Below are 60,948 nucleotides of genomic sequence, written 5' to 3' on the forward strand. Positions count from 1 at the left end.
CTTTTTTTACCAGTATGTTTCTGGAAAGGTGTCCTTGGTTTGAAAGTTCCTCAAAGAATTTGAGGCTCTCTTTCACATCTCCTGTGTCCTGCAGTTTCCTAAGAAAAAAATAATTCGGTAGAGAACATGACACTGCTCTGATCTTTTTAATTAAAACGTGCGCTGCATCAGTGGGTGATCAAAAGCAAAGACCCCGGTCATCAGCTTTACAGTGCAACCATCAACGAAGTCTGGATTCAAACACCAACATCAATTAAAGCAGCAGAGTCTTGGGAAGCTAGATTGAGTTTACCAAAAGCCTAAAGAATATTTTTTTTCTCTTCCCAATGTCTTATTTAAAACCACTGGAATCAATGGGGGGGGAGGAAAATAAGGAATATATTTCTATTTCTTCTTAAAGTACTATCCATTCCACAAGATAACTGAGTAACTGAGTTGGAAGGGACCTTGGAGGTCTTCTAGTCCAACCTTCTGCTCAAGCAAGAGAAGACCCTCTAGCAGGGGTCTTCAAACTTGGCCCTTTTATGACTTGTGGACTTCAGGTCCCAGAATTCCTCAGCCAGTGTGCCTGGCTGAGGAATTCTAGGAGGGGTCTTCAAAGTTGGCCCTTTTATGACTTGTGGACTTCAGCTCCCAGAATTCCTCAGACAGCTTGCCTGACTGAGGGATTCTGGGAGTTGAAGTCCACAAGTCATAAAAGGGCCAACTTTGAAGAGCCCTGCCCTATAGCTGCTATGTATTGGAGTTACAGCGTATAGAACGCAGATCGACAGATACCACCAGGTGGCACTGTAACACGACTGCTGCAGGCTGGGTTTAGTTTCGGCGGGAAAGTCCAGTTTGAATTGATTGGCTGGCAGCACACCTGGCCAGGTATAAAAAGGGCACAGGTAACCCTATTCCCCTGTTGAATCTACCTCCTAATAAAGAGCTGAACACCTGCCTAGCATCGACTGTTTGCTGAACCCACAACATTACAATAGCATTCCAGACAAATGGCTGTCCAGTCTCTTCTTTAAAAGCTCCAGTGATGGAGCACCCACAACTTCTGAAGGAAAACCGTTCCGTGATTAATTGTTCTCACTGTCAGGAAATTTCTCTTTAGCTCTAGATTTGGGTCTCTCTCTCCCTCTCCTTGATTAGTTTCCATCCATTGCTTCTTGTCCTGTCCTCAGATGCTTTGGAAAATACATTGGCCTCCTCTTCAATAGCTGGCCTTAATTCCAATAAGTTTGTTAATGAACAAAGTTTCCTGGGGTGAATTGAAGTCTCCATAATTCAGTTCTACCCATTGCTTCCAGTAGTAGCTTTCCACTACCAATAGCTTTCTATCTACCCTCACAACCTTCAACCATGGGAGGTGGAAGGCAATCCATCATCTCTTTGTAAATCTGGTTTCTGCTGGGTACTGAAATGTGACAAAGTTTTGTCAGTTCCAACAAGTTGATCAATGTCAACAAGGTAAGAGTTGAGAATTGGTTTGGTTCAGACGGGGAGAGGCCATGAGGTTAGGTCAGGGGTCTTCAGACTTGGCCCTTTTATGACGGGTGGACTTCAGCTCCCAGAATTCCTCAGCCAGTGGGCCTGACTGAGGAATTCTGGGAGCTGAAGTCCACGCGTCATAAAAGGGCCATGTTTGAAGACCCCTGGGTTAGGCTGTCACAGAGGGGAGAGGCCAAGACAAGAAGCAATGGGTGGAAGATAGTTTAAGAGAGAATCGAGGAGAAATTTCCTGTCAGTGACAATAATCAGCCAGTGGAACGGTTTGCCTCCAGAAGTTGTGGGTGCTCCATCACAGGAGGCTTTTAAGAAGAGATTGGCCAGCCAGTTGTCTAGAATGGTATGGGGTCTCCTGCTTGAGCAGGGGGCTGGACTAGAGGACCTTTGAGGTCCGTTCCAACCAGTGGTGGGATTCAGCCGATTTGCACCACTTCGGCAGAACCGGTAGCTAATTTTTTGCTGCCCAGGCCCAGAATGGACTTCCGGAAGTGGCATCCACACAGAGAACCAGTTGTTCACATATTTGAATCCCACCACTGCCTCCAACCCTATTACTCTATGTTCTGTGTTCTGTATTCTAATTCCATCAATGATTGTGGAATTTTGATGAAGCAGATATTCAAAAACATTCCAGAAAATTATTGTAACAGACATTCAGTTTGTTTTAGTGGGGGTTTGGGTTTTGAAGCTGAGGAACTCAACTGAACTGAAGACCTCGTTGCGGCCAAAGGCCGGCAACTTAAGATAGCCTACACACATTAAAAGGGACGTGGTGGCTCAGTGGGTTAGGACGCTGAGCTTGTCAATCAGAAGGTCGGCAGTTTGGCGGGTCGAATCCCGAGTGCTGTGTAGCAGAGTGAGCGCCTGTTACTCGTCCCAGCTTCTGCCAACCTAGCAGTTTGAAATCATGTAAAAATGCACGTAGAAAAATAGGGACCACTCCGGTGGGAAGGTAACAGCGTTCCGTGCGCCTTTGGCGTCTAGTCATGCCGTCCACATGACCACAGAGACGTCCTCGGACAAGCGCTGGCTCTTCGGCTTTGAAACGGAGATGAGCACCGGCCCCTAGAGTCGGAAACGCATGTGCGGGGGAACCTTTACCTTTACCTTTTACACACATTAAACGAATCCAAAGATTACACCATGGGTAATCAAGCCTGTATTAACGTAAGAAAAATAATAATAATAATAACATCCAAGCAGTGGGACTTTGCTGCAGCAGTTGAGATGACTGGATTGCCAATTTTGTCCTGCATTAATATGCAGAATTTTGCCAATTGATATGCTGTAGCTGGCTGCCTGTTGGCAAATAGCGAAGTAGAATGAATTCCTCTGGGTGTCCCACATATTTCGCTAATAAGAGTATAATAGGTTTTCTGCATGGACACATATAAAATGTGCAGCTCAGAGCGGGAGTTCTGATTCTACACAACTAACCTGAGTTGTGAGAACAGATGCCCCCCCCCCAAAGCTGGAATTGGAGACTGGATGTGAAGGAGAGCAGATGGAAGGATGTTACAGCTTAAGAAGACATTCTTGGCCATTCCAGTTTAGTGAGATAACTGACTGGCTGAAGGCTCTAATTCATAGTAAAGATCCAGGTCCAAAATTGTGAGGGTTTAATTTCAATTCACTTTGCCAACCCTCAACCAGGACCTTTGCTATCTAAGCAGGCTTGATTGTATCTGATGGGCCTAGCAGAAGCCTGGAGATAAGCTGTCAATCCACGATTTATTCCATGAAATGGAATTTCTCAGAGATGATTAAAAGACCCAGGGCCGTTGCACCCAAGTGAAACTTTAAACAAAGATTAAAAATTGCCAGATGTCAAGACACAGCTCAGTGGCCAAGAGCATAGATTGAATGCAGAAATCTCCGCATTCAATCCTAGCATTTGCGAAGGATTGTTGGCTAAATTCCTGGTATGTCGTGAGCAGCTGGAACAGACAACAGCTGGGTAGCTATTCTTTATCAAGAAACATAAACTCATCCAAAGGTACAATTATATGACTTTCCTGCTCCTCCTCCAGCATTTTGATGAATCCAAAAGATGCATGTGATTTTTTTAAAAGAAAAATCTGTCAATACCAGTGTTCTGGTATTGACTTTCAAGCAATTCATGCACTGTGTAAAAATGAAGCAAGTAGGAAAAATGAATTCTTAATGTGCAAATCTCTTGTTCTGTCTACCTCAGAAAGCACCTTTGGAAAATTGCAGCTGTTTTCATAGAAAAAGCATCCCTCATTTCTTTGAGATGGATTTTTGCAATAAAGCCAGTTTAGTGTAGAGAATCAGTTTGGTCTAATGGGGGAAGGCACCAGGCCAGAAAGCAGGAGACTATAAGTTCATCTATCTCCTGTTTATAGCACAGTCCTTTCAGCAGTTCCTTTGTGTTGATGCCTTCAAGTTGATGCCTTTAGGTTTATGCCTTCAAGTTGATGCCTTCAAGTTGATGCCTTCAGGTTGATGCCTTAAGGTTGATGCCTTCAAGTTGATTCCTTCAAGCTGATGCCTTCAGGTTGATGCCGTCAAGTTGATGCCCAAGTTGATGCCTTCAGGTTGATGCCTTCAGATTGATGCCTTCAAGCTGATGCCTTCAGGTTGATGCCTTCAAGTTGATTCCTTCAAGTTGATTCCTTCAAGCTGATGCCTTCAGGTTGATGCCTTCAAGTTGATTCCTTCAAGTTGATTCCTTCAAGCTGATGCCTTCAGGTTGATGCCTTCAGGTTGATGCCTTCAAGTTGATACCTTCAGGTTGATGCCTTCAGGTTGTTAACCTTCAAGTTGATACCTTCAGGCTGAGTCAGCTTTTTTGATAATTGATTGATTGATTGATTGATTGATTGATTGATTGAATTTCTATAGCCATTCATTTCAATCAATAACTGTAGGCAACTTACAATTCAAGAGATTTAGACAAATTTCTGTAGTGTTCTTATCAACTGCTGTGAATAATTGTCATTGTTATTGTCTTCTTCTGGAACTTTTTGTTAATTTTCCACTCTAATATATAACATGTGACCCCCATCCAAATATTAACCAGGCCTGACCCCTTTCTCAGCCCCACTCATTAAGGTTTTTCTGCCTGCAGATAATTCACCCAGTAGTTAAAATTCAGATTTGGTGCTGCATGCTATTTTATTATAGATGTATACAATACTCTAAATTTGGTTATGAGGTTTGTTTTGGTGACTCAGACTGTATGGTTGTTTAGTGTGTGCTTTGTATATAATACACTGGGCCTTTCCAAGTCTTTCCACATGTTTTACCGCAACGAAATAACCATATTGTAAGTCTCTCATTCAACATTAAGCAGTAAAAAAAAACAGAGTTAAAATATAGCAATCAAAAAAAAATCTTTGGGGTCTGTTTGTCATCAAGTCAGCCTTTGAAAGCAATTGATCTGTTTCCAAAAAGCAAGGATAATCTGGAGAAGAATAAGTTGAGAACTCATTCCAATTTTGCTTCAAATTTCAAAAGCCTTATAGTATATATAGAGCAACCTGCTAAATATGAAATCTATGATTTAGTCCATGCCTAAATATGTTGGCACAAACTACCATTACGTCCAACAGAATCAAAGACACGTCTAGACTTTCCAAAGTTAGTAAGTCTAGCCAAGTTATTAAGGCATCCGTTTCTATCTGGCTTTATTTCGTGGCCAAAATATTTCACATCTTAAAGTTTGAAAGTTTGGCCACTCAATGGATCATCCATAAAGCCTTTTGAAGCTTTTTTTTTCAGAAGACCATTCTTTCTCCTCTTCCTTGGTGGCTGAAAAAGGGCAACCATATCATCTAGAATAAAAACTAATTCTGTTCTTTCATTTTTTAAAAATTGGATGGCATCCAGCGACTGATGAAATTTTGAAAGGTCCGTGAACCAATGGACTTTCAAGAGTTGACCTTTGACCATCTCTGGCAATCTTCTCAGATTCCAAATATTTCTTTGTATCTATTTCTCCATCAGTTATTTTTTCTCCATTTCTGTGTCATCAAAGGTCTGGATACTATAGACAGTCCTTGACTTACAACGGTGTGTTTAATGACTGTTAGAAGTGACAGCAGCACTGTAAAAAGTGACTTTTAACTGTTTTTCACACTTACAACCGTTGGAGCATCCCCATGGTCACATGATCAAAATTCAGAAGCTTGGCAACTGACATGTACTTATGACGGTTGCTGTGTCCCTGTTCCAAACTTCTGACAAGCAAACTCACTTAACAACCGGGTTACTAACTTAATAACTGCAGTGATAACTTAACCATTGTGGCAAGAAAGGTCGTGAAATGGAGAAAAATTCACTTAACCACTGTCTCACTTAGCAACCAAAATGGTAAGTTGAGGACTAACTGTATTCTTGAGTGATAGTTAAGATCCTTTTCTCATGTAATATTTCCTTAAAAAAAAGTTGTGGCCAAATTAGGCCAACAATATAAATAAACAGAAAAGGGTTTCTTTTCGTAAGCTCCTGAGTCCTAGGATATTTCACTTTTAACTCAGTCACTGGGGTGCTACCTTATATACTTTATAATATTTTCAGGAGCTTTCTGACCTGCTCTTAAATCTACAGACAACGCAGATGGAAGCAAACTGGCTGTATTTTTTTTCCCTTTTCACAGTATCAACAATATTGCCAACCACATTATTCATCGATAGCATAATTCATTTTCTCAGCTGGCTACACGGGTCTGAAAAACCCTTTGGTTTCATTTTTAGACCCTCCATAAAAAAACATATTAGTTTGCTTGCTTACTTGCAAAACCTGGACTATTAACTGAGGTTGCAGTTCAGTTAATTACTTGCAATTACAGAGGTGAGAAAGTCTTAGCAGGGGAAACCAGGAGTTTGAGCTTCTCTGGATAGGGGAGCTAAGTAGGAGCAGACATGTATAGCTAAACTTGGAGGGAAGATCTTGAGAAATATAGACCAGGCTAGGAAATCAGAAGAACATCTTGGAGAAGGTCAAGTGAGAAGGATAGAACATAATAATCTTATCAGTTATGAAATTAATTGTGGGAGAACAGCACACCCACACCCCAGAGAAAGAATTTTTTTGGAAATATTAAAAGGCAGAATATGATATTTCCCCAAAAGATCTTAAAGACAGAAACCACTTTTCCCCCAAAACAGACACGGTGGCTCAGTGGGTTAGGACGCTGAGCTTGTCGATCAGAAGGTCGGCAGTTTGGCTGGTCGAATCCCGAGTGCCGCGTAGCAGAGTGAGCGCCTGTTACTCGTCCCAGCTTCTGCCAACCTAGCAGTTTGAAAGCACATAAAAATGCAAGTAGAAAAATAGGGGCCACTACGGTGGGAAGGTAACAGCATTCCGTGCGCCTTTGATGTCCAGTCATGCTGGCCACATGACCACGGAGACATCCTTGGACAAGCGCTGGCTCTTCGGCTTTGAAACGGAGATGAGCACTGGCCCGCGTAGCAGAGTGGGCGCCTGTTACTCATCCCAGCTTCTGCCAACCTAGCAGTTTGAAAGCACGTAAAAATGCAAGTAGAAAAATAGGGACCACTACGGTGGGAAGGTAACAGCGTTCCGTGCGCCTTTGGCATCTAGTCATGCTGGCCACATGACCACGGAGACGTCCTCGGACAAGCGCTGGCTCTTCGTCTTTGAAACGCAGATGAGCACCGGCCCCTAGAGTTGGAAATGACTAGCACGCATGTGCAGGGGAACCTTTACCTTTACCTTACTTTTCCCCCAATTCTCTTTTCCCCAAATAGAAACCAGGTCTGCAGAAATGCAGATGTGATAACCCTTCCAGAAAGACTTGAGCCAGGAAGCTTGGAGCTGATGGGATTAGAAAAACAAAGATCCCTAGAATCAACAATCCCTCACACCAAAAGAAAATCCAACACAGGATGTAATCATCAGTCACAGCCCCAGGGAAGCAGGATATGATCTTTGGAACATGATAGGATTAACCCACCACTATCAGAATACCAGAAAGGCACACTGAACCTCAGGTCAAAGTTCATGCCACAGGAAGATCTCCAAAAAAAAGTTCAAGAAGGTATAAAAACCCACCATTCCCAGCTACATGTGGTCAGCTTTCCCACAGCCATCTTTCTGTCTGGCTCTCCTCTTCAATAAACTGCAGCCTTCTTTCTAAAGCAGTCTCCATTTTGTTTATTCCCGGCTTGGACTGGGCCCTGATGAAGATTTTTCTTTCAACATAATCATTACCATTATCAAAACCCAATATCCTAGTTTATTTTCAACTCTATGAACCATCAATTTCTTTTGTGTGTGTGTGGTTCTCTTGGATGCCTGCAGGTAGTCCTCTACGTACGACCACTATTGAACCCAAAATTTACGTTGCTAAGCGAGACATGTGATAAGTGAATTTTGCCCCATTTTATGACCTTTCTTGTCTCAGTTGTTAAGTGAATCATTGCAACTGTTAAATTAGTAACTTGGTTGTTAAGTGAATCTGGCTCCCTCAGTGACTTTACTTGCCAGAAGATTACAAAAGGGGATAATGGGACCCTGGGACACACCAACAGTCATAAAGGTGAACTAGTTGCCAAGCATCTGAATTTTGATCATGTGACCATGGGGAGGCTGCAATGGTTGTAAGGGTGAAGCACAGCCATGAGTCACTTTTTTTCAGTGCCGTTGTAACCCTGAACGGTCACTAGACGAAAGGTTGTAAGTCGAGGACCACCTGTATTATAGGATATTGACTATTGACAGATCATAGTTCATGTTTAAGTCAGAGTCTTTCTTTATGGTGATAAAAATCAATATTTTTTATACACCTTCTCAACAGAAATATACCAACAAAGTAGGATTTGAATAGTACTCTTCCCTTTATTTTATTTTGTTATTTTATTTTGTTATTTATTTTACTTTACTTTTTTATTATACTTTATTTTTTAATTTAATTTTACTTATTATTTTATTTTACTTAATTTTTTATTTTATTTTACTTTATTTTTCTTTTCTTTTACTTAATTTTTTATTTTATTTTACTTTATTATGACAGACTCCTAAAAACTTCGCATCTCAGTTGTTTTGGAATACAATTTTTGGAACTGGGTAGCTATTTTCACTTTGGATGAATTGAACATGTTCCCAGGCCTGTAAGCCGACTCTTCTTTTGACACTCCACCATCGCTAAATTAGTTCAGAGCCAACTCTTCTCCTGTATTGTATTTTTTAAAACTGTACCAAGAAATGCAAATAAAATAGTAAGGGGAAGACTGAATCCCATTGGAAAAGGCCATGATAATTAAGCCTGCTGTCGCCAATTTTCTAGGGAAGAACGTGGCCAATCTCTAGAGATAGCTCTGTCGGTTGTTGTTCTGCGCCTGAGGAAAACTGCGCAAAAAAAATAATAACCCCTAATTTCTTTGCATATTTATGGTTCAGTCATTTGTGCTCCGCAATTCAAACGGGGTGTTACAATTGCAATTCAAGTATAAATGCAAAAAAAGAAAATGTTCTCAACTTGTTCTGCTAAATGACGTTGCCCTTAACTTTACAATTGTCGAGTTCCATCAAGCGACATTCACCCACCTATTCTTAAATCAGAACAATCTTGAACCTGGAGGGGAGGGGGAAAACAGCTATTGCGGTAAATATTGTTTCACCAGCTTTGCAAAAATTCTTGACCCCTCTCACCTCCCCACCCGCCCAGTAAAAAAAGGCTGGGGGAATGTCTTTGTAAATCCTCTTCTCAAGGCCCATTTTTCCATTAACTTGATACAGGAAATGATTAACGGCGTTGCTATCGAGAAACCATAGGCTATCAAAACAAGCCACATCAGAAGAGTCATTGTAACATGACATGGGTAGGAGCTGGGGAAGGGGGAATGATTGACAGCTTTATTTTTATTTTTAATTCTGTCAGATGGTCATGCAGTAGAGAGCAGATGTTGAGAGCCCAACGGTCTTCTTGGCTGGAGACAAGAAGAAATTAGGCCAGTATTCCCCAATATTGCGACGTCCAGATTTGTTGAACTTCAGTTCCGTAATCTCTATCACCTTGAGCAGAATTATGGGACACAGGTATGTTATTTCCCTCTCTCCACTGAAACCAGAGGTGTCCCCAAGATTTTTTTTTAAAAAAGTCAAGATGGTAGCCGTGATGGTGTGACTGAAGCTCCAGGTGTTTTCATGTGCATCTGGGCAGCTGTACACCACTAAATGGACTGAATGCTGAGATAACCTTGGCACCCACGTCCTAGATGAGAAGAATAAGTCCCAGATGTTCACATTCTGGTTTCTACCAATAGGCCAGGGGTCTTCAAACTTGGCCCTTTTATGACTTGTGGACTTCAACTCCCAGAATGCCTCAGCCACGCACGCGTGGGGTTGAAGTCCACAAGTCATAATAGGGCCAAGTTTGAAGACCCCCTGCAATAGGCCATTTGTTCTGCAGCTGTCTCATATAAATTAAAGTACAGTTGGCCCATGATGGATGACCACAATGGAGCCCAAAATTTTTTTGTTACTCAGCGAGACAGTTATTAAGGGAACCTTGCCCCGTTTTACAGCCTTCCTTGCCACATTGGTTAAGTGAATCACTGCAGTTAAGTTGGGAGCAACAGCAATAGCCCTTAGACTTATATATCGCTTCACAATGCTTTACAGCCCTCTCTACGCGGTTGGACACAGTCAACCTATTGCCCCCCCAACAATGTGGGTCCTCATTTTACCAACCTTGTAAGGATGGAAAGCTGAGTCAACCTTGAGCCCTGTCAGGATCGAACTGCTGGCAGTGGGCACAGTTTGTCTGCAATGTTGCCTTCTGACCACCGTGCCGACACTAACACAGTTGTTAAATGAATCTAGCTTCCCAGCTGATTTTATTATTTATTTATTATTATTTATTATTTATTTATTAATTTAATTTGTATACCGCCCTTCTCCCGAAGGACTCAGGGCGGTGAACAGGGCAATACATATTAAAAAACAAAATACAAAAATTAAAAGCAATTAAACAACCATGCCCATGAATAAATTAATATACATTAAAAAGTTAAAACCGATTTATAAAACCCAACCCCATCCCATCAGGCCAGGCCAGCTTGTTCAAAAAGATAGGTTTTGAGATCGCGCTGGAAGGAGCGGAGGTCGGGCGCCATCTGGAGCTCGACCGGAAGATGGTTCCATAAATCCGGCGCGCCCACAGAGAACGCCCTCCCCCTGGGGGCCACCAGTCGGCATTCTTTGACCGGTGGCACCCTGAGGAGGCCCTCTCTGTGGGAGCGCACTGGGCGGAGGGAAGTTGACGCCGGCCGCAGGTGCTCCCCAAGGTATTCCGGACCCATGCCATGTAGGGCTTTGTAGGTCATTTTGCTTGTCCAAAGTTTGCAAAAGGCGATCAGAGGACCTTGGGACCCTATGACTGTCATAAATATGAGTCCATTGCCAAAAATGTGAATTTGGATCACATGACCAAGGGGATGCTGCAAAAGGTCCTAAGTGTGAAAACTAGCCATAAATCACTTCTTTCAGTGCTGTGGTCACTTCGAAGTCCACTAAATGAGCTGTTGCGTGTCAAGGGCTGACTGTATGATGCAGAATTGTCTCGTGCACCATTTGGTGTTTAACCTCGCTGTGTAGCCTTGCTGGTTAGCGCAACAGTGTGTGAGAAAGACCTTGAGAATTTGGGCAAAGGGGCGCTGCCCAGGCAACATTCAGATAAGAGACAGCAGAGCCCACGGGTGCATAACGGGTGAGAAAGATGCTCAGAAGGGACTCGGTCTGTAAAGGAGACAGCGGGAGATTGGTGCATTCAGACTTGCAAGAGTCTGTTCATTTGGCTTTCCAACAAAGTAGAATGAACTCGTGTGCTTGTGATTCCTGTTTTGTGTGAGTCACCCACACACAAGGTCAGCAGTTAGAGAAGAGTTACGGGTAGTCCTCGGCGTACGACACAGCTGAGCCCCAATTGTCTGAAGTGGTATATGTCAAATGTCAAAATATCTGAAATGGTGTAGGGCAGGGGTAGGCAACCTTGTCTCTTTTATGACTCGTGGACTTCAACTCCCAGAATTCCTGAGTCAGCTGACTCAGGAATTCTGGGAGTTGAAGTCCACGAGTCATAAAAGAGACAAAGTTGCCTACCCCTGGTGTAGGGTCTCCTGCTTGAGCAGGGGTTTGGACTGGAAGAGCAATTGTTAAGTTAGTAACATGGCTGTGTAAGTGACTCTGGCTTCTCCACTGACTTTGCATGCCAGAGGGTTGCCAAAGGGGATCACGTGACCCTGTAAGTCAGTTGCCGAGCGTCTGAATTCTGATCAGGTGACCACGGGGATGTCATAAGTCATGAGTGTGAAAAACACTCATAGATCACTTTTTCCAGTGACATTAAGACTTTGGATAGTCACTAAGCGAACCGTTGTAAGTCAAGGACTATTTGTATGCACTTCCCTTCCCTGAAAAATAATTTGGCTAGAGCCACTGGCTACAAAGATCAATAACATCATTACATTTTACCTCTTCATTAAGCACATTTATGTTGCTTAGCCACCTACAAGAAAAAACTCTGACTTGGAAACAAACCAAAGGAAGCCACAGCTCATTAAAAGCCACCCTTTCAAACAGATTTTGCAGCTCTTTGTTGCCCTCTAACGACCATTCAGAGGTCTGCAAGCCAAATCCGGTAGCTCCAGCTTAGAACTTTTAATATCAGGATAAGCAGATACAAATAAAAAAAAGTGATATGGTACTATTAAAGCATGCACCATAAGCGCTACTGCTACCCATAAGTTAAACCTGATATAATCAAAGGGAGAATATTTATTTCCATAATTTACTTTCAGATGATCCTTTAAACAATACAGCCCTTGAATCATTCTTGTATATCCAAATGTGTGTGTCGTTCCGCTCATTAATTTAACGGTGACATAAAATAGGCCCACAATAGCTTAGAATGATTTAGTAACTTCCTTGAATCATTTCTATCAACGTTTAATGGGTTGGTACAAAGTGGAAAAGTTTAATGTATTCCAGAAAAGGCAGACGACTCTGTAAAGAATTTGGTTGCTTTTTTTTTCACAGAGATTGCCAGCAGTAAATACCATGTTTATTAAAACAATATATTAGGGTAGGATTATGAAAATAAAAAAGAGTCATATCGCCATTTTATTGGCTACCCGTTCTTAAAAGATCACTGCAAAACAATGCAATAGAAGGTCAATGAAATTAAATTCTATCAATTACTAATGTTTTCGTCGTTTAGAAAGTTTAAAGTTCATTCGTTAAAAAAACCAGCAGAGAAAAACCACGTACACTTAATACTTCTTCGGATAGGAAAAAGCAGATGCCTGACTGAAAGAATGTTCTTTTTTTTTAAATTCAAAATGTTAAAGCAAACTCCCCCTCCCAAAAAAGGGGGGGGAGAAAATTGAAAAACAAAACAAGACAAATAAATAAATAAATACAACTCTGTTTACCCAACCTATTTGAGAGAGGAGAAGATTGTTCTGTTACTAGGAACATCTAGAACATAAGTTCTACAATTGTGTGTGTAATTTGAAAGGGGGCTGTGTGGATGCCCCAACAAGAAAGGAAAGACTTCCATGCCTAAGTCAGCTGATAGTAAGAAGGTTGGATGCTTCTTGCCAAAGACCTCGTGTCCTCCTACAAAGATTTTCTTCCAGATGTTTCCAATCTTGAAGGTTTACCGCGTTCTTCTCAAGAAGAACTAAGTTATCCAAAGTTTCTTAAAAAAAACCTGGAGCTAAAAACATGCACAAACCTACAATATGGAGATGATGTTGATGAAAATAATGATGACGATGGTAATGGTGATGATGATGGTGGTGGTGGTGGTGATATCCATTCAATTGTATTCGATTCTTGGTGATTCCATGGGCCAGATCCACATCTTCCGGTCTTGCATTATTTTGAGTTGTCCTATGCTCTGGCTGCTGTCAGCTTTGATGGAGAATTCGGAGGTAAGAATCTCTAGTTTGCCAGTGGATGCCAAACACAATTCCCAATGAATGAAGGCAAATATATGTGTCCCGGGATAACATTTGTTGTGGCTCCCAGAATTAAGATGCTTTATAACTCCAGAATTCATACAGTTTAACTCAAACGAAAATAATTGTATAACAGACATTTTTATTGTCGAGGAACTTTAAGCAAAGACTTACATTTTTGCAGAAAGGACATCCGGTCATCACAACATATTAATGTTGACATCTGCTTATTTTCGTAGGTAAAAAGGAGTAATTCTCCATCTCAGCTATTCATGTGGTTACAGCTTACATGCATAGTTGATTAGAACAAAGACCTACAACCCTGGTGCATGGCCAGGATATCCTGCAATAAACTTTTAACTCCTCCCACTGTCTAGATAAACTATAGGACAGTGATGGCAAACCTTTTAGAGACCGAGTGCCCAAACTGCAACCCAAAACCCACTTATGTATCGTGGGGTGCCGGGTAGGCATGGCCCATTGGGTGGGTGTGGCCCATTGGGTGGGCATGGCTGCAGTGGTAACGGCAGACTGGGTGGGACTAAAAAGTTCAATCTATCAATTCCAACTTTGCGAGATCTTTTTTTTCCCCATGAGAAGTTGAAATTGATTGATTGAACCTTTTTTGTTTTGCACACGGCGTCGGAGGCCTAAAGCGAAAAGGTTTTATAAAACCCAGCTGAAAGCCTAGGACTGGGGCAATGGCATGCGTGCCCACAGAGAGGGCTTTGCGTGCCACCTGTGGCACCTGTGCCATAGGTTCGCCACCACAGCTATAGGATTTACTAAGAACTACACTACATTTCCCAGAAGCCATCTCTTAAGGAAATAGCATTTAACCCTTTAAATGCTAAACGTTCTTACATACAATTCTGCTAAGGATACAACATTAACCCTGTAAATGCTAAATACTCTAACACAGTTCTTAACTCCTAACTAGACTACAATCTGGTCTAGCACAACATTGTAGGATCTAACCTGAGTGGTTCACCAGGACCAGAAGTTAATTCTTCCAAGCTTTCTGACTCTTGATGGAACCCATTCTCCAGGAATTTCTCTCTCTCTCCAGAATGTCTGCACTGGGCTGTTCTATGCATAGCCTTTATATGGTGCCTAGTTGTGTGTGGCTTTTAGTTGTTAATTGGGGTATTGATGGCTGTCTGTTAAGTTGATGATTGTTCCTTCTTGGTGCTGCACAGCCCTTGCCTCCTAAGTACCACCAATAAGCTGGTAGTAAATCAACACTCCTGTTGACCGAGGATGCTTCCCAGGCTTCAGTCTTGATTCTGGTGACCGACACAGATTGGATCCTGCAACAATTCCCAGGAGCCTTAACCCCTGTACGGGTGCTGAGAATTACAGTTTATCAACCACTGGAAGGCCAGGAGTTTCTCTCCTGGATGTAAGATGTAGTTCGGCCTCTTTAGAAAAGCATATGGCTACGTGGATCCAATGGGGGCAAGTATAGTCATTCTTGCTTTTCCCTGTTAATTGGCAAAGCTTGTGGAAATTTAATCAAAAATTTAATCATTCGTTTGTTACCACGGCAATCCTCGCTTGTCCTGTTAATTATTGCTTAATGAATAACCAAGTAATGAACATTCAGTATTCCCTCTGAAATGGAGTAAACATCTGGAATGTTTGTATTTTCTCTTTCAGATAATACACATTTACACAAAATTAAATCCTTGGTTCCCCTTCATGGATTACTGCCTTGTCGTGGTGAAGGGGCTTGCATAATTCAATGAAGCTATGAGCTATGCTGTGCAGGGCCACCCAAGACGGAAAGGTCATAGCAGAGAGTTCTGACAAAACGTGATCCACTGGAGAAGGAAATGGCAACCCACTCCTGTATCTTTGCCATGAAAACCCTATGGACAGTACCAAAAGGCAAAACGATATGACACTGGAAGATGAGCCCCTCAGGTCGGAAGGCGTCCAATATGCTACTGGGGAAGAGCAGAGGGCTAGTACTAGTAGCGCCAGAAAGAATGAAGCGACTGGGCCAAAGCCGAAAGGACGCTCAGCTGTGGATATGTCTGGTGGTGAAAGGAAAGTCCGATGCTGTAAAGATTTTTTCTCCATAGGAACCTGGAATGTAAGATCCATGAATCAAGGAAAGCTGGACGTGGTCAAACAAGAGATGACAAGACTGAACATTGACATCTTAAGTATCAGCAAACTAAAATGGACAGGAATGGGTGACCATCAGGTATACTACTGCAGGCAAGAATCCCTCAGAAGAAATGGAGTAGCCTTCATAGTCAATAAAAGAGTAGGAAAAGCAATACTGGGATACAATCCTCAAAATGACAGAATGATCTCAGTTCGAATCCAAGGCAAACCATTCAATATCACAGTAGTCCAAGTCTATGCCCCAACCACCGGTGCTGAAGAGGATGAAATTGACCGGTTCTATGAAGCCCTACAGCACCTTATAGAACTAACACCAAAAAATGATGTCCTTATCGTCATGGGGGATTGGAATGCTAAAGTAGGAAGCCAAAAGATAACCGGAATAACAGGCAAGTTTGGCCTTGGAGTACAAAATGAAGCAGGGCACAGGCTGATACAATTTTGTCAAGAGAATACGATGGTCATAGCAAACACTCTTTTCCAACAACCCAAGAGACGGCTCTACACATGGACATCACCAGACGGTCAACACAGAAATCAGATTGACTATATGCTCTGCAGCCAAAGAGGGAGAAGCTCTATACAGTCAGTAAAAACAAGACCAGGAGCTGACTGTGGCTCAGACCATGAGCTTTTCGTTGTAAAGTTTAGGCTTAAATTAAAGAAAGTAGGGAAAAGCGCTAGGCCAGTCGGGTATGAATTAAATCATATCCCTGTTCAATATACAGTAGAGGTGACAAATAGATTTAAGGAATTAGATCTGATAGACAGGGTGCCTGAAGAACTATGGACAGAGGTTCGCAACATTGTACAAGAGGTAGCAACCAAAACCATCCCAAAGAAAAAGAAATGCAAGAAAGCAAAATGGCTGTCTGAGGAAGCTTTGCAAATAGCTGAGGAAAGGAGGGAAGCGAAAGGCAAGGGAGAAAAAGAAAGATACGCCCAATTGAATGCAGAATTCCAGAGAATAGCTAGAAGAGATAAGAATGCCTTCTTAAATGAACAGTGCAAAGAAATAGAAGAAAACAATAGAATAGGGAGGACCAGAGATCTTTTCAAGAAAATTGGAGAGATGAAGGGAACGTTCAATGCAAAAATGGGCATGATAAAGGACCAAAATGGCAGGGACCTAACAGAGGCAGAAGAGATTAAGAAGAGATGGCAAAATTACACAGAAGAACTATACAAGAATGAGCTTAACATCCCTGATAATCACAATGAGGTGGTCACTGACCTCGAGCCAGACATCCTAGACTGTGAAGTGAAGTGGGCCTTAGAAAAGCTGAGCAACAACAAAGCTAGTGGAGGTGACAGTATTCCAGCTGAGCTATTCAAAATTTTAAAAGACGATGCAGTAAAAGTGCTACACTCAATTTGCCAGCAAATTTGGAAAACTCAACAGTGGCCACAGGATTGGAAAAGATCAGTTTACATTCCAATTCCAAAGAAAGGCAGTGCCAAAGAATGTTCAAACTATTGCACCATTGCACTTATTTCTCATGCTAGTAAAGTTATGCTTAAAATCCTACAAGCTAGACTTCAGCAGTATGTGGATCGAGAACTACAGAAGTACAGGCAGGATTTTGAAGAGGCAGAGTAACTAGAGATCAAATTGCCAACATATGCTGGATCATGGAGAAAGCTAGAGTTCCAGAAAAACATCTACTTCTGCTTCATTGACTATGCTAAAGCTTTTGATTGTGTGGATCATAACAAACTGTGGCAAGTCCTTAAAGAGATGGGTGTACCAGACCTTCTTATTTGTCTCTTGAAAAATCTATATGCGGGCCAAGAAGCAACAGTGAGAACTGGACACGGAACCACTGATTGGTTCCAAATTGGGAAAGGAGTCCGGCAAGGCTGTATACTGTCGCCTTGCCTATTTAACTTATATGCAGAGCACATCATGAGAAAGGCAGGGCTAGATGAATCAAAAGTTGGAATTAAGATTGCTGGAAGAAATATCAACAACCTAAGATATGCAGATGACACCACTCTAATGGCAGAAAGTGAAGAAGAACTAAAGAGCCTCTTGTTGCGAGTGAAGAAGGAGAGCGCAAAAGTTCGGTTGAAACTAAACATTAAGAAAACCAAGATCATGGCATCCGGCCCTCTCAATTCCTGGCAAATAGATGGGGAAGAAATGGAGGTAGTGACACATTTTATTTTCCTGGGCTCCAAGATCACCACAGACAGGGACTGTAGCCAAGAAATTAAAAGACGCTTGCTCCTTGGGAGGAAAGCCATGGCAAATCTAGACAGCACACTAAAAAGCAGAGACATCACCCTGTCAACAAAAGTGTGTATAGTCAAGGCTATGGTCTTCCCAGTTGCAATGTATGGCAGTGAAAGCTGGACCATAAAAAAGGCTGAGTGCCAAAGAATTGAGGCCTTTGAACTCTGGTGCTGGAGAAGACTCCTGCGAGTCCCTTGGACTGCAAGGCGATCAAACCGGTCAGTCCTAGAGGAGATCAACCCTGACTGCTCTTTAGAAGGCCAGATCCTGAAGCTAAAACTCAAATACTTTGGCCACCTAATGAGAAGGAAGGACTCACTGGAGAAGAGCCTAATGCTGGGAAAGGTTGAGGGCAAGAGAAGAAGGGGACGACAGAGAATGAGGTGGCTGGATGGAGTCACTGAAGCAGTAGGCGTGAGCTTAAATGGAATCCAGAAGATGGTAGAGGACAGGAAGGCCTGGAGGAACGCTGTCCATAGGGTCGCGATGGGTCGGACACGACTTCACAACTAACAACAACAAAAAAATCCTTGGTTGTTTTGCACCCATCTGATTCCTGGATTATTTCAGCTGTTGCTACGTCCGTATTTCTATTTTTCTGCCTGAAACTGTCAGTATTCTAATCTCAATGAGGACCACAAATCATACAGTCAAACGAACGGTTTGATTTTTTTTAAAAAAAAATTAGCTAATATCTATACTTCTACAAGGGTATGTTTCGTTCTGAGGTTACCTAATGAAAATGTTTACATATACAAATCTAAATTATTTGAGGCTAGAGGCTCAGTTCATCTAATTTACTTTGAACAGAAAATTAAGATTAGGCAATTTGGCACCTACACGTTTATTTGGGGTAATAGTTATATGTTCTGAACTTGCTCTTTCTGAAACTTTCTTTTTTCAGATTCTCAATTTGAAACCATTTCATGCTTGAGCAAAGGTTGACACCTAGTGGTGGTTCTTGTTATTGCAGCTTTTCAAAAATAATGAAATTTAATCAAGATGTGAGAATAATACTAATAATAAGAAACCATGGTAGCTGTGTTGCTTTTACAGGAAATGAAAAAAGAAGTATTCCAGTCTCAAATGATGAAGAACACTATTATTTGGATCAATCCAAAGGGGGGGGATTCAGAATTTTTCATCAAGCAAGTTCTCACAAAACACAAGTGATGATCAGAAAGTCTAAAAAAATAGCCCAGATGTTTTATGTGCTATAAATTACATGCCTTTTTAAAATAATTTTATTGCAATTTTTTAAAAAAAGCATTCAAATAAAAAATATTTAAAAATTAATTAAAAGAAAGATGGTCATATATAGAAACCCTACAAAGTGTGATGTTGCTGTTCTCCAGATCGTACATCAATAGCAATAGTTGTTTATTGATATTGTTAGCCAATCATTGCTTCCATCACTTTCTAGCTCCTGCCGAAAATTGAAAATGGATTTAGAATTGCATAGAGTGACTCTTTAAATCCAAAAATCTATTCCTCAACTAGATCTTGTAACATCACCACTTGACTTAGCGCAGAAATTTATTCATTATTTCAGATTACACTTTGTCTACTTTTTGCTTATTTGTTTTATTATCCAGCCCAGCCAGCTGGCAGGCAGCACTCAACCGGACTAAGCTGATTTTGAAACCAGAGCAATATTGAAAAAGACTTGGAATAACAAGAATTACAGACTTAGAAGGGAATTTGGAGGTCTTCAAGCGACAAGTCCAGCCCCCCACTCAAACAGGAGACCCTATTCCCGTGGTAGTGAATGTATGGCACGCGTGCCACAAGTGGCACGCAGAGCCCTCTCTGTGGGCACGCGCACCGTCAGCCCAGTCCTAGGCCTTCAGCTGGGTTTTATAAAACCTTTTTGCTTTAGGCCACCGCCGCCGTGTGCAAAAAAAAAAAAGTTTCAATCAATCAATCAGTTTCAACTTCTCGTGGGGAAAAAAAAGATCTCGCAAAGTTGGAATTAATTGATTGAACTTTTTAGTCCCACCCAGTCTGCCGTTACCACTGCAGCCACGCCCACCCAATAGGCCACACCCACCTGATGGGCCACGCCCACCCGGCACCCGACGATACATAAGCGGGTTTGGGGGGTTTGCAGTTTGGGCACGTGGTCTCTAAAAGGTTGGCCATCGCTGCCCTATTCGATTTGAAACAAGCGGCCGTCCAGTCTCTTCTTAAAAGCCTCCAGCTGTCGGAGCATCCGCAACATCTGGTGGCAAGCCGTTCCACTGGTTAATTAATTGTCTGCACTGTTAGGAAGCTCGTCCTTAATTCCAGGTTTGGTTCCCTCTTTGATTAGTTTCCATCCATTTGTCAGGACCCACCTCAATCCACATCTTAGGAAATAAGAACTCTTGGATGCAAGTTTAGTCCAAAAGGAAAATGTTTACAAGGATGGAATCGATTGTGGCAATACAAGACGGAATCTACCAAAGTTACATTTCAATCCTATATAAAGCATTCCCATTTCAGCCCCTCCCCTCATCCATTTGGTCAGGCTCTCATCATTTGCTTAGGTGTCAGGCCCTTCCGTGGGAAAGGGAACTCTCCTTGGTTTTATGGTTATTGCTTTTCTTTTTAGTTGTAAATGAAGATGCAATCCAGATCTATCTCTCCCCCTCCCTCCCCCAGTTCAAATGTTCCCTGTTGTTTGAAGATCGCCTTAAGTAACCATCCTCTCCCCCCCCCCCAGAGATGGCAGAATCCCCAGAATAAGCACATTGTTCTACCTATACATTTATGAAATGTGATATAAATTGAAGTAGCCTAAGGACCACTCGGGACGACAGGCTAGTTAACAACAGGGTTTATTTAGTACAAGGCAAACATAGAATAACTTGTCCGGCTTTTATAGCCGGCAGCTGGCAGCGAGGGCCAATCAGGAGTGTTCATTTTGGCGCCGCGTCAAACCGGGACCAATCCGCGTCGTCTTCTGTTGACAGCTCCGGCTTCCGCATGGTTTGGTGTTTTGACAGCCGCGAGCTGTCAGTGGTTGCGCCTGCGCTGTGCGGGGAACTTTGACAGCTCAGGCTTCCGCCTGGTCCGGAGTTTGACAGCCGCGAGCTGTCAGTGGTGGCGCCTGCGCTGTGCGGGGAACTTTGACAGCTGTCAAAGTTCCCGCGTGTTTTTCTGTCAGGCGGCTTCCCTAGTTTTTTACAATCTGTTAATGAAGTATTATTACTGTTTACATATACAACACACCCCTTACCCCTCCCCTGGTGCGTTTCCTCCCTCTTGGACGTTGGAACCTGCCCACTGATAGTCTCTTAGGTAGGTGGGGGCTCTTCGATTCCTGTTGGAGCGGCGAAGGGGTGGGGGATAGTCTGGTTCTGGTAGTTCGTTCCCCTGCTGTTCTTCTTCCTGGTTTGGCATAGGAAGTATTTCCGGGGGGGTTGTAGCTCGGAATGCTTTGGGTGCTCCGAGTTGTGTGGTGGTTGTCTAGGTCTGAGTTGGTCAATATGGCGGCGTATGTTGCCGTGTGCTTGTGTGGCAATAAGGTATGAAATGGGTCCGGTTTGTTTTAGTACTGGCCCTTGGACCCACTTGTTTTTATCCGTGTATGACCGTGCCCATATCAATTGTCCTGGGTTGAGTGTGCGGTTTGGGTAGGGGTGCTCTTTTTCTTCTGGGTATGTGTCAGGGTGCAGTCTATCGAGTCGTGTTATTAGCCTCCTCCCCCATCTCAATTCCGCTGGTGATTTGCCCGTTGTTGTGCATGGGGTTGAATGTTGTGACAAGAGGAACTGGCTGAGACGCCTCTGCCAATTTCCTTTAACGAATTTTTTCAAGGCTTCTTTTGTGGACCGTACCATAATTTCAGCCATCCCGTTCGACGATGGGTGGAACGGCGCCGACGTTACCAGCCTAATACAATTCTTCATAGCGAACATCTGAAATTCACGAGAGGTGAATTGAGGTCCGTTGTCTGAAACTATGGTGTCTGGAAGGCCATGTGTGGCGAATATTTTCCTTAAGGCTTGAATAGTGGATTCGGACGTTGTTTTTCTAAGGGGAGTGACTTCTAGCCATTTAGAATAGCTGTCCACTACAATTAAGAAACTTTGGCCCTGGATAGGTCCTGCAAAATCTAAATGTATACGTGACCAAGGGTTCCTTGTAGTTTCCCATTTGTGGATCGGTGCTTGGGGTGGCTCGTTTCGGGTCGCCTGACAGGTATAGCACCCTCCCACGTATTTTTCTATTTGTTTATCAATGCCTGGCCACCATACATAACTTCTAGCCATCGCTTTCATCTTTACAATGCCTGGGTGTCCTTCATGTAAAATGTGTAATGTTTGGTCTATGTTTTTCTCTGGTATGATGACCCTATTTCCCCACAGCAGGCATCCCCTATGGGTGGAGATCTCATTTTTCCTGTTAAAATATGGTTGGAATTGGGGTTGTGGGTTTTGAGCTGGCCACCCCGTTGTGGCCCATTTGAGGATTCTGGTAAGTATTTTGTCTTTGGCTGAATTGTTGGCTATACTGTTTGCAGTCAGGGGGCAATCTGGAAGTTGGGAGATTGCTAAAATCAGACCAGCTGGGGCTGGGTCAGAGTCCTTGTTTTGCATGGGCAGTCTGCTGAGGCAGTCTGCGTGTCCTAATTCTTTTCCTGGTTTATGTATTAGTTGATAGGAATAGGCTGCTAAGAATGTGGACCACCGTAATATTCTCGGAGAGAGAATTTGTGGTGTAGTTTTATTCCAAGTGAATATGCCCAGCAGGGGTTTGTGATCAGTAAATATAGTAAATGGCCTCCCATAAAGGTAGTCATGAAATTTTTTGACCCCTGCAACTATTGCTAGGGCTTCCCTGTCTATTTGTGCGTAATTTCTTTCTGCTTTGGTCAGAGTGCGTGAATAGAAGGCTATGGGTCTTTGTGTACCGTCCTTGAATAGATGATTTAATACAGCCCCGATTCCATAGGGAGAGGCATCGCAAGCGATGCATATTGGGGTATCTTCTCTGAATAGGGTGATAGTTGAGCTGCGACAGATAATCTGTTTTAATGATTGGAAACTATTCTCATGTATCTTGGTCCAGGACCAAACAGTGCCCTTGTCCAGGAGCCTATGCAGGGGCTCCGCGATAGTGGCTTTATGGGGGATGAAGGCATGGTAGAAGTTTAATAACCCTAAAAAAGCTTGAAGCTCTTGTTTATTCCTTGGGCTGGGTGCAGTTTGAATAGCCCTTAGTTTATCTGTGGTGGGGTGGATGCCCTGGCCGTCTATTTTGTACCCTAGGAATTCAGTGGATGTGACTAAAATAGAGCACTTTTCTCGCTTAAGTTTGAGGCCGGCTTCTCTGAGCCGGCTCAGCACAGCTGACAGCCTGTCAGCTAAGTTTGCTTCGTTTTCTCCGGCGATGAGAACATCGTCGAAATAGGGGCAGACCCCGGGTATTCCCTTCAGGGTCTTCTCCATGATACCCTGAAATATACCTGGGGCCGCCGATATGCCGAATTGGAGTCTCTTTACTTTAAAGGCACCGCGGTGGGTGACAATTGTCTGGGCTTCCGCGGTGTCCTCAGTGACAGGCAGTTGTAAATACGCCTGCGTGAGATCGAGTTTTGCGAAAATGGCGCCAGAACGGATAAAAGCAAATACGTCCCTTACCGCTGGCACCGGGTAAGCGTGGGGGCTGAGGGCTAGGTTGACTGTCGCTTTATAGTCTGCGCAGACTCTCACTTCTCCATTAGGTTTAATTGGGGTGACAATAGGGGTCTCCCAGGTCCCCCCCTCCGTTGGTTCAAGCACCCCGAGGCCTATGAGGCGATCAAGTTCGTTTTCTATTTTTTCTTTTAGGGCAAAGGGTACTCTCCTAGCTCTTATCTTAATTGGTTGGATTGCTGGGTTTAACTTTAAGGAGATGGGGGGTCCAGTGTATTTTCCTAAAGTGCCATCGAAGACGTCTGCATATTTGTTGCAAACGGCTTCTAGGCTGGGTGATTGAATTGTGTTTACCCCCGTTATGGCGATCCCTAGCGGCCCGAACCAGTTTAACCCTATCAAGTTGGTGCGGTTCCCTGGCGTAACTAAAACCTCTAAGGGACCCTTGAACCCCTTGTACTGCACTATGACCTTAGCCCTCCCTTCCAGAGGAATGGGGGTTTTCTGGAAGTCAGCTAGGTGTACTTGGGTTTGCCTCAGGGGAATTTGTCCCTTGCCTTGCCGACAGATCTCCTGATACGTTTTTAATGAAATTAAGGAGACTGCTGACCCTGAATCCACCTCCATGTGGCAGGGTACCCCCTGAATTTTTACCCAGACCTTAACCTTTGCGCTTAGGCTGTTTACCCTGTCAATTGTCTCTACCAGGGGCCCTGGCGGTTTTTCTCTGCTGGCCTGGGTAGCTGGCCTACCTGGGGAGTTTGCCTCCAGATCATGGACGTTGTCACGGCCCTTGCTGCGGCACACCGGCTTGATGTGGCCGGTCTTTCCGCAATTGTGGCATTTAGCGTTTCTGAATCGGCAGCTTCCCCGGGCATGGTTGCCCCCGCAGCTGGCACAGGCGGCCCGTTGCTCGTAACGTGGCGGCGGCGGAGGGGGGTTCCTGGACCTACGGCGGTCTGAAGTGTCGCCTCTCCTTGGTTGCCTGCGTTCCATTCTGCGCTGCAGGGCTTCTCCGTCGGTGAAATCCACCGACTCTTCGCTGTCGCTGAAGGTTGCGCTCTCTTGGAAGATGGTCGCTGGGCTCTCTGGGGTCGAGGTTGTCGGCTTCTTCTTGTGGCTGTGCTCGTAGGCCATTATTTCTCTGGTCAGCTCTGCCAGGCTCATGTCGGGTTTGGATGTTAGCTTCTTCTGCAGCTTCTCGTCCTTCAGACCGATCACCACCTGGTCTCTGATGCGGTCCTCCAGGTCGGGGAAACAGCAGTTCCGTGCGGCGTGTCTGACCCCGGCGATGAACTCGTTGGCGGGCTCGTCCGGCCGCTGTTTCTTTTGGGCGAATTGGACCCGCCAGTACAGTTCTGAGCGAGCCGGCATATAGTACTTGTTCAGCTGGTCCACCAGGTCCGCGTAGGAGACTTCTGTGATGGGCACCGGGCTGAACAGGCCAACGGCTGCATCATACACTGGAGGTCCGCTGATGTATAGAAGAGCGGCGGCCTTTGTTCTGTCGTCAGTGATTTTACTGACGAGGAGGAATCCCTCGACCTGGCCTAAGTGTGATTGCCATCTCTCGGGATGGCGGGTATCAAATTCCCTCACACGCCCGAAGTTTGCCATGTCGTCCGGTCCTGGGTTGCTCCTTTGGAAGTTAAAACTTCCCGTGACAGCTCTTGCCGGGAACTCTCTTCCTCGGCCGTGACTTCAGCTCCGGAGCGATCCCACCTTCGTCGCCAGTGAAGTAGCCTAAGGACCACTCGGGACGACAGGCTAGTTAACAACAGGGTTTATTTAGTACAAGGCAAACATAGAATAACTTGTCCGGCTTTTATAGCCGGCAGCTGGCAGCGAGGGCCAATCAGGAGTGTTCATTTTGGCGCCGCGTCAAACCGGGACCAATCCGCGTCGTCTTCTGTTGACAGCTCCGGCTTCCGCATGGTTTGGTGTTTTGACAGCCGCGAGCTGTCAGTGGTTGCGCCTGCGCTGTGCGGGGAACTTTGACAGCTCAGGCTTCCGCCTGGTCCGGAGTTTGACAGCCGCGAGCTGTCAGTGGTGGCGCCTGCGCTGTGCGGGGAACTTTGACAGCTGTCAAAGTTCCCGCGTGTTTTTCTGTCAGGCGGCTTCCCTAGTTTTTTACAATCTGTTAATGAAGTATTATTACTGTTTACATATACAACACATAAATGGATTCTGACACCATTGTGTCTTGTCTGCTTTCAGGTTCATTGGAGAATATTTCGATATGTCTGTGTGTGTGTGTGTGTGTGTGTGTGTGTGTGTGTGTGTGTGAGAGAGAGAGAGAGAGAGAGAGAGAGAGAGAGAAAGAGAGAGAGAGAAAGTGAAAGTGAAAGTGAAAGTAGTCATTAATTAACGTTATCTTCCGTTCAAACAACCGAGGGAGGGAAAACGGGCTTTTATACCTCCGGATCCCAAATCTGAGCTGTAAAACAAGCCAAGAACGCGCGAGGGGGCGATCTGTTGTTTCTGGCGCGCGCGTGTGTGTAGGTTCGTGTGTATTTGCGTGTCTCTTGCGTGTTTTTATATTTGCGGGCGCGGGGGCGTGCGTGCGTTTGCTGCCACGCGACGGCCTCGTCTAGCTCCACATCTGGGGGAAACATCTGGTCGGGGCCAGGAGAACCGGAGCCCACGCGCGGGCCATTTGGATACCAAGCTTGGGGGCCGCCGGTCCTGTCTCCTCTTTCGGAGGACCCGGCGGCTTCCCCTCCCCAAAAAAACCTAAGCGCCCTGCGGAAAGGGGAGGACTACAACTCCCATCGGCCCCGGCCACTCCTCCTCTTCCTCCTCCTGGGAAGAAGGCCGGCCCTCCTTCCCTCCCTGCCTCTCCGCCAGCCAGAAGCGCCGAGCCCGGCGAGGGAGGCGCGGCTCCTTCCTGCCCGCCTTTCGCGCAGCCTCTCCGGCTAGCCAAGCGCGGCGGGGACTGGCTGGCCGGGCTGCCCGTGGCGGAGACGGGGCAGGCGGCCGGGCGAGGCGGGGCGAGGACGCGGGGCCGCGCGGGGAAGCGAGCGAGCGAGCGGGCAGCCGGAGGCAGCCATGGGGGCGGCCCTGAGCACGGTGAGTGGCGCGGCGGCGGCGGCGGCGGCGGCGGGGAAAGCGTCCTCCCCTCCCCCGGTGAACCGGCGCTCCAGCCACGCCCGGCTGGGGCTGCGTCTCTCGCGGGGGCGCCGGTGCCCCCCCAGCCCACCCCCACCTCCAGCCCCAGGCAGCCGCTGAGCCCGGGCGGAGAGGGGCGCGGAGAGCGCGCTCGCCGGCTCCCCCGGGACGGAGTGCTCGTTGCTGCTTCTTTTCTTTTTTTTTCCCCTTCTCCCCTTCCTTCCTTCCTTCCTTCCTTCCTTCCCCTTTGTTTCTTTTCTTTCTCTCTTTTTCCCTCTCCTTCTCTACTCCTTCCTTCCTTCCTTCTTGTCTCCCTTCTTCCTTCCTTATTCTTTCTTTCTCTCTCTCTCTCTTTCCTTCCTCTGCTTCTCTACTCCTTCCTTCCTTCCTTCTGTCTCCCTACTTCCTTCCCCTTCTCCTCCTCCCCTTCCTTCTTCCTTCCTTCCCTTTCTCTCTCTCTCTCTCTCTCTCTCTCTCTCTCTCTCTCTCTGTCTCTCCTTTTCCCTCTCCTTCTCTACTCCTTCCTTCCTTCCTTCCGTCTCTCTTCTTCCTTCCTTCTTCTTTCTTTCTCTCTCTCTCTCTCTCTTTCCTTCCTCTGCTTCTCTACTCTTTCCTTCCTTCTTGTCTCCCTACTTCCTTCCCCTTCTCCTCCTCCCCTTCCTTCTTCCTTCCTTCCCTTTCTCTCTCTCTCTCTCTCTCTCTCTCTCTCTCTCTCTCTCTCTCTGTCTCTCCTTTTCCCTCTCCTTCTCTACTCCTTCCTTCCTTCCTTCCGTCTCTCTTCTTCCTTCCTTCTTCTTTCTTTCTCTCTCTCTCTCTCTCTCTTTCCTTCCTCTGCTTCTCTACTCTTTCCTTCCTTCTTGTCTCCCTACTTCCTTCCCCTTCTCCACTTCCTTCCTTCCTTCTTTCTGTCTCCCTTCTTCCTTCCTTATTCTTTATTTCTCTCTCTCTCTTTCCTCTTTCCTTCCTTCCTCCTCTCTCCTTACTTCCTTCCCCTTCTCCTCCTCCCCTTCCTTCTTCCTGTCTTCCTTCTTCCCTTTTTTTCTTCCTTCCTTCCTTCCCCCTCTTCTCCTCCCTTTTCTCTCCCTCCCTCTCTCTCTCTCTCTCTTTAATTCCTTTGCTTCCCTTCTCCTCCTCCCCTTCCTTCTTCCTGTCTTCCTTTTTCTTCTTCCTTCTTTCTTTCCCCTGCTTCCTTCTCCTTCCTTCCCCCTCTTCTCCTCCCTTTTCTCTCCCTCTCTCTTTCTCTTGAATTCCTCTGCTTCCCTTCTTCCTTCCTTCCCCTTCTCCTCCTCCTTTTCTTTCTTCCCCTGCTTTCCTTCTCCTTCCTTCCTTCCATTCTCTTCCACCTCCCCTTCTTTTTTTCTGCCTCCTTTCTTCCTTCTGCTCTCCTTCTCCTTTCTTCTCCTTTCCCCCTTCTTTCCTTCCTTCCCTCCCTCCCTCTCCCACTTTGCCTTCCTCAGTCTTACTTTGGGGTCGCTGGGGGCAAATGGTCCTGCCCAGTTTTGGAGAGATTGGTGCTCAAGCCTTCCTTGGTCTTAAAGCTCTTTCTGGAAGGGCCTAGCTCCTTCACTCCTCTTGAGGACCACAGATGCTCCTGGATCCTGGAAGCTGGTGGGAAGGGGCTTTGGATGGCTTCTAGTCAAAGCTCTGCTCCTGCGGGACCCTGGAATGGAGTGGAGAGGTGTCTTGTCTATCTCTGGAGTAAATTAGGCAGGATCTTGCTCTTTGAGCAAAGACCAGGTTTGTTGTTGTGTTGTTAGCTGCGAAGTCGTGTCCGACCCATCGCGACCCTATGGACAACGTTCCTCCAGGCCTTCCTGTCCTCTACCATCTTCTGGAACAGACATGTCAAACACAATGCCTGGGGGCCGGATCCGGCCCGCGAAGTGGTTTCATGGGACCCGCGAAGCCATCCTGGAAACAGTGAGGGAACGGCCCCCACTGCCTTGGCCCTGGCCCAGAGACCCTCCTTCTGCCAGAGACCCTCAGATCTGTCCCACTCCTGCCCAGGCCCCCATAGGCACCCTTGATGCGAATGATGTAGAGCTGGCCATGCCCACCCAGTAGGCCACGCCCACCCTGGCCACACCCACCCTGGCCACACCCACCCGGCCCCCTGAGGGCAACCGCAATGCTGATGCGGCCCTCAGTGAAATTGAGTTTGACACCCCTGTTCTGGAGTCCATAAGACCAAGTTAGCACATGAAAAAAAAGTATAAATACGGCGAGGGATACATTTATTGTGATCTTCACAAGCTTCCTCTGGTAGGATCTGATGGCTTCAGCGCTTGCGTTTCTCAATCTGGGCAACTTGCAGATGGGCGGAGGTCAACTCCCAGAATTCATTGGAAGCTGGCTGGGGACTTCTGGGCGTCGAAGTCCTCTCACCTTCTAGCTGCCAAGGTTGAGAAAGACACGACTGAAGCCATCAACCTTCCATCCCTTCAAGCTCTGGGAAGAACGCAGATGCCTCCACCCACAGCTGCCACAACTATTCTAGATAACATTTGGGCAACCCAGTGCAAGGAATTTATTTTTTTCCTCCCACACTAGGCCAGAAATAACACTTGGCTCTGGGTGTCATTTCTCCTGGGACCACAGAGCTGAAGGGAAGAACATTTTGTTTCATGTGTTGATCTGATCCTGGGACTAAGGACTACCAATTTCATTTTGCTGGAAGCCTCTGAGAGCATTATGGGGTTAGGATTTTCTGTCCTCCTTTAAGTGCGTCTAATGGGATTTGTAATTGGTTAATCGCTGGCTTTTTTTAACTTGCCCTGAATTTTAATTAATTAAAGAAAGAAGTTAAAACTGGCTGGTGAGGGCCGCTTAAGAATCCACGAGACTTAGATTTTAATAAAATAAAATTAAAACCTCATCGAAAGCAAGCTGGGATCTAGGAAAATTACTTTCCTAAAGCAGGTTTCCATTGTTTGCTTTCCAAGCTGTGTTTTTTAACATTCTTATCAAGCCAGCAATCCTGGTATTCCCTTCAAACCTGGGTCTGAACCCGCTTAACTTCCATGACTTTCGGCCAACTACTAAGAGAGATAATCTTCAAGCTGTAAATTTGGCTGTAAATATTTTCTAGAAGGAGCAACAAGCTGAAATGTTTGCACTTCCTCCTTTTGTGTGCAGTAGGATATCAGAATCAAGACAGTCTCTAAAAATAAGCCTGCACCAAGAATGTAGAATTTGGCTGTAGATGTGGATCCTGGGTTTATCTGGGTTGGCTGATCCCAAGAAGCAAGATTTACCTTCTCTGATTTGGTGATGCCTTACATTCAGTTCACGTGTTCCTCATGCCTTATGATGCCAGCCAAAATGTATCTGTGCACATTTGCCAAAGATCACAGCTGCTTCTGCAGAGATGCTTCACTTGTGACATTTGACAGATCTATTGTGTATTTTCCACAGTCCTAAGAGGTAGTGACCTGGATGTATTTGTTAAATCCCAGCTTTCCTAGTAAATTATCCATCTGTCATGCTGTCAGAAATTCCAAGAAAGTTTAGTGAATTTCACTTAGTCGGCTTGTTCCTTGGGGAAGACTTTTAGCAAGAATATCTGTTAAGGTTCTCCTCAACACTGTGCTGTCCGCCCGTTTTCATCTCACTAATCAAAATAATTTAATTGCCACCTGTTCTGTTACCTAACATAGCATCTACATTAATTGACTGGTGCTCATTAATGATAAGGTAAAGGTTCCCCCCGCACATGCGTGCTAGTCGTTTCCGACTCTAGGGGCCGGTGCTCATCTCTGTTTCAAAGCCGAAAAGCCAGCGCTTGTCCGAGGACGTCTCCATGATCATGTGGCCGGCATGACTTGATGCCAAAGGCGCACGGAACGCTGTTACCTTCCCACCGTAGTGGTCCCTATTTTTCTACTTGCATTTTTACATGCTTTCGAACTGCTAGGTTGGCAGAAGCTGGGATGAGTAACAGGCGCTCACTCTGCTACGCGGCACTCGGGATTCGACCCGCCAAACTGCCAACCTTCTGATCGACAAGCTCAGCGTCCTAACCCACTGAGCCACCGCGTCCCTTGCCATTAATGATTAACAGTAATCAATTAAACACATTTCAAGGTCTCCTACCTTCACATTATCAACCAGTGATGCTGAAAGGACCTGGTGATCTGTATAAGTCATTACACACACACACAAAAAAAACCCCACAATAAATTAAGACAATTGACATCGGTTGTGGAAACTGGCGCCACCAACAATACATGTTATAACAATTATCCAGATTGCTTAGGACAGGGGTCTTCAGACTTGGCCCTTTTATGACTTGTGGACTTTGACTCCCAGAATTCCTCAGCCGGGATACTTTAAAACAGAGGTCTTCAAACTTGGCCATTTTCTGACTGGTGGACTTCAACTCCCAGAATTCCTCAGCCAGGCACGCTGTGAGTTGGAAGTCCACAAGTCATAAAAGGACCAAGTTTGAAGACCCCTGATCTAGATCAGTCTTTCTGAACCTTGGTCATGTTAAGATACGTGGATCTCAACACCCAGAATTCCCCAGGCAGCATGCTGGCTAGGGAATTCTGGGAGTTGAAATCCACCCATCTTAAAGTGGCCAAGGTTGAAAAACATTGCTCTAGAGCAGGGGTAGGCAACCTCGGCTCTTTTATGACTCATGGACTTCAACTCCCAGAATTCCTGAGTCAGCTGACTCAGGAATTCTGGGAGTTGAAGTCCATGAGTCATAAAAGAGCCGAAGTTGCCTACCCCTGCTCTAGAGAGTCTTATTCCTGAAGGCCAACAATCTAACATGCTTCAGCTCTTTAGGTAAGGCCAATAAAAGGAATATACCGGTATTCATATTTGGTTAAACCTAGCATCTGAACTGTGTACTTCGCCCTGTGCGCTTAAGACTATATGAACATTTTTCTCCCTTTACAAGCAAAATCAGGTGTTCTTGCTTTCTTTGGGAGAAGTCTACTACACCTTTCTGTCACTGCGTCTGGGTGTTTCTCCTTTCCTCCCTTTGTAATCTTAGCAGAATAACAGAGGTGGAAGGGACCTTGGAGGTCTTCTAGTTCAACCCCGCTGCTCAAGCAGAAGACCCTATATGATTTCAGACCGTTGGCTGTCCAGTCTCTTCTTGAAAACTTCCAGTGTTGGAGCATTCACCACTTCTGGAGGCAGGTTGTTCCACTGATTAATTGTTCTCACTGTCAGGAAATTCCTCCTTAGTTCTAGGTTGCTTCTCTCCTTGACTGGTTTCCATCCGTTGCTTCTTGTCCTGCTTTCAGGTGCTTTGGAGAAGAGCTTGACTCCCTCTTCTTTGGGGCAGCCCCTGAGATATTGGAAGACTGCTATCATGTCCCCCCTCGTCCTTCTCTTCTTTAAACTAGACATGCCCAGTTTCTGCAACCGTTCTTCGAATGTTTTAGCCTTCAGTCCCCTAATCGTCTTTCGCTTTTCCTCTTGATTTTGCCCCTTCTTCCCTCCATCTCAGTCATAACTTTGGGTTTCTCCCGTCATTTGTCCGAGTGGCTCTCGCTAATGTTTTTCAAATAGCATCTTGGCATGAACCAGGAAGTTGCGGTAACTTTGTGTCCTTCCTCTCTCTCTCATCCTCTCTTACTTCATTTCACTTATTCCTGTGACTGACCAAGGAACAAAATAACAATAACAACAGTGAGAACAATTAACCAGTGGAAGAACCCGCCTCCAGAAGCGGTGAATGCTCCAACACTGGAAGTTTTTAAGAAGAGACTGGACAAACATTTTGGCTGAAATGGTACCGGGTTTCCTGCCTGAGCAGGGGGTTGGACTAGATGACCTCCAAGGTCCCTTCCAACACCATTGTTGTTATTGAATGACAAAGTTGGAAGGGACCTTGGAGGTCATCTAGTCCAGCCCCCTGCTCAGGCAGGAATGCCCTATACCCTTTCAGACAAGTGGCTGGCCAGTCTCTTCTTAAAAATTTCCAGTGTTGGAGCATTCACCGCTTCTGGAGGCAGGTTGTTCCACTGGTTAATTGTTCTTAACAGTCAGGAAGTTTCTCCTCAGTTCTAGGTTGCTTCTCTCCTTGATGAGTTTCCATCCATAAAGGCAGAAGACCTATCTGCATTCCTCCTTAACTAGCTTTGCTGGCCTAATGATTGCTTAGCCATATTTAGAGGTTTTATGAGAATTAGACCTCCATTGGATGCCCCCCCCTCAGGTCTTCAACCTTGGCAGCTTTACGACTCCATGCTGGCTGAGGAATTCTGGGAGTTGAAGTCCACAAGTCATAAAGTTGCCAAGGTTTGGAAACCCCTGTTTCAGAGGGACAGAAAAGTGAGGAATTTTTTTTCCTATTGGATTTAAAACTGGGGGGAAGAAAAGAATTCAAGTTCACAATCCAGGTCTACTTTGAATCTAGCATTCTTTCTCTTTCAACCCAGACAGGGTGGCGAACTGCTACATTAATGTTGGCTTTGACCGGAACATTTTTTAATTTTTCTTCGTTGCTCCCTTTCGTGTCATTGGCTCTGGATTTCTGGAAACCAACCTAGGAAACATTCTAAATAACATCCAGAGGAATATTCCTTTCTGTAGCTGGTGTTATTTGGGCGAGCAAAACTAAATATAGGAACAAAGCAATTGTGGTTATTGCCAATCTTGGTGAGAAAAACACATTGGTGGTTGGAAAGCAAATTTGGAATAGAGCTGCCTAAAGTTTGGGTATTCCTACAATGTAACAGATTGAAAGTCCAGGCTCTCTCATTCCCTTTATAATTTTTTTATGGAGGCATTGGAATTTTCTCCCAGCCGTTCTCCTCTTGGCAAGCATTAGGGTTGTGTCAGAGAGCTAAATCTGAGTTGGCTCTGCACTGCTCGGTGGTTGCCACACCCTGAAACGGGAGCCAAGAATGCTAAGCTGACATCTTGGTTAGTATTTTGTCAGTCCTGAGAGAGTAGGATCCTGGTCTTTGGCATTTTTCTTAAAAGGAAATTGGCTTTTTCCCCCAGAGCTTATTCCTTGTTTTCGTTTAATAGTTGTGTGTTATTTTGCAACCTTGCTATAGGAAGTCAGATCTGTTTCCATGGGAATCACCTTTCGCTCAAACCCCGCATACACTTGTGATGTTAGCTAGTTTGGGGAATGAAATGTCTCCAAGAGAACAGCTCAGAGAGCACCAAGGGCCCCACAGTCGTCGTCCTCCTCCTCCTCCTTGCTAACCCCCCCTCCTTTTGTAGCACTGATTTTTTTTTAAATCCCATTTATATCCCGCCCTTCTCCGAAGACTCAGGGCGGCTTATAATCTAAGAAGCACAAATCAATGTGCTTAGCAATAGCCTTCATTCTATGTATATGCCTGCTTATTAGGGCTTTCGGCCCCCCCCCAAGCGGCATTATTACAAAGTCAGCTTATTGCCCCCAACAATCTGGGTCCTCATTTTACCTACCTCGGAAGGATGGAAGGCTGAGTCAACCTTGAGCCTGGTGGGATGCGAACCTGCACTAATTGCAGGCAGCTGGTGTTACTTAAGGAGGCATTAGCCCACTGCTCCACCAAGGCTCTTTTGGTGATGATGTTCCCTTGTTGGGTAATGAAATGTCTGTAAGAAAATCACCAAGTTCAGAGAGCACCAAGGACCCCACAATCCTCCTCCTCAAACCCTACTCCCTTCTAGCACTGATGATGTTCCCTTGTTGGGTAATGAAATGTCTGTAAGAAAACCACCAAGTTCAGAGAGCCTCAAGGACCCCACAGTCCTCCTCCTCCTCCTTGCAAACCTCCCTCCCTTCTAGCACTGATGATGTTCCCTAGTTGGGTCATGAAATGTCTGCAAGAAAACTGCCAATCTCAGAAAGCACCAAGGACCCCACAGTCCTCCTCCTCCTCCTCCTCCTCTCCACCAACCCTCCTCCCTTCTAGCACTGATGATGTTCCCTTGTTGGGTAATGAAATATCTGTAAGAAAGCCACCAAGCTCAGAGAGCCTCAAGGACCCCACAGTCCTCCTCCTCCTCCTCCTTGCAAGCCCCCCTCCCTTCTATCACTGATGAGGTTACCTAGACTGAATAATGAAACGTCTGCAAGAGAACCGCCAAGTTCATAGAGCACCAGGGATCCCTCATTTCAACCCAGAGCTACAAATATCCTCCTTTATTGGCCCCACATATAGTTAGGTTGCATGGAAGAAAAGGGACTGGCCCAGAATCTTCTAGTGAGCTTCAGGGCCTGAGGGTAGACTCCAGAACTCCCCAGTTCGAATCCCATAACTGCATCCCCCTCACTGCACTGACTCTTGGGAGGAGAGAGAGAGAGATTGGTCCAAAGTCACCAGTGATTTCCATGGCTGAGATAAACCTGAACGTTGGCTTCCCTGCTTGTGGTCTAGCAACTTCATTGTTGTGGAGTCCTCGGTGCTCTCTGAACTTAGTTGTTTTCTTGCAGACATTATACGACCAACTGGGTAACATCTTCGGTGATAGGTTTCAGTGTTACCTAGTTAGATAATGAGCTTATTCCTGGTTTTCATTTAATAGTTGTGTGTTATTTTGCAACCTTGCTATAGGAAGTCAGATCTGTTTCCATGGGAATCACCTTTCGTTCAATCCCCGCATACACTTGTGATGTTAGCTAGTTTGGGGAATGAAATGTCTGCAAGAGAACCACCAAGCTCAGAGAGCACCAAGGACCCCACAGTCCTCTTCTTCTCCTCTCTGCAAGCCCTATTCCCTTCTAGCACTGATGACATTACCTAGTTGGGTCATGAAAGGTCTGCAAGAAAACCACCAAGCTCAGAGAGCACCAAGGACCCCACAGTCCTCCACCAGCTCCACCCCCTTCTAGCACTGATGATGTCACCTAGTTGAGTAATGAAACGTCTGCAAGGCAATCACCAAGCTCAGAGAACACCAAGGACCCATGGTCCTCCTCTCCTCAAGCCCTACTCCCTTCTAGCACTGATGACGTTACCTAGTTGGGTCATGAAACATCTGCAAGAAAACCACCAGGCTCAGAGAGCGCCAAGGACCCCACAGTCCAACCCAGACCTTCACATATTCTCTTCCATTGGTATCTTCATCAAGACACTCATTCTTGGAGAAGGGTTTTACATATTTCTAAAAATAACCCGATGTTCACCCTTCAAGGATGGCATTGTTTCATCTCAATTTCTAGTACGTTTTAAGGCTATCCCCCAGTCTCGGCTACTTTTCAGTATTTCACTCTTGTGTCTTTGATTTGAGGGTCACACCAAGATGCTAACATCCCACATCACCAAGAAGTTACAAAAAGCTTGGCTGTTTTCTGAGTTCTGTCTCAAAATCATCCACCGGAGTGACTCTGTGAAGACTTTGGCTAGATCCCGGTTCAAGTTCGCAAAGGACTTATTAGGTCTATCACCCACAATGTAGGAGGAACAAACACAAATTCAGTTGTTGTCTCCTGATACAAGGCTAGCCAAGCCGTAGACCCGATTTAGACATTGGAGTGTTTCATTAGCATTTTGAGGCTGTTTATATCTGCAATATTTTGTGGTCAGAAGATAGTCACGGGGTGTTCAGTTTCTTTTCTCTCCGCCCATTCCCCCACCCCGAAGGATAATGAAAATGTGGGGGTTTTACCTCCTGTGGTTCAGAACAGAAAGCTTCCTGCATTAGTAATTAATGAACATTAGTTCTAGCTTTGGGAATATCTAATGTAGCATGTGATAGGCTCGATTAGTTCAGCACTATTCAGCTTTATCCGGCCAAAAAAGAAAAAAAAACTTCATTTTTGCTTTATAAATAAGAAGAAAAAGTATGCTATATTTCTTGGAAAGTTGCATATACTCACAAGATATGCTTCTTAGGTTTTTATGTAATGTAATGGGAATAACGTTCATTTTTCCAAGTAGAGAGATGTCTGAGCAACAGTGCAAAAGAGAAAAATTATATACAGCCTTATTCCATTTTAAGTTTGTTGAAATAAAAAAATATTCCTAAGTAAATAGATTATATAGCATTGATGTGCAAAATATTTTGGGGTTGTGTTGTGTTTTTTTTCTGATCCTGGATTAGTGACATGGGCAACTGGACAAATCTGTGAACGACCCAGATTGGGTTAGCAACTTGATGGCTGTTCAGCACAACTCATTTTCTTTCCTACTTTGAAAACAGATGTGATTTTCAGAACGGATATTACCAAAAAAAAAAAAAAGTTAGCATAGAAGAACAAAAGCTTTTCCAAATTCTCAGCTCAGTTCAAAAGCATCGGAATCGACTTTGCAATTCAAAGTTTGGAGATTAGTTTTGTAGTTCAGTTGATCTGAGTTTTGCAGGAATTGTCTTCAAACAGAATCTCCAGATTAAATCTCTCCGCCATCCGCTCAGAGCTGAAGAAGCTTCTTGGATGAGAAGCGAAAGGTCTTCAAAGAAAAACAAGAAAGTCCAGTTGCGTCTTGGAAAAAAGCACTTTTGGGACTCCAGATTAAAGCTTTGTGTAGCCCTACCATCTCCTGTATCACAGATATGCTGCCTTAAACCAGCAAATCGGAGTTTGTGTCTTAGCAATATTAAAATTTGTGACTGGCTGGGGAATTCTGGGAATTGGTCCACAAATCTTAACATTGTCAAGGTTGAAGAACACTGTAATAGATGCTATGAAGTGGCAGGAATTTCTATGTACTTTACATTTGGTGAACTTTGCAAATGGATCTGGTTGTTTTTCAGCAACATTTTTCTCAACACAATTCAGTCAGGAATCCCTGGTGCAGAACTGGGGGGTGGGTTGACCCCTAAATTGGGAATTGTTTATTTAGCACTGGAAGTTTTTAAGAAGAGACTGGACAGCCATTTGCCTGAAACGGTATAGGGTTTCCTGCCTGAGCAGGGGGTTGGACTAGATGACCTCCAAGGTCCCTTCCAACATTATTATTGTTGTTGTTATTTGTTATTGAGAAGGTGATGGTGAGACTAACTTGTTCCCTACATCTGATGTGTAACAATGATAGGGTGAGTAGGGTTCCATTTTAAAGAATATTTGAACAAAATGTAGTCTTACATTCCAGGATGGCTTTTATCGTTCCCTACGTTTCGAAACTTCTATGAGATGTTTGTAAAAAGAGTCTTTTTTCCAAAATCAGAACCCTTGAAAAATTACCGTGCGAAATTTGTTAGGGCCCCGAAAGCTAATCTATTCATGAAGTGGCCTTATAATAAGAACATAGTTGTTGGTACAGCACAAGCATTTTAAAATAAGACCGAGTCGGTTGTTAAAGAGAAGAATCTTGAATGCGTTGGCTTTGGAGTCGTGTTTAATTTAAACCTTGTGCCCACAGTTGAGATCATCTAACCTCAATAGATAGTCACTATCTATTTTGATTCTGTGACCCCTGATGAAGTGGACAGGATTATGGGGAGGCTGAGCTCCACCACATGTTTATTGGACCCGTGCCCTTCCTGGCTGGTTTATGCAGCTAGGGAGAGGACACGAGGCTGGTTCCAGGCGGTGATATCTGCTTCTTTGAGTGAGGGTAATTTCCCCACCGTCTTGAAGGAGGCGGTGGTGAGACCCCTCCTCAAGAAGCCTGCCTTGGACCCAGCTGTGTTGAACAACTTTCGTCCAGTCTCCAACCTTCGCTTTCTTGCGAAGGTTGTTGAGAGTGTGGTGGCGCATCAGCTCCCTCTGGTCCTGGATGAAGCGGATTATCTGGACCCGTACCAATCGGGTTTCAGGCCCGGGTACAGCACGGAGACGGCATTGGTCGCTCTGGTGAATGATCTCTGGAGGGCTCGGGATAGGGGATGTTCCTCTGTCCTAGTCCTATTAGACCTCTCAGCGGCTTTCGATACCATCGACCATGGTATCCTGCTGCGGCGTCTCAGGGGATTGGGAGTGGGAGGCACAGTTCTTCGGTGGTTCTCCTCCTATCTCCTGGGACGCTCGCAGTCGGTGTTGGCAGGGGGGCAGAGATCGGCCCCTAGGTCTCTCGTTTGTGGAGTTCCTCAGGGGTCGGTTCTCTCGCCTCTCCTGTTCAACATCTACATGAAACCGCTGGGTGAGATCATTCGTGGTTTTGGAGTTGGGTATCATCAATATGCTGATGATACCCAACTTTTTATTTCTACCCCAAACCACCCCAGTGATGCCCTCGCTGTGATGTCCCGTTGCCTGGAGGCGGTTCGGGTCTGGATGGGGAGGAACAGACTTCAACTCAACCCGGACAAGACTGAGTGGCTGTACATTCCGGCATCCCGGGACATTCAAATTGTTCCATCCCTTTCTATGGGGGGTGAGCTGTTACCCCCCGTGGATAGGGCTCGCAACTTGGGAGTCCTCCTAGATTCACGACTTACCTTGGAAGATCATGTAGCAGCTGTGACTAGGGGGGCTTTCGCCCAGGTTCGCCTGGTGCGCCACTTGCGGCCCTATCTGGACCGGGATGCCCTGTGTACGGTCACTCATGCGCTCGTGACCTCTCGCCTTGACTACTGTAATGCTCTCTACATGGGGCTTCCCTTGAAGACCACTCGGAAGCTCCAACTGGTACAGAATGCGGCCGCGAGAGTTGTCTTGGGAGTTTCCCGGTACTCCCATGTTACACCTTTGCTCCGCGAGCTACATTGGTTACCAGTTGTCTTCCGGGTGAGGTTCAAGGTCTTAGTGATGGTTTTTAAGTCCCTACATGGCATGGGTCCGGAATACCTCGGGGACCACCTGCTGCCGGCGTCAACCCCCCTCCGCCCTGTGCGTTCCCACAGAGAGGGCCTCCTCAGGGTGCCTCCAGTCAGAGAATGCCGGCTGGTGGCCCCCAGGGGGAGGGCCTTCTCTGTGGGCGCCCCGGCCTTATGGAATGAACTGCCGGTGGAGCTCCGGATGGCACCGGATCTCCGCTCCTTCCGGCGCGGGTTAAAGACCCACCTGTTTGAACAAGCTGGCCTGGCCTGATGGGGAGTTAATTTGGGTTTTTAAATATTTGTATATTTTACTGTTTTATCTTGGGCATTAATTTAATTCTATTTTAACTTTTGTAGTTTTGTACTTTTATTATCTGCCCTGTTCACCGCCCTGAGTCCCTAGGGAGAAGGGCGGTATAAAAATTTAATAAAACTAAACTAAACTAAACTAAACTTGCCACTAAAGTGGGCCCACACAGTGAGACAACTTGAAGGTCAACTTAAGGCTGAAGGGAGGATTGACGAGATAACCAAATTGTGTTTTTTAAAAAATAGCGCAAAACTCACTTGTGTGAGACAGGAGAGTGAGAAGAAAATTGGAGAAGAAAAATATATGGGAGAAAATTACCCCATATCTAGAAGAGGGATTTGTTGTTGTTGTTTTTTCAGTTTGTTATCTGGCACCGACTCAAACACAACCAGTTTTTCTAAAATTAGAGCTTTTTGTCTTGATCAGGAATTCAGGGATTTTAAAAAAAAACAAAGTTTTTACGACCTGAAAAAGTTTGAAAATCTCTGCTCTAGAACATTCCCTACGGCCAGTTCAAAGCGTTTTCTCAATTCTGCACGGTACATTGCTTTCCTTTTTTCTTCTGAATACTGTTATTTGCTGAGTCATGTCCGACTCTTCACAACTCCATAGACCGTGCTATACCATGCCTCCTGTCCTCGGCTGTCTCTTGGAGTTTGCCCAAATTCATGGTCACTGCGTCGATGACACTATCCTACCATAAGCGCCATGGTGGCGGAGTGGTTAGAATGCCGCAAGGCTTTTTTCCTCATAGAACGCTCAGAACGGAGTTCCGGCACCTTTTTGGGATGGAACCTTGTAGGGTCGGCAAGGTGGGTTGTATGACATGTGTGAGTTCCGGCACCTTTTTCTTTTACAAAAAAAGCACTGGAATGCAGTATTGCAGGCTAATTCTGCCAACTGCCAGCAGTTCGATCCTCACTGGCTCAAGGTTGACTTAGCCTTCTGTCCTTCCGAGGTTGGAACATGAGGACCCAGATTGTTGGGGGTCATAGGCTGACTCTCTAAGCCGCTTAGAGAGGGCTGTAAAGCATTGTGAAGCGGTATATAAGTCTAAGTGCTATTGCTTCCTTCCTTCCTTTCCTTCTTTCCCTCCCTTTTCTCCTTCCCTTCCTCCTTCCTTCTCTCCCTCCCTTTTTTCCTTCCTTCCTTCCTTCTCATGGCGCAGTGGTTAGAATGCGGTATTGCAGGCTATTTCTGCCAACTGCCAGCAGTTCGATCTTGAACGGCTCAAGGTTGACTCATCCTTCCGTCCTTCCGAGGTTGGTCAAATGAGGACCCAGATTGTGAGGAGCAAGATGCTGACTCTGTAAACCGCTTAGAGAAGGCTGTGAAGCAGTGTATAAGTCTAGGGGCTATTGCTATTTGCTATCTCTGCTGTCCCCTTCTCCTTTTTCCTTCCGTCTTTCTCAGCGTCATGGTCTTTTCCAAAAAGTCCTCGCTTCTCATTCGGCGGCCAAAGTCTTTGAGCTTCAGCTTCAGCCTCTTGTCCTTCCAAAGGAGAGCCGGCCTTGATTTCTTTTAGGTTTCGAATTGACTTGGATACTGATAGATATTATCTTTTTCACTGGCTGTTATATCGGGCGTTACATCACCAAGGCCAGCCCTGTAAACTCAGTTAGACAAATGGCCCACGCGTGTGTCCTGTGTCGAAAATTCAAGTACGTTTCAGTTTCGCAAGCAAATGTCACGAAGAGATTACCTTGGGATGAAGGGAAGGCCTGAGCAGTTGAAAAGAACTATTAGTAAGAAGAGCCTCGAGGCCAAATGTTATCTGCTGGCACTCAGCAAGACAATCTCTGCTATTTGGCGTGGGAGGTGTTGCAGCACTGAAATGCCGTCTTTTGCAAGAAGAAACTTTTGGCTGACTTACATTGGCAAATGCAGATTGTCATGCTGTATTTTGTAGTGGGGACAGACTCAGAACCCGTCGCTTTCTTTGCAGCATCTTTTCGGGGGGAGGGGGGAAGTGTTTCCGGATAACATTGCTTATAGAACATTTTTGCTGCGAAGAGATATGGACATTTTTATCCATTAAGCCATGTTTATAGCTATACAAGGATGCGTGCAAGTGACAGGGAAGTGAAGACATCTCTCATCCAAGCCTTCCTGGGGATTAGAAGGAAAATCCACCATTCATTTATTCAGATAGACCAGGGGTAGGCCACCTTGGCTCTTTTATGACTCGTGGACTTCGACTCCCAGAATTCCTCAGCCAGTGTGCCTGGCTGAGGAATTCTGGGAGTTGAAGTCCACGAGTCATAAAAGAGCCAAGGTGGCCTACCCCTGAGATAGACATTCAAAAGTTTTCCCCTGTACAATCATGTCAAACTCTAGGCGATAATGCTCATCTCTGCTTCTTGACCGAGGGAGTGTCCCAAGACAATTTCCGTGGAAAGTCATGGAAAGAGCCGTGGTGGAGCAGTGGGCTAATGCCTCCTTAAGTAACACCAGCTGCCTGCAATTAGTGCAGGTTCGCATCCCACCAGGCTCAAGGTTGACTCAGCCTTCCATCCTTCCAAGGTAGCTAAAATGAGGACCCAGATTGTTGGGGGCAATAAGCTGACTTTGTAATAATACCACTTGGGGGGGCAGGGTGAAAGCCCTAATAAGCAGGTATATACATAGAATGAAGGCTATTGCTAAGCACATTGATTTGTGCTTTAAATTGTAAGCCACCCTGAGTCTTCGGAGAAGGGCGGGATATAAATGGGATTAAAAAAAATATGCTGTTACTTTTCCACCAAAGTGGTACCTATTAATCTAGTCGCATTTGCATGCTTTCGAAACTGCTCGGTGGGCAGGAGCTGAGGCCCATCACGCAGAACTTGGGTCTCGAACCTGTGCTATTAGCTTTCCCTCTGACAAACTCAACAGGTTTCACATCTGAGCCACCACACACACACACACTACCACCATTCACTGTATAGTTTTGAATAAATCTCCTTGTTCCTATCTCATGTCCGGAATAATCCTGATCTAACTAACAGGTTTATTGAAACGGCTGTAGAGATAATCTATGTAGAACACTTGTGACCTTCGAAAGAGTTGTGAACAGACACGTTTTTCTCACTTCTCCCTATTCTTCTCTTTACAAAGCAACGACAACAAGTTACGTATTGGTTATTTAGAAAGGAAGAACTCAAGATTTTTAACCCTTGTCTAATATGATATATTTTTTATGCAATTACACGAGAGGCTTACATGCTTAGTTAAAGAGGCACTTCTATTTCTGTTGTCGTTCTTTGCCATTTTCTAATTTATTTCTGTTTCTTGAGTCAGGATACTGAATGCAACATCTTCTTTCTTTTATGTTACAGTTGGGAAACATTGTCCTGGCTCCAGTCTATTTTGTGATCAGTTTGATCAAGCGGCTTTTCTCGAAATCTTTGCCTCCGATCACGTTGGAAAATCCAGACGTAAAATATGCATTACGGATGATCGATAAAGAGGTAACAAATAACCTGTTCTCTTATTTCTCTCTCTTAAGCTCCCGTCTCTGTTACAGCAGATTTTTTTAAAAATGTTTTAATACTCAAACTGAGGTCCATATGCAGAGATTGAAGTAAACTATAATAATACTTCCTAACTGTTGACAAGTGGCAGTTTTATCAATATCAATCAGACTTGAAGCATTCTATGCATTGAGAAATATTGCAGAATGTAGGTTAACGCTGTGGCCTTTCATAATATGGAGAGGTTGAAAAACTGGATGCTGAGCTAACTCTTCTTTATATTTACATTTATTTATTTATTTAGAAATTTTACATAGCCACCTACTCGCTCACAGTGACTCCAGGTGGCTTACAAGCAAGAAAAACACACGGTAGAAAATAAAATAAAATTCCACATTGATGGGAAATTAGTAATTTTGGGGTGATGCTGGTGTGCAGTGCCTGTATCACGTTTGTAACTTGATAAACCAAATGGAAAGACTCGTTTGTGAAATTGGAGAACTGGAGATCTAATAGGTAAAGGTAAAGGTTCCCCCGCACATGCGTGCTAGACGTTTCCGACTCTAGGGGCCGGTGCTCATCTCCGTTTCAAAGCCAAAGAGCCAATGCTTGTCCGAGGACGTCTCTGTGGTCATGTGGCCGGCATGACTAGATGCCAAAGGCACACAGAACGCTGTTACCTTCCCACCGTAGTAGTCCCTATTTTTCTACTTGCATTTTTTCGTGCTTTCGAACTGCTAGGTTGGCAGAAGCTGGGACTAGTAACAGGCGCTCACTCTGCTACGCGGCACTCGGGATTCGACCCGCCAAACTGCCGACCTTCTGATCGACAAGCTCAGCGTCCTAACCCACTGAGCCACCGCGTCCCTTACAGATCTAATACACCCATATTTATTATTTCAAATGGGGTGGAGCGACCTCATAATAATTTCTCCTGCTTGGACACACTTTCCTAAAAGGCTAAACTAACCTTTTGAATTTGCAGCTGCACTGATTTCTGATTTATGCAAATTAGAAATATAGACCATTTGAACAGCCAACTCTCTGCCTTGAGTTCTGAAATGTTTCCTTTATGACCACAATTCATTATATTTGCTGAACATGTGACCTTATCTCCAGCTTTGGATTTATGGATCTGATCTGCGTGCCAGCCTTGTGTGCCATGAAAGAAGCCTTGTTCTGAAGTGTGTGGTATTTTTGGACTCCTGTTTTGTTTAATTTTGTTTAGACCTTAGTATGGTCTTGTCACATGGGCACTGTAGTCCACAATATCTATGTCTGTAGGGTCAAAAAATCATCAATTTAGCTGATGGCTGCGCACTTGGGTCCCTGCCCACTTTTATATGTATTATTACTGTGAAGTACTAGTGCCACTTTATAAAGCCTTGGTATAAAATCACACTTACTGCATCCAGTTCTAGTCGTCACACTATAAAGAAGATGTTGAGACTCTGGAAAGAGTGCAAAGAAGAGCAACAGCAGAGAAGAGCAACAAAGAGTATCAGGGGACTGGAGGCTAAAACATAGGAAGAATAGGTGCTGGAATTGGGTATGTTTAATTTAATGAAAAGAAGGACGTGGGGTGATACGATAGCAGTCTTCCAATATCTCAGGGGTTGCCCCAAAGAAGAGGGAGTCAAGCTATTCTCCAAAGCACCTGAAGGTAGGACAAGAAACAACGGATGGAAACTAACCAAGAAGAGAAGCAACCTAGAACTAAGGAGAAACTTCCTAACAGTGAAAACAGTTAACCAGTGGAACAGCTTGCCTCCAGAAACTATAGGTGCTCTATCACTAGAGGCTTTTAAGGAGAGACTGTACAGTCACTTGTTTGAAATGGTGTAGGGCAGGGGTAGGCAACCTTGGCTCTTTTATGACTCGTGGACTTCAACTCCCAGAATTCCTGAGCCAGCATGGCTCAGCTTGGAAACCTCTCCCTTTTCCCTCAGCCTGGCTGGCTGAGGAATTCTGGGAGTTGAAGTCCACGAGTCATAAAGCGGCCTAGGCCTAGGCCAGGGGTAGGCAACCTTGGCTCTTTTATGACTCGTGGACTTCAACTCCCAGAATTCCTGAGCCAGCATGGCTCAGCTTGGAAACCTCTCCCTTTCCCCTCAGCCTGGCTGGCTCAGGAATTCTGGGAGTTGAAGTCCACGAGTCATAAAAGAGCCAAGGTTGCCTTCCCATGTTATAGGGTCTTCTGCTCAAGCAGGGGATTGGACCAGAAGACCTTCCATCTCTGTTATTCCATGTCCCTAGATTTGTGGCCTGCCAAAAATGAATTGGCATTCAATTTTGTATACTGAAAGCCACAATTTTTTTTAAAAAAATCCATTTATATCCCGCCCTTCTCCGAAGACTCAGGGCGGCTTACAAGCTTAGCAGTAGCCTTCATTCTATGTATATGCCTGCTTATTAGGGCTTTCACACCCCTCCCAAGCGGCATTATTACAAAGTCAGCTTAATTGCCCCCAACAATCTGGGTCCTCATTTTACCTTCCTCGGAAGGATGGAAGGCTGAGTCAACCTTGAGCCTGGTGGGATGCGAACCTGCACTAATTGCAGGCAGCTGGTGTTACTTAAGGAGGCATTAGCCCACTGCTCCACCAAGGCTCTGTTTTGACCCCCACGTACTCCCCCTGGGACATTCCTAAATGCAGCCTATTGGGTTCACTGCCCCTCTCGGACATGAAACAGTAGAAGCTTCTGAGTGTGGTGGCTAGAAAGCTCCTCAAACGATGAAAGACTGTTACGCCGTCGGTCTTGGTGAGGTGTTTTTGGAAACGGTGTGTAATTATTTCTTCAGTCAGTCAGCACTGTTCTGAAATGCAGCTCCGTCTTGGCTGTAAACCTTTGGGCTTGGATGGAGCACGTATAACTCTGCTGTCGTTTTGTGAACTTTTGTTCCTCTCTTTTCAGCATGTTAGTCATGACACCAGAAAGTTTCGCTTCGCCCTGCCAAGCCCAAGACATGTTTTGGGACTTCCTGTGGGTAAGCGGTTTATGTCAAAATGAGCTATATGTACCCCCATCCAAGGTACTTTAGAGGGAGAATAGAGCGAGATGTGACATCACTGGATTGAATTGTGACTTTGGAAAGAAAGATCTTTTTTTTCTATTTCCCCTTCTCTTCCTTCCTTCCTTCCTCTTTCTCCTCCTCCTCCTCCCAATTTATTGCTTGGCTTATTTTATTTTTTTAATTTCTTTAAAGAAAAGCTCTGTTAGCTAGAAGGAAGAGTGTACTGACATTGGACAAAATTCTGCCTAAATTTTAAACGGATCTGGAGCTGCTCTCTTAAATGACTAGGAGACTTCATCCATCACCCCTGAACTCCCAATCCGAAGCTAAACACAAATGAAGAAATTAAACGGTGTTGCTAAGTAGGAGACAACCTGCTAACTTAATCCTGATCCACGAATTGCCGTAAGCCGCTCCAACCTTGGACCTTCCCAAAGAATATTTGGTTGTTTACTTCTCCTGGTGCCACCCAACTCCCGTTGTGGCACCCTGGGCAAAAAACAGAACGCGATTGTGATTGTTTACGATTTGTGGCCAAGAGAAAGACCTGGAATAGGTATCAAGCGAATTTGCAACCATGGCTCCCGTGTTTTTTGTTTGCCCTTCCTTTCTTCCCTTAGTTGCGGAGTGGAATCCATAATTGTAGCCAGCTGCTCCTCTCCTGTGCCAGAGGCATATTGCGTGGGGGAAGCAGGTGTTGTGCCTGTGTTGTGCCTTGCAAGCCTGGGAGTACAGCGAACCTCAAGGATACGAAGAATTAAAAAATGTGTTGTGCTGCATTCCTTTTTAAAAGGCCCATAGCAGTCAGTATGTGTAACACTTGCTAGGAATTTATCCAGAAGATAAATAACAGTGCAAACAATTCCAGTTATCTTTTTAAAGGCTTCATGCTCAATCTTTGATTGGTTTTTATTTATTTGACAATATTTCCCCCACCCTACCCCCAATTCTTATCCACCCCTCCCCCCCAAAAATCAGGGCAATTATTGTTTTGCTTTCAGTACCGGCAATCCTTGACTTAACAACAGCTCGTTTAGTGACTGTTACAACAGCACCGAAAAAAGAGACTTATGACTGTTTTTCACCCTTAACGACCGTTGCAGCATCCCTGCGGTCACAGGATCAAAATTCAGAGGGTTGCCAACTGACTCATACTTACGACGGTCGCAAAATAATTTAAATTATCGCTTGAGGCTCTTTCTTTGATTGGTTTTATTTATTTGGCAATATTTTTAGCTGTTCCCCCATTCTTCCCCCACCCCACCCCCAAATAAAACCAGGCCAACTCTTGTTTTGCTTTCTGAATGGAAAGTGCTGTGGCTTGCTAACAGCTGTTATCTCCTGCTAACAGCTATGGGGCCTCTGTCAAAAGCTGGCAATGATCCTTGTCTAAAGACAGGATCTCATCGTTTGGTGTTTTTTTTAAGCAAGTTTAATTGAGGGTGGTGGAGGGGGGGAAAGGGGTACAAGACCTCCGGCCACTGAATTGTTTCCCGCGTAAGACCCATGGGTCCCAGAGTACATGAAAACAGAGATGATCTTAAGGATTATTATTTTTCCTCATGCTTTGCTACACAAAATTCAGCCGTCTGTTCCGGAGCAAGACTTGCAAAAGGAGAAGAGCAGGATTTTTCATCCCTGTTGCATCAGACTTTCTCTCTCTCTCTCTCTCTCTCTCTCTCTCTCTCTCTCTCTCTCTCTGTGTGTGTGTGTGTGTGTGTGTGTGTGTGTCTGTCTCTATTTGTCTCTCTGTCTCTGTCTGTCTGTCTCTCTCTCTCTCTGTCTCTGTTTGTCTCTGTCTCTCTCCCTCTCCTCTCCCTCTCCCTCCCTTCGTCACAAGATAGCATCGACTAGGACCTGCCAGTCAGAGGAAGAATAATCTCCTTCTTTCCCAAAGCCGAGGGTGGGAATCACAAAGGGTGCATTAACATCCACAGAGCTGCCCGGGGCAGCTGGAATAAATGTTATATATGTTGTTCTGTTATTTCTCCTTGTAAATCTCTACAGTACAGGTAGGCCTTGACCACTACTATTAGTAGTACATCATCATCATTATTATTTATAATAATAATAAAATTGATTCACAATCTGGGACTGGTAAAAACCTAACAGTTCAAGTCCTAACCAAGGGCCTAAGAGATGATGATGATGATAATGATAATAATAATCATCATCATCATCTTCAATTCGATTCACCGTCTGGGACTGGTAAAAATCTAACAGTTCAAGTCTTAACCAAGGGCCTAAGAGATGATGATGATGATAATCTTCAATTCGATTCACCGTCTGGGACTGGTAAAAATCTAACAGTTCAAGTCCTAACCAAGGACCTAAGAGATGATGATGATGATGATAATGATAATCATCATCATCATCATCTTCAATTCGATTCACCATCTGGCACTGGTAAAAACTTAACAGTTCAAGTCCTAACCAAGGGCCTTAGAGCTGTTAAGGTAAGGTCTGGGTATAGATAGGCAGTTTCGAGTCTTACTATTTATTTATTGTGTCATCAAATGTATGATAAACTGTCTCGTTTCACCTTTTTAATGTTTTGCTTGACATTCAGGGCAGCACATTTACCTGTCGGCCAGGATCGATGGGAATCTGGTGATCAGACCTTATACACCTGTGAGCAGCGATGATGACAAAGGTTACGTGGACCTTGTTGTGAAGGTAAAAGCTTTGTTATTAATCATTTTATTAAGCTTATCAAAAAACACAAAGGAAAACTAAAATAGTGGGAAAATGGGGGAGGGAAGAGAAAGAAATGTACAAAAAAGAAATGAACAAAAAAAAAGAGAAAAACATTGACTCCGGACTCTTCTTAGTGCAGTAGAATAACTTAGTAACACAGCCTCACCTTTTTAGTTTTACATACTTAATATGTACTAGCCATTTCTATAACAAACTTATCAGCAAAAAGCAAAGTTAAGGTTTCCTTGTTTTTTCCATCTCAAGCACAAAATCCAGAAGTGGTTTCCAAGTAGAAACAAAAGGTTGATATATATTTTTTTCTTTGATTGAAGCACTTAATTTAGCCATCTCTGTTAGTTCCATCTGTTTTTCCAGCCTTTCATCCATTGCAGGAATTAAAGTGTCTCCATTTTTCTTGCTGCTGTCAAAATATATAACAGCAAAGCCCCAGATTTTGGGTTTGATAGATAAAAAGCAGGGAGATCACCCTGCCAACAAAAGTGCGTATAGTCAAGGCTACGGTTTTCCCAGGTGCAATGTATGGCTGTGAAAGTTGGACCATAAGAAAGGATGAGCGCCAAAGAATGGAGGTCTTTGAGCTACGGTGCTGGAGAAGACTCCTGCGAGTCCCTTGGACTGCAAGGCGATCAAACCAGTCAGTCCTAGAGGAGATCAACCCTGACTGCTCTTTAGAAGGCTAGATCCTGAAGTGGAAACTCAAATCCTTTGGCCACCTGATGAGAAGGAAGGACTCACTGGAGAAGAGCCTAATGCTGGGAAAGGTTGAGGGCAAGAGAAGAAGGGGATGACAGAGAACGAGGTGGCTGGATGGAGTCACTGAAGCAGTAGGCGTGAGCTTAAAGGGACTCCAGAAGATGGTAGAGGACAGGAAGGCCTGGAGGAACGTTGTCCATGGGGTCACGATGGGTTGGACAGGACTTCGCAACTAACAACAACAATGCTGGGAAAGATGGAAGGAAAGGAAAGAAGGCTGATCGCCAAAGAATTGAGTCCTTTGAACTCTGGTGCTGGAGAAGACTCCTGCGAGTCCCTTGGACTGCAAGGCGATCAAACCGGTCAGTCCTAGAGGAGATCAACCCTGACTGCTCTTTAGAAGGCTAGATCCTGAAGTGGAAACTCAAATCCTTTGGCCACCTGATGAGAAGGAAGGACTCACTGGAGAAGAGCCTAATGCTGGGAAAGGTTGAGGGCAAGAGAAGAAGGGGACGACAGAGAACGAGGTGGCTGGATGGAGTCACTGAAGCAGTAGGCGTGAGCTTGTGAAAATGTTCCAGGATTGAAGTATTCCTGCTGTTACACGGTTACTAACCTACGGACCTCTTTTAAATATGTGTGGTATATGTTTCACCTGTCTTGAGCAACATGAATTTGTAGGCATCTACATGAGTTCATATTTCCCACCCGTCCATTCAGTTTTAAAAGTATTTTCTCCTCTCTAGATCTACTTCAAAGGGGTTCACCCCAAATTTCCTGAAGGAGGGAAAATGTCCCAGTACCTGGAGAATCTAAAGATGGGGGACACCATTGATTTTCGGGGACCCAGTGGATTGCTTGTTTACAAGGGAAAAGGTGAGGCTCTAGCAGCTGAATGTCAAGTTGGAGAAGGTCATCTCTGATTTATCTTACAAGTAAGAGCCTTGGTGGAGCAGTGGACTAATGCCTCCTTAAGTAACACCAGCTGCCTGCAATTAGTGCAGGTTCGAGTCCCACCAGGCTCAAGGTTGACTCAGCCTTCCATGCTTCCGAGGTAGGTAAAATGAGGACCCAGATTGTTGGGGGCAATTAAGCTGACTTTGTAATAATGCCGCTTGGGGTGTGTGTGAAAGCCCTAATAAGCAGGCATATACATAGAATGAAGGCTACTGCTAAGCTTGTAAGCCGCCCTGAGTCTTCGGAGAAGGGCGGGATATAAATGGAAATTAAAATAAATAAAATAAATAAAAAAGTAGTCCTTGACTTATGGCTCTAACGGAGCAGGCCCATCACGGCCATCATGCAAGCAACATCATTTTACAATTTTTTTTGGGGGGGGGGTGTTAAGTGAATGTGGCAGCAACCCTGTTTATAAAGGAGCCACAGTAGTTGTTGAGTGAAGCAACGGTTCACTAATGGGAGTGGTTTGCCAAAAGCTGGAAGTAAATGCCAGCTTTGGTCGAAGCTGCTGTAAAACAACAATTATGTGACCACGGTTGTAAATACAGCCCAGTTGCTGAGCACCCAAGTCCGGTCATGTGACTGCAGGGGAGGGCCCAAGTAGCATAATTTTGAAGAAGCATCCCAAGTTACGTCCATTGTGACTTTGGTTGCATATCAAGAAGCAATACAAGGTTATATCCTGACTCCTCCCCCGCCCCGCCCCCCCCCCATTGTGGGTTTTTTCTAGATGTGTGGCAAGTATTCATCATTGTGATTAGGAGTGGACAAAAAAAATGTCAAATTTGACATCAACGTGCATTCCAAGCACATGTCCCAAAGGTCCTTTTTTTGAAGAAACAACTGGACTTTCTTGGTTTGTTTTTTCTTTGAAGATGTTTCGCTTCTCGTCCAAGAACCTACTTCAGCTCTGACGGGATGGTGGGGAATGGAAGGATTTATACTCCTTGCAGACAGCTGGTCATTTGCATTCTTTAGAGAGTTGTTGAGGCCACTTGGAGGCTTGTCTGTGTCCTCGGGGTCACCTGAGTGGTGCTAATGGGCTCCACATCCATTTGCACCACTCAGGTGACCCCAAGGACACAGACAAGCCTCCAAGTGGCCTCAACGACTCTCTAAAAGAATGCAAATGACCAGCTCTCTGCAAGGAGTATAAATCCTTCCATTTCCCCACCATCCAGTCATAGCTGAAGAAGCTCATTGGATGAGAAGCGAAACGTCTTCAAGGAAAAACAAAGAAACTCCAGTTGCCTCTTGAATAAACACCTTTGGGACAACCAGAACCCTGATGACTGAGAATCTCCATTTTGAAGTGCCACCAATCCACTTGCTCACCTGCTTAACTTTTCCGCCAGGTGTGTTTGCTATTCGTCCAGACAAGAAATCCGAACCCATTCTGAAGCAAGTGAAATCCGTTGGAATGATTGCAGGTGGAACAGGTATCCCAAAATGTCTTTTTCTGCCTTGGTTATTCAAGTTGATGCATCAGATGCAATGAATTGAGTCCGCGGTCCAGTTAAGATGATTTATATATTTCATGCTCACACGAATCCAGTCAATTAATAAAGGTAAAGGTTCCCCCGCACATGCGTGCTAGTCGTTTCTGACTCTAGGGGCCGGTGCTCATCTCCGTTTCAAAGCCGAAGAGCCAGCGCTTGTCTGAGGACGTCTCCATGGTCATGTGGCCGGCATGACTAGACGCCAAAGGCGCACGGAACGCTGTTACCTTCCCACCGGAGTGGTCATTTTTCTACTTGCATTTTTACGTGCTTTCGAACTACTAGGTTGGCCGAAGCTGGGACGAGTAACAGGCGCTCACTCTGCTGCGCGGCACTCGGGATTCGACCCGCCAAACTGCCGACCTTCTGAACGTCCTAACCCACTGAGCCACCGCTTCCCTAGTCAATATTCAGCTGTAAATTGGTGCTACATAAGAGTCAATGGAACTCAGGATTCAGACCATTTGTGGCAACATAATGACTCTAGGCTGATTACTCTTTTGACTCCGACCCCAGATTCTGCCTGCTCTTGTATAGATTTGTCTTCTACAGGATTCATTTGATTTGACTCTCTCTTCCCCCCCCCTCTCTCTCTCTCCCTCTCCCTCTCTCTCTGTCTCTCCTCCTCCCTCTCTCTCCCTCCCTTCTTGCCTCTCCCTCCCTCTGTCACTCCCCTCTCCCTCCCTCCTTGCCTCTCGCTCTCTCTGCAGGAATTACTCCCATGTTGCAGCTCATCCGAGCAATTGTAAAGGACAAGGAGGATCCCACAGTTTGCCATTTACTCTTTGCTAACCAGGTAGGATGATGTCCTTTGCTCTCTTACTAAGGAGCAAAGAGCCTATTGGACCGAGGGCAATATGTTGTGAAGAATAAATAAAATAGGCTGCTGATATTTCACGCTAGAATTATTGAAGTCTTGTGCAGATTCACTCAAGATATTTACAGTATGCCACCATTTTCATTGGATTCTGTTTCCAGAGAAGCGTAACGTGAAATTGTAGCCTTGCTTATTTTTTTTTCCAATTGCTCCAAACAAGAAGAGACAGATTCCTTCTGCAGAATCCTATCTCAGCAGCAGTTATTATATTCCAACTTCTGTTCTGGATCCTTTAAAAAAAAATTTTTTTTTTGGCGGAAATAATGAGACAAAGCTTAAGTTAGCTGCTTCTAGTGCAAAATGTGTTAATGCAAGAACGGAGCGAATCAATTTCCCTCCACACCAAAGCAAAAGCCTTCTCAAATTAAGTTGTTCTCCCAAAGCGGTTTGATAAATGCTCTGAATCAGAAATGGCCTAAAGTGTTCTAGACCGAACGCCCTAATGAAATAGATTCATTCTAGAACTGAGTGGAAACATTTTGGTGGGTTGATTAACAGCTCAGAACAAATGCTTTTTAAATGAAATGCAATTACCCCGAACTTTGACAACAGATACGGTGTTACCTCTGACCATTTTTATTCACATTTAACGGGACTTGGAGCAGACTCAAAGATTGTTGCTAAAAATTCACTTTTCTTTTTTCCTTTTTTTTGCTAAGCCCTCGTTGATTGTTTCCATTTTGATTCCAGGGTCTTTCACATTAGCTTTGGGTTCGTGGTGTTTTTTTGTTTTTGTTTTTTAATGGGATTAAGAGGAGACCAATATTCTAAGTTGTCCGATAGTGAATTTGTGAGATAAAACAACAATTGCTGTGTTTCTGGGACAGACCGAGAGTGATATTTTACTGCGCTCCGAACTCGAGGAAGTCCAAGCTCAACACTCAGCCCAGTTTAAGCTGTGGTACACATTGGATAGAGCTCCTGAAAGTAAGTAATTCATGATACAATTAAGATTAAAAAGGTAAAGGTTCCCCCGCAGATGCGTGCTAGTCGTTTCCAACTCTACGGGCCGGTGCCCATCTTCGTTTCAAAACCAAAGAGCCAAGCGCTTGTCCGAGGACGTCTCCGTGGTCATGTGGCTGGCATGACTTGACGCCAAAGGCGCACGGAACGCCGTTACCTTCCCACCGTAGTGGTCCCTATTTTTCTACTTGCATTTTTACGTGCTTTCGAACTGCTAGGTTGTCAAAAGCTGGGACGTGTAACAGGCGGCTCGCTCTGTTACGCAGCACTCGGGATTCGACCTGCCAAACTGCCGACCTTCTGATGGACAAGCTCAGCGTCCTAACCCACTGAGCCACCGCGTCCCTACAATTAAGATTAGATGACGCTAAAACATTCTGCTTAATTGCCTGAATTTTAACGAAGCCATATAAAGTTTTCTTGGGAGTCAAACCTAATTCCTGATAGCCATGTGGCTTTCTGCTTTTCCTCTGCTGTTTTTGTAGCTCACTAGTCTACCTTCCAAGCCTAGGATTTTCCCATCCACATATTAACCATGATTGGCCTCAGTTAACTTTTTAAATCAAGCCCTCGTCTGCTTGGGATGGGTTATCTAATCTACCCTAGTCAAAGAGCTTGACTTCTTCAATTCAAACTCAACTTCTGGGGACCTATTAAAAGGTAAAGGTTCCCCCGCACATGCATGCTAGTCATTTCCGACTCTAGGGGCCGGTGCTCATCTCCGGGTCAAATCCCGAGTGCCGCGTAACAAAGTGAGCGCCTGTTACTCATCCCAGCTTCTGCCAACCTAGCAGTTCGAAAGCACGTAAAAATGCAAGTAGAACAATAGGGACCACTACGGTGGGAAGGTAACAGCGTTCCGTGCACCTTTGGCGCCTAGTCACGCCGGGCACATGACCACGGAGACGTCCTCGGACAAGCGCTGGCTCTTCGAGGGGACCTATTAGAAGCCTCCATATTGTTTTCTTGGCAAGTTGGTTGCCAATACGTTCTTCTGGAACGGAAGAGGATAGATTTGTCATATAGAAATAAGATAATGATGAAAGGAGGGGGAAATTGGAAAGGTAAAATCAGAAAATTCCTTCCTGATGCATGTGGGGAATTGATGAGGTTCTGGCAGTACGTTCTTCATAGAATCCTCTCTTCTGCCATCCAGCAAAGCTTGGACCTATGTCAGCATCAGACGTATAACTGGCAGCTTGTTGTCATAGCACATCTTGCAGGAACTACCAGATGGACTTATGAAATCCACGAAAAAGTTCTGGCTCCCCACTGGAATTTAAGAGATGGGGAAATTGATGGCTGAAATGGCGAAAGCAACAAAAGCAATCAGGTCTTCAGTGCTCTCTGAGCTTGCTGGTTTTCTCGCTAGCGTTTCATTGCCAATATCATTCGGCACATTTGCTAATGAAATATCTGCAAGAAAACCACCAAGCTCAGAGAGCACCAAGGATCCCACAGTCCTACTCTTCCCATTTGTCTTCTCCTCCACTCCGCAAACCTCACTCCTTTATAGCACTGACTATGTTACCTAGTTGGGTCATGAAATGTCCGCAGGAAACGCACTAAGCTCAGAGAGCACCAAGGACCCCACAGATCAACCCTGAACTACAAATTCTCTCTTCTATCAAAAACCAATTTAGAATAGAAATAAAAAGAAATAGAAATAGTAGAATGGAATGGAACGGAACAACAGAACAATAGAATAGAATAGAATAGAATAGAATAGAATAGAATAGAATAGAATAGAATAGAATAGAATAGAATAGAATAGAATAGAATAGGAGATTAGGAATAGAATAGAATAGAATAGAATAGAATAGAATAGAATAGAATAGAATAGAATAGAATAGAATAGAATAGAATAGAATAGAAGAGTTGGAAGGGACCTTGGAGGTCATCTAGTCCAACACACTGCTCAGGCAGGAAACCCTATACCATTGCAGACAAATGGTTGTCCAGACTCTTCTTAAAAACTTCCAGTGTTGGAGCATTCACCACTTCTGGAGGCAGGCTGTTCTACTGATTAATTAGTCTCACTGTCAGGAAATTTCTCCTTAGTTCCAGGTTGCTTCTCTCCTTGATCAGTTTCCATCCGTTGCTTCTTGTCCCGCCTTCAGGTGGGACCCTTCTCAGATTTGGGCTTTGCTCAGTGACCCCTTTCATTAAACTCTGAAGAGTACCGTTTAGAGAAAATACAGCTAAGTGCAGGGCTCAGTGTCTCAACCCCGAGGATTAGTAGACACCCACAGGTGTCTCATTAGAAGGGTTCTGCTTACAGAGTAATCCCAAATTTACCAACGGCAACGTCAAACTAGGATATTTCATGCCTATTCAGGCAAGTGTCTTCATAACAGAAAGTTTGCAAGTGCGAATCGGCTATTAGTTCTAATTTTTAGAGTCAGATGTTTGCCCGTCATACTGTTCAATCACGAGAAAGTGATGAAACTGATGGAAAGGGCTGTAGATGGTGCAACGTTTATCTGGCCATCCATCTCAAAGCCCCTTTTGAAGATCCCTAGAGCAGGGGTCCCCAAACCCCAGTCCGTGAACCAGCATCGGTCCACGGCAGGTCACAAACCGGCCTGCGCAAACAATTGAAGCCCAATCTGTTGTTGTTGCGATTCCTTGCCAGCCAGTGGATCCAGCAGCTGAGTCTGAGGAATCAGATGAGGAGGAGGAGGGGCCTAGTGTGACATTAGACTCAGAGGAAGGCTCTGAGGAGCTCCAAGACTTACAGTCGGACGAGGAGCCTGGCCCCTCTACTCGCGCTCAGGCTGAGACACGGCTGTGTTGGGAGCCTGAGTTGGACAGAGATGAAGAACACTTGGGACAAATCCAGGATGCACAAAAGTGTAGGCAAGAGAAGCGAGTAGGACAAAGGAATGCAATGGGGCGGCTCCAAAGGCAAAGGAGAGGGCATTAGGAGTTATGAAAGGGAAGGTGTGGGAGGTGCTGGTTGCCGAAGGCAGCCGTTCGTGTTGAGAATCGAGTTTCTGTGGACTGTGTTTATTTGCCTTGGACATTGACTCAGGTCTGTGAGAATAAAAGGGGTCGGTTTTTTTCTTGCGTTTCCTGCCTGCTTGATTGGAAGAGGGGTTTCTCCTTGTGAGCATAACAAGGACTCACGTGGGCTGGGACAGAACAGCGGGATGCAGGCAGCATGCGAAACCACACACCCCTCTGGTCCATGGAAAAGCCTCTGTCCACAAAACCAATCGCTGGCACCCAAAAGGTTTGAGGGGGTTGGGGGGGCCTCTGCCCTAGTGTATCTCAGTGCTTTTTTTTTTTTGAAAGAGATACTAAGAGAAAAGTGTTTTTTTTTTCAACACAGAGTGGGATTACAGCGAAGGATTCGTGAACCAAGACATGCTGAAAGAACACATGCCTCCTCCTGAAGATGATGTTTTGATTCTGATGTGCGGCCCACCGCCCATGATCCAGTATGCCTGCCTTCCCAACCTGGAGAAATTGGGCTACACCAAAGAGATGTGGTTTACTTACTAGCGGGGAGTTGGGATAAAGTAGAAGGGGAAAGTAGGGGAAAGAAGGAGAAGAGCTCTTGGGGGGAAAACCAGGTAACAGAAACCAGCTGAGTTAAGAGAGGTGGCACCAACCTTCAGAGGAATTCCCGTTTGTGCACTCTTGTGTCTTTCTAATCCCGCCAAGCTGAAGCCTCTGGTAGACCGACTAACCGTGTTGTAGATCCTACTCTTTGCTTTGCTCTGCGTATCAAATCTGTCCTAAGGCAATTGAATGACGTTTGGCTCTTTTCATCCTGGATGGGCAAATGTAGCTAGGCACTCAAATCACCAAAGAGTTTGTTCTGTACAGCATCTAGGACAGGGGGTCTTTAAACGTGGCCCTTTTATGACTTGTAGACTTCCAACTCCCAGAATTCCTCAGCCAGCATGGGGGAACTATGGCCCCTTCATGACTTGTGGACTTCAACTCCCAGAATTCTGGGAGTTGAAGTCCACAAGTCACAAAAGGGCCACGTTTGAAGACCCCTGTCTTAAATCTAACAAACAAAATGGAGGCTGGCTGAGGAATTCTGGGAGTTGAAGTCCACAAGTCATAAAAGGGCCACGTTTGACGACCCCCCTGATCTAGGAGGCCAGCAGGGAAACCGTGAAGGCGGTGACTTCACTCTCCCTGTTGTTTCTTGCAGCCAAGCTTTAAATGCAAGACCTGTCTTTCACAGACGTGTTTTGTGTCTTCATTAGCAGAGGAAAGGGGAAGGGAAAGGAAATCATTTGACGTGTCAACCTGTAGAAACATAACTCATCTAGAAAGCAGCAGTTTGATCGGCTCTATCATTCCCAAGCGATGGAGATGAAAGAGGGAGGCCCAGTCTTGAAATACTGAATCGTAATGGCGGGCAAAACCAATAGGACAGAAATGAGGGATTGGTATCGTCTCTTCCTTCGGGCCTTTGTCTGGGGACAAAACTTGCAGCCGGGCTTTGCGTAAGGTGGAATAAAGGTGTGTGCCTACGGAAGAATCCCTAAACCTACCATGGTCAAAAGGACAGCATTGAGCACAGAATTGTCTCCCAGAAATGACCATTGGAAAAAAACAAAGGAATGCAAATTTGGTTTAAAGGGGTTGAATGGTGGACGATGGGATAGCCTGTTAGTGGATGAAAAGACTCTAGGTCTGCCTATATTTTCCTTTAAGTATAGTAAATGGTATCAATCTAAAACAATTTCTTTTCCCAACTCACCTTTCTGTTGCATTATTGTTCTATTATTCTACCACACCAGCCTTCAGTGGGTCCCTTTTTGATTAGCTAACTACATACGCATGTTTGTATACCTAAATATAGCTCACTTACAAAATATGTCCATGTATTGTTTTCAATAGAAAAAAAAAATCAGAATTCCTGATGTCAAGGGTGATTTTTCATCCCCGCAACTGGCCAGCATTATTTTTTTCTTTCCAGACGTATTTTAATATGATTTGGGTACCAGTTGCTCCAAAGTTAATCACCCCAGATTTTTTTTTTAAAAAAAGATCTTAGATGCTTTATGAATCAGAACCTGAACAGGAGAAGTTGGAAGTCTGTTCCTGCCTTCTTGGCCATGAACACAGATATCATCTGCTGTTCAAAAACAGAACTTGAATAGACATGGTGTACTTGAAGTCCAGCCTTCCCCATTCCTCCATCTTGCATCAAAAACAGAACTTGAGTAGACATGGTCTACTTGAAATCAACCCTTCCCAAATCCTCCACCTTGCATCCAAAATAGTAGACATAGTCTACTTGAAGTCCATTCTTCCCAAATCCTCCAATCTTGCATGAAAAAGAACTTGAGTAGACATAGTCTACTTGAAGTCCATTCTTCCCAAATCCTCCAGTCTTGCATGAAAAAGAGAACTTGAGTAAGAATGGTCTACTTGAAGTCCACCCTTCCCAAATCCTCCATCTTGCATCCAAAATAGTAGACATAGTCTACTTGAAGTCCATTCTTCCCAAATCCTCCAATCTTGCATGAAAAAGAGAACTTGAGTAGACATAGTCTACTTGAAGTCCATTCTTCCCAAATCCTCCAATCTTGCATGAAAAAGAGAACTTGAGTAAGAATGGTCTACTTGAAGTCCACCCTTCCCAAATCCTCCATCTTGCATTTTCAAGTGACCTGATTAACAAGCCTCAAGAAGCTCCTTAACCGTGATTGAAACTGATGACATCCATATGCCAAGTCGAAAGAGCCTAGGGAAAAAAAAATCTAGATTGGGGTTTCAAAGCTTGTATGAGAACTTAGGGACAAAAAACCCTGCTATTCTAGACAAAGTAAATCTCATTTCCTTAAAGGGCTAGCTGATATTTTGAGCATCAGGCTGAAGTGTAACACCCCCCTGCCTCATTCTGCTTCATTTTCTCCCTTCGTACGACGGGATTGGCCTGGGGGTGTCCAGAGAGCAAGTAAGAAAATCAAAGGCCCCTGGCACGCCTAAAATGGAGGCAGGGCTTTGACTGCACAGATGCCTTATCCCCATGAATAAGTAGACAGTTTGTAAAACCCTTCCTTTAATCATCTTGGGAGTTAGTTACACATAACTAATATAAAGGTTGCTGCATAGGAACCAGTGGGGTCATCGAACTGATGATTAGAGATTCAGGATGGGAGTGAATCAGATGCAGACTGACAGACAAAGCATCATTTGAGGGCTTGAAGTTACGGTCAGACACATTAGAGAACAATGCTATGAAGTTAAGGTGTGCCAGGAGACATCCTAAACATTGCAAGATTTGGCGGGAAAGGTTGCTTCAAGCATATTGGAAGCATCCTAGTTTCAAAGTACAGCTCTGTGCTCAAGCTGAGCTTTTTGCCAGCATCAAAGTGCCCTCGCAAATGAAGGCGAGGCACACGAGCGTGTCTCCAAGTTGAAATAATTCAGAAGTAATCATTCCAGAACATGCATGTCACAATCTGGACCTCATGAAGAGAGGATAGGGCTAAATCCATTGATTCCACAGGCCGAGCTGAGGTCTGAAGACTTCCACGGATTCCTTCGCGGGGAGGATAAAATCAAAAAGTACATTGATAATGGTGCTTGCAGGAGAGGTGCGTGAAAAGGAAGTGGATGCAGCTCCACAGTTGAAGTCTTGAGCCCTTTGGGGCGCTGGTCTGCAAGAGGTAGAAATGAAAAGGGAGGAGACTTCAGTTGTGAAGTCATGGCCACCACCTTGAGTTGGATGCATCTTTGCTCCCTAAATATCTCTTGAGCTTATCATGCAGTTTGACCAGATCAAGAAGGAGAGAACGCTAGAGGATGAACAAGGACAATGGATAAATGGATAAATTTGATTATGCACTAGAGTCTTTGCTTAAATGTCCTTCTGCAGCAGAAAAAAGTTTATATTGCACTCCCTTTTGCTTAATGTGAGTAAAACACCCTTTTTACTAACCGTATTGAGGCTGAACGACGCCGGTCCTGGTCATACAAACTGTTTTGTATTGCTTTACCTGCCTATTTTCAGCTGTTTGACTTTTTTCAGCTCTTTGTGGTAGAAATAAAACTCCCCCCCCCCCCCGGCCTTAAGATGTTTTTCGAGTTCTGGTTTATTAATGTTGGGTTAAAATCAACTGGAAGACATTCTGCTTGTTTTGGTCTCCTGTTTTGGGGTTCCCTGCTTTAACAAGATCATGCACAAAGAGAAAAGTCAGCAGAGTCATTTAGGACGTCAGTGACCAGCTATCCAGGTTGTCTCCCCCACACACACACACACAGACACACACACACACTTTTGCAACAAGATGGATAGTCCAGTAATAAGAATTGGGTTCTATT

The 60,948-nt window shown here is 44.9% G+C and overlaps 1 protein-coding gene across 1 annotated transcript; it reads left to right on the plus strand.

The window, feature by feature from the left end:
- Positions 1-26,271: 26,271 nt before the first annotated feature.
- LOC310642126 (NADH-cytochrome b5 reductase 3-like) lies at positions 26,272-60,699 on the plus strand. Its single transcript, XM_083365552.1, has 9 exons — positions 26,272-26,513; positions 42,789-42,920; positions 45,840-45,912; positions 48,509-48,615; positions 50,097-50,226; positions 51,666-51,749; positions 52,520-52,605; positions 53,514-53,613; positions 56,984-60,699. Exons 1-9 carry the CDS (start codon positions 26,493-26,495, stop codon positions 57,154-57,156), a joined length of 906 nt encoding a protein of 301 aa, XP_083221678.1. The 5' UTR covers positions 26,272-26,492; the 3' UTR covers positions 57,157-60,699.
- Positions 60,700-60,948: the final 249 nt, after the last annotated feature.

This window comes from Vipera ursinii (assembly GCF_947247035.1).
Source record: "Vipera ursinii genome assembly, chromosome: 6".
NCBI lineage: Eukaryota > Metazoa > Chordata > Lepidosauria > Squamata > Viperidae > Vipera > Vipera ursinii.

Coding starts and splice junctions, on each gene's coding strand:
- LOC310642126 (XM_083365552.1), top strand. CDS start 26,493: ATGGGGGCGGCCCTGAGCACG. Junction 51,750..52,519: donor AATGATTGCAGGTGGAACAG/GTATCCCAAAAT, acceptor CTCTCTCTGCAG/GAATTACTCCCATGTTGCAG. Junction 52,606..53,513: donor ATTTACTCTTTGCTAACCAG/GTAGGATGATGT, acceptor TTTCTGGGACAG/ACCGAGAGTGATATTTTACT.